The sequence below is a fragment of the Salvia miltiorrhiza genome, chromosome 5 (genome assembly GCF_028751815.1).
Source record: "Salvia miltiorrhiza cultivar Shanhuang (shh) chromosome 5, IMPLAD_Smil_shh, whole genome shotgun sequence".
In the NCBI taxonomy this organism is placed as follows: domain Eukaryota; kingdom Viridiplantae; phylum Streptophyta; class Magnoliopsida; order Lamiales; family Lamiaceae; genus Salvia; species Salvia miltiorrhiza.
The window spans coordinates 25,409,789-25,481,877 of NC_080391.1; the positions used below are offsets into that span (position 1 = coordinate 25,409,789).

The 72,089-nt window shown below is 37.0% G+C and overlaps 5 protein-coding genes and 1 long non-coding RNA gene across 22 annotated transcripts in view; 4 read left to right on the forward strand and 2 right to left on the reverse strand.

Annotated features, from left to right (window-relative positions):
• Positions 1 to 22,087: 22,087 nt before the first annotated feature.
• LOC131024245 (peroxidase 29-like) lies at positions 22,088 to 23,995 on the forward strand. Its single transcript, XM_057953764.1, has 2 exons — positions 22,088 to 22,298; positions 23,494 to 23,995. The coding sequence occupies exon 2, from the start codon at positions 23,562 to 23,564 to the stop codon at positions 23,889 to 23,891; it is 330 nt and encodes a 109-aa protein (XP_057809747.1). The 5' UTR covers positions 22,088 to 22,298; positions 23,494 to 23,561; the 3' UTR covers positions 23,892 to 23,995.
• A 3,720-nt stretch (positions 23,996 to 27,715) lies between these two features.
• Positions 27,716 to 31,523, forward strand: LOC131024246 (GDSL esterase/lipase At4g16230-like). The gene is made up of 5 exons (XM_057953765.1): positions 27,716 to 27,971; positions 28,035 to 28,165; positions 28,885 to 29,130; positions 29,908 to 30,163; positions 31,089 to 31,523. The coding sequence occupies exons 1-5, from the start codon at positions 27,716 to 27,718 to the stop codon at positions 31,310 to 31,312; spliced, it is 1,113 nt and encodes a 370-aa protein (XP_057809748.1). The 3' UTR covers positions 31,313 to 31,523.
• LOC131024247 (uncharacterized) lies at positions 27,966 to 29,354 on the reverse strand. The gene is made up of 2 exons (XR_009101705.1): positions 29,038 to 29,354; positions 27,966 to 28,229 (listed from the first exon to the last, which is right to left on the reverse strand). It is a non-coding gene; the product is annotated as an uncharacterized LOC131024247 (long non-coding RNA).
• Positions 31,524 to 52,600: 21,077 nt separating the features above from the next.
• On the forward strand, positions 52,601 to 55,021 carry LOC131024248 (probable enoyl-CoA hydratase 1, peroxisomal). The gene is made up of 3 exons (XM_057953767.1): positions 52,601 to 53,197; positions 54,193 to 54,475; positions 54,825 to 55,021. The coding sequence occupies exons 1-3, from the start codon at positions 52,782 to 52,784 to the stop codon at positions 54,927 to 54,929; spliced, it is 804 nt and encodes a 267-aa protein (XP_057809750.1). The 5' UTR covers positions 52,601 to 52,781; the 3' UTR covers positions 54,930 to 55,021.
• A 19-nt stretch (positions 55,022 to 55,040) lies between these two features.
• Positions 55,041 to 58,325, reverse strand: LOC131024249 (stachyose synthase-like). Its single transcript, XM_057953768.1, is given in 5 exon segments — positions 55,041 to 55,765; positions 55,842 to 56,209; positions 56,287 to 56,464; positions 57,284 to 57,741; positions 57,744 to 58,325. Coding segments are annotated over 5 exon segments (1,944 nt in total). The 5' UTR covers positions 58,111 to 58,325; the 3' UTR covers positions 55,041 to 55,192.
• A 9,236-nt stretch (positions 58,326 to 67,561) lies between these two features.
• Positions 67,562 to 72,089, forward strand: part of LOC131024250 (uncharacterized) — a 4,532-nt gene continuing 4 nt past the window's right edge. The window contains exons 1-7 of one of the 17 annotated variants that reach the window (XR_009101714.1): positions 67,574 to 68,082; positions 68,171 to 68,428; positions 68,563 to 68,681; positions 70,179 to 70,279; positions 71,039 to 71,114; positions 71,247 to 71,372; positions 71,742 to 72,089. The exon at positions 71,742 to 72,089 is cut by the window's right edge and continues 4 nt beyond it. Coding sequence is in view for 3 of the 17 variants with exons in the window: in XM_057953769.1 (XP_057809752.1) it covers positions 70,247 to 70,279; positions 71,247 to 71,372; positions 71,742 to 71,918 (336 nt within the window). In the remaining 14 variants the exon portion in view is untranslated. Of the gene's footprint in view, positions 68,083 to 68,170; positions 68,429 to 68,562 lie in introns of all 17 variants that reach the window. The other 16 variants (XR_009101709.1, XR_009101712.1, XR_009101717.1 and 13 more) reach the window with 16 other exon arrangements.

The following is a 72,089-nucleotide window of genomic DNA, read 5'->3' on the forward strand; positions in this document are numbered from 1 at the left end:
GATGCTGCCGGCCGCAGTGGCGAGAAGAACTGCTTCTCTCGACGAAATTGGTCTGCAAAACCTCCGCCCGACATCGCCCAAGCCACGACATCTCTCATCCTCCTCCTCAGATTTTTCGAATTGAGCTCCTCGAATTTGTGAGGGAGCTTCATATCTTGGCTTGCTTCGCTCGAGGATGCTGAATTGGGGCTCGAATTAGGGTTTGATAAGAGCTCCAGTTTCACCGGCTTCGAAACATCGCCGTCGCGATCCAAGATCATATTTTTGACACAAACCTCACCGTCGATATGTGAGAGGGGGATGAGAGTTCGGCGGCGATGGCTGTCGTTGAGCCCGAAGGAGAGAGATGAGGGAGTCGGACCTGAGAGGGATGAGGTGGAGGCGGTGGTATCTCGCCGCTGCGTCGCCGCCTAGTGTGAATGTATGACGAGGGCGGCTGTGTCCGAGTGAGTAGGCGATAGCCTTGTCACTGCTCGTCGGAGGAGGGCCGGTGTTTGACCGGAGATGAGGGAGAAGAAAAGGGGGCGCTTGAAATAAAGAAAAAAAATTAAACAAACGTCGTTTGACAGTCATTTAACGGAGGGGTTTATTTGCACCCTTCTTTCGGGAGTTCAGGAAGGTCAACGTGCCTTGACCGATCCTGGGGGGGGTAAAAACTATAGAGGTGTCAAGTTCAGGGGCTAATGTGCACCTTTACCCTTATTATTATATACAAAATATTGTTTCTATATAAACTCATCCCCACACATTATGGTGAATGCAGTTCTTACCAACACTAATTTTATTATCTTAAATCTTATAATCTAACTTGAGTTTGGAAGGTCAACGGTGCTTAAGCGTAAGTGGCTTGAGAATTGGTCATTCTTCCTCTTGCTTGTGCTCTTCTTGTTTCTCTTGTTTTTCTCGTTTCTCTCGTTTCTTGTTCACTATCCTAACGGTAGCACTTTTTTTGAATGGAGAATCTTTTTTCAAAGTAGTAAGTAGTGAGATATTAAATCAGGTATATTTTCAAAATCAATTGTCTATTACAACATGGACTCCTGGCTATTTATAGACTATAAAACATAAGGGGTATTCTAGTAATTCTTGCTCTGATCATGGGAGGGTACTTCCGTCATTTTCAGCTCCTTCCTTCTTTCTGTTCAGGGGCAGAATCATCTTATTGGCTTTATGGTATCTTCCACGTCAGCCAACGAGTTGAGGGTTAGAGGCAACGGCTTCTGCAAAAAGGTAGAAAGGGATCGCCTGCCATTCGGTTGTAACAACCACCTCCTAGGTGCGCTCTTTTGCAGGCACAAAAGTACACTTCGTCCTTATCCCTCAGATATGCTGCCCTTCGGGTCTTTTTCCCTCGTCGTCCTTATTCTCCAGATCTGTTGCCATTTGGATTTTTTTCCCTCTTCTCTGCAACCATTGGCTCCCCACCAGAGGCTCGGACATGCTCCTCCTCTAACAATAGAAATACTCTTCCTCTGTTGATTGGAACATATTCTCTGTTCTTTGATTTGGATCACTCTCTTCTAGTCAGCTCAGCTCTGCAGAGTTGTCATCTCTTCTCCTCTGAAGATGATTTCTCTTGTTCATTAATTTAAGTATTTGGAGTACTACCTTTATGTTGAAGATACGGAGGTCCAAATACCATCCTCATGGTTTCTAATGTAGTAATACAAAATAGTGAAAATCAATAATTATCTCTGAAACATAATTTCAATAAATTATAATCAAAATTAAATGTTTTAATTAAACGAAATTACCCACGCCCTTTTACATACAAAAAAACACCACACTCTCTATTTTCATAACTTTGGCACTCTCTCTCTCTCTTAAACTGTAGTTTGTCGTCGTGCCTCCACCGGTCTAAAGTATCGCTCTCCAAATATTCATTCAAAATAGTTAAAATTCGCTAGATATTATTGAAATAATATTGGATAGACAAGTATTGATTTTCAATAGAGTTAATGGGCTTAATTAGCCCTTCTTGTATGAGAAAAGGAAAAAATGTCCACCCAAATAAAAATATGGAAAAATTAGCCTTTTTAAACCTAAATATATAATTATACCCTTAATATTGTTACACACTTTTTTGCAGTTATACACTTTTTCGCAAAAGTATGTAATAACATATATAAAAGTGTGTAACTGCGAAAAAGTGTGCAACAATGTAAAATACACTATTACACACTTTTTCAAAAATCGTGTAATAATTGCGAAAATTTTGTAGTAGTGTATTTTACACGGTTACACATTTTTTCACAATAGTACTGTGTAATAACGTAAAAGTGTGATTGCGAAAAAGTGTGTAACAGTATAAAATACACTATTACACACTTTTTCGCTTCTAAAAAGTGTGTAATAGTATAAAAATATACTATTACACATTGTAAGGGTATTTTAGCCAGAAATGCTATTATTTTCATATTTTTATTTGTATGGCTAGAATTTTCTATGACTAAAATGTTTTGACTAGGTGCCGCCTCTTTTCAATATCCTAAATAAATATTTTGCACCATGAACCCTTATATATATACAAAATTAATACTCGAGCATGCCGCATGAAATGTATGTACTTCATTTATTAGTGTTATAGGCTTATAGCTAGTTTGGACCCCCTAATTAAGCTTCCAGATTGAGACTGCTTCCAGCCTCAATATCTCGAGGCTACAACTAAAAATTTAATGTTTTTTTCCTGGTAGAGTTAGCTAACTTGACGTCGACGTCCTATGCTCATTGATTAATATCACCAATTATTATATATGCATATTTATAGAAGAGGTGATATGACAAAATTGGAAGGGGCCGGGCAAAAAAATATGGATTTGAGATTATTAGTGTTGTGTGCAGGTATAGTTATGTTTCAGTTTTCAAGGTTGGATGTTGAGGCAGCAAAACTATCCCATGATTTCTACCAACAATCTTGCCCACAAGCTGAGATTATTGTCCGAGAAGGAGTGCATGCTGCCTCACTTCTTGATCCCACCACCGCCGCTGCTCTCTTGAGGCTCCTCTTTCATGACTGCCAAGTCCAGGTCTCTCTCTCACCCATTTCAGTTCCCTAGAATATGAATTCTTGAAATGTAGTAGCCGTGAAGTTAAGATTAATTAATGTGCATGCATGTTTGAATGAACTTGGATGTAATTTAGTTAATACATATAATGCGACAGGGTTGTGATGCTTCGATCCTTGTGGATGGAGGGTCGGAGACAGGGTCGTCAAAAAGTTTTGGGATCAGAAAGAGGAAGGTGGTGGATCTCATCAAAGCATCATTGGAACAAGTATGCCCGGGGAAGGTGTCATGTGTTGGAAATATGGTTTTAAGCTATATCTGGAAATTATTATTTAATTAAATATTTATTATTTAATTAAAATAATGATTGGATGTTAATCTACATCTCGAGTAGATCAACGTGATATACTTAAAGTCTCAAAACCGATTTCCGATGAGTGAGATATTGTATGTCAAAGTTTGGATGTTGAAGAGGAAAAATAACATTTGTTATGTTATCCCACATTGGAAAACATAGAGATGTTTTTCATGTATAAGAATAGCAAAGCACATGGAGTTAATAAATTGACTTGTGGGCTTGCTAGTGGGCTTGATCTAAGTACTAGCCTCGCGCGCACACACACACGCGCGCCGCCGCCGACGATCGATCGGACGACGTCGCCGCCGCCGCCGCCGCCGCCGCCGCCGGACGGGCGGTCGGGCCGCGGCCAAGGACTTGGATATTGGATCTTGGCAATTGGTGTTTGGGGCCCAAACTATTTTTTGGACCAACTCCATTGGGCTTTTAATTTTTGGCCCAACAGAATTATTTTCTTGGCCCAACAGAATTTAATTCCCAAGCCCAACTGCCCAGCCCACATCAGCATGCAGCAGCAGAAATAAGAAGCAGCAGCAGAAGAACGCAAGTTACGACTTCTGCATGCGTATTCAATTTTGCAGCTAAGTTTTCTTCAATAGCTGCGCCCACCGGCCACCTCTTCAACGTTTACAGCTTCCAGCCACCGGAGTTGAATTCAATGAATTGAATTCATACTCACCACATGCCTATAAATAGGCCTATGGAGAGCATGCAGAAGAACACCACAAAAAATCCTGCATTCTGCCATTTACAAACAACTCTCACTGCAAACACTTGTGCTCAGTTCTTGATCCTTTTTAGTTCGCCGGAGCTCGCCGGATTGTGGTGCTACATCCGACGAGACGTAGTCGTTTTACCTTTGGGGAAGATACGCCAAACCGAAGAGCACTACCGGGGCGATAATCTTCTTGCGGGAAGAGATTTATCTCGACTCGACTTTGTTTATACGTATAATTTATTTATACAGTGTATTTCAGTTGTATCGAATTATTTGAGTTGTAATTTCTCAAATTATTTACTTTGTAATATTTTCAATTATTTTGAGTTGTAATTTCTCAAAATAAATATTTTGTAATATCTCGATCGTGTACCCGGTTATAACAATCGCAAGAAGATTATTTCTCTGCCGTTGATACACGTTCGAGAAATGGCTCACAACGACGTCAATATGGATGGCTCCACCACCTCTGCAACCATCGGTTCAACCACGTCGTCAATATTTTCCTCGTTTGCATCAACGGGGGCTTCATCGACAACATCTAGAACTATTGGTCTTGCCGAGAAACCATCAACGTTCTCAGGCAAGAACTTCAAATATTGGCAAGAGAAGATGCTATTCTACCTCACAACCGTGGGGTTTGCCGGATTTTTAATGGAGGATAAACCTCCAACCCCGAGTGAAGGGGAAGGGGAGACGAGCCAAGAAATTCGTGCCGGATATTTGAACTGGTGCCGCGGCGACTACTTGTGCCGTAACACCGTTCTCATGTCTCTGGACGAACGGCTCTACCGTGTTTTCAAGGTTCATGAAACCGCGAAACAATTGTGGGAGGCCCTTGATTTGAAATATCAAGTGGACAAGGCAAATACTACCAAGTATATTGTCGCCAAATGGTTGGAATACAAAATGGTCGACTCCCGGCCATTGATGGACCAAGTGGAAGAATTCCAAAATCTTTCACATGAGGTTCAAGCCGAAGGGATGCCCTTGGCGGATGCATTGCTCGTTGCAATCATCATAGAGAAATTACCTCCTAGTTGGAGGAAATTTCAAAACCTTTTGAAGCATGAGCGCTCGGAGATGTCCGTGCCGATATTAATATCCAAGCTTCAAATGGAGGATCACGTGAGAAGTCGTGATAAAAAGGGAAAAACTCCGATGGAGGCAAAGGCCAATCTCACCGAGAAAGGCGGTCCCTTCAATAAACGTGGTCGCCCTAACCCTAATAATAAGGGTAAAGGGAAACAAGGCGGTAGTCAACCATCAAAGTTTGATGGTGTATGTTTTAACTGTGACAAACCAGGTCACATGGCTAAAGATTGCCGCAAGCCAAAGCGGAAGAAGGCAAAGAGCAACGTGAACAACGTCGAGAAGGACTTCGACGATTGGAACCACGATGACTTTGCTGCCATGATCTCCGAGGTGAATCATGTGGACAACCCGAACGCTTGGTTCGTGGATACCGGCGCTACCGTCCATATATGCATAAATCGTGAGTTGTTCCACAACTACAAGGAAGTGGAAAACAAAACGATAATGGAGGCTAGCGAGCGGACATCCCAAGTCCTTGGCATGGGAGATGTGATTCTTCAACTCACGTCGGGCGTGGAGATCACATTGAAAGACGTATTACACGTTCCAACTGTCCGAAAGAATTTAATTTCGGGCTTTAGGCTTACGAATAAGGAATTTGAATTGTTTTTCAAATCTGACTATGTTGTAATACGCAAGTGGGGAAAGTTCCTAGGGAAAGGCTATGCCTCCGAAGGACTTTTCAAACTTGGTGTAAGAGCTTGTAAGCCTGCCAAGGCTAAAATCAATAAAGATGCATCAACCTCTTCTGCTTACTTGATTGAGTGTTCAAATTTATGGCATTGTAGACTTGGACATGTTAATCTAAATGCTATAAAGAGATTAGTAAAAATGAATTTACTAAAAGTTGATGAATACAACTCACAAGAAAAATGTGAAGTTTGTGTTGAAGCCAAAATGGCTAAGTTACCGTTTAAATCGGTAAAAAGGAGCACTCAACCTTTGGAACTTATTCACACCGATGTTTGTGATTTAAAGTTCGTGCAAACTAGAGGTGGCAAGAAGTACTTTATCACCTTTATAGACGATTGCACAAAGTATTGTTACCTTTACTTATTGAAAAGTAAAGATGAGGCTATTGAAGCTTTTAGAAACTTCAAAAATGAAGCCGAGAATCAACTTGGATGTCGAATTAAGATGGTTCGAAGTGATAGAGGTGGAGAATATGTAGCTCCGTTTGCTGAATTATGCAACGAAAGTGGTATAATCCATCAAACGACGGCTCCTTATTCACCACAATCTAACGGCGTTGCTGAACGCAAGAATCGAACTCTTAAGGAGATGATGAATGCCTTGTTGATTAGTTCAGGATTACCCCAGAACATGTGGGGGGAAGCTGTCTTAACGGCCAACTATATCTTGAACAAGATTCCACTCAAAGGGAAAGATGTAACTCCCTATGAGCTATGGAAAGGAAGGAAACCTTCGTATAAATACCTCAAAGTGTGGGGGTGTTTAGCCAAGGTAGAAGTGCCTTTACCAAAGCAAGTTACAATAGGACCTAAAACGGTGGATTGTATCTTCATTGGTCATGCACTTAATAGCAGTGCCTATCGTTTTATAGTGCACAGATCGGAGATACCTGATATACATGTTGGGACAACGATAGAATCAAGGAATGCTATATTCTTTGAAAATATCTATCCTAACAAGGATAAAGGTACATCGAACTCTAATGATGGAGTTGATGGTGATGCTACAGGTTCTAAACCTATGGAAGTAGCTAGTAATTCTACTCAAGTAGATGATGCCACGGGTTCTAATCATGTACCACCTAATAGGAAAAGACCAAGGTCTAAACCTATGGATGTAGAACCGAGACGTGGGGAACGAGTTAGAAAAGCTAATGTCTATGGACCGGATTATGTTGTCTTGATGCTAGATGGCGAACCGGTGACGATTAAAGAAGCTATGTCTGGCTCAGATGCAGCTCTCTGGAAAGAAGCCATCGATATTGAGATTGATTCCATTATGAAGAATCATACTTGGGTGTTAGTGGATCTACCACCTGGAAGTAAAGCTTTAGGATGCAAATGGATCCTAAAGAAGAAGTACAAATCTGATGGTACTATAGATAAGTACAAAGCCCGACTTGTCGTTCAAGGTTTCAGGCAGAAAGAAGGGTACGATTTCTTCGATACCTATTCACCTGTGACCAGACTAACATCTATTCGAATGCTTCTCGCTATTGCTGCCTTGCACAATCTCGAGATTCACCAAATGGATGTGAAAACTGCGTTCTTGTATGGCGAGTTGGAAGATGAAATATATATGAAGCAACCTGAAGGGTTTGTAGTACCTGGGCAAGAGCACAAAGTATGCAAACTTCAAAGGTCTTTATATGGGTTGAAGCAAGCACCGCTTCAATGGCATTTAAAATTTGACAGTGTAATGTTGTCAAATGGATTCAGAATCAATGAGTGCGATAAATGTGTCTACATTAAGAATTCTAATAACGGATATGTTATTGTTTGTCTTTATGTAGATGACATGCTCATCATGGGAAGTAATTCCCGAGTGATTCAAGAAACCAAAGGCATGCTAAGTAAAAATTTTAGCATGAAAGATATGGGCTTAGCTGATGTTATCCTTGGAATTAAAATTCTAAGAAGACCTGATGGTATTACTATAACACAATCTCACTACGTTGAGAAAGTGTTAAAGAAATTCAACGCTTTTGACAAGCCAATAGCTAAGACACCATGGGAACCTAGTGTGCATTTGAGTGTACACAAGGGAGAACCTGTTGACGCGATAGAATATGCGAAGATTATTGGGAGCTTGTTGTATCTAACAAATTGCACTCGTCCCGATATAGCATGCTCGGTCAACAAGTTGGGCAGCTTTACAGCTAACCCTAGTAATGAACATTGGAAAGCTCTTGAAAGGGTTTTGAGATATTTGAAATATACTCAAAACTATGCGATTCATTATACTAGGGAACCCTCTGTACTTGAAGGGTACTGTGATGCAAATTGGATATCTGATGCCAAAGACTCGTTTTCAACGAGCGGTTATGTATTCACTGTGGGGGGTGGTGCTGTGTCTTGGAAATCCAAGAAGCAAACATGTATTGCTAGATCGACCATGGAATCAGAATTCATTGCTTTGGATAAAGCTGGTGAAGAAGCCGAGTGGCTTAGAAATTTCCTCGAGGATATTCCATGTTGGTCGAAACCTGTGTCGTCCGTGATAATTCATTGTGATAGTCAAGCTGCTATCGGACGAGCACAAAACCATTTGTATAACGGTAAGTCGAGACATATTCGTCGACGTCATAATACCGTGAGACATTTGATCGCTAGTGGAGTTATCTCAATTGATTATATAAGATCAATTGATAACATAGCAGATCCTTTGACAAAAAGTATCCATCGAGATCAGATGTATAAACTGTTAGGGGGAATGGGTTTGAAGTCCACAAATTAAGGATAATCATAGTGGCAACCCAACCATGATGACTGGAGGATCCCAAGAACTTGGTTCAATGGGACAACTAAGCTATGAAAATCCGTGTGTTGAACACTCGAATTGCCTATTCCTTGTAGAACAGTGAGTGTTCGGAAACCTGCACGTGGTGAGGTTAAGTCTTTGACTTTTAATGACTCTAGAACTCCTCGAAGAGGACAAGTATAGCAGGATACTTGAGTTAAGAGTCACCTATGTAAGTGTGAAGTGGGGCCGCTTCGATTGAAACACTTATGAATCCAAAGAGGTGTTCCAAGGCCAGTAATGGACACAAACGTGAGAACGAATAAGGATTGAAGCAATATTGTGTCAATATTGTTGACTTAGTATACACCGAGGAGGACTAGTTCAAGGAACACAATCCACTAGGCCGCCGGTATACTCGATAATATTGACTATGGCAGGTTCAAAGCCACAAGCTACCTTTCCAAATGCAATGTTGTATCTTAAGAGGACTGAGCTAAGTGTTTGCATACTTTCGCATACTGATTTCTCACTCATGTGGGGGATTGTTGGAAATATGGTTTTAAGCTATATCTGGAAATTATTATTTAATTAAATATTTATTATTTAATTAAAATAATGATTGGATGTTAATCTACATCTCGAGTAGATCAACGTGATATACTTAAAGTCTCAAAACCGATTTCCGATGAGTGAGATATTGTATGTCAAAGTTTGGATGTTGAAGAGGAAAAATAACATTTGTTATGTTATCCCACATTGGAAAACATAGAGATGTTTTTCATGTATAAGAATAGCAAAGCACATGGAGTTAATAAATTGACTTGTGGGCTTGCTAGTGGGCTTGATCTAAGTACTAGCCTCGCGCGCACACACACACGCGCGCCGCCGCCGACGATCGATCGATCGATCGGACGACGTCGCCGCCGCCGCCGCCGCCGCCGCCGCCGGACGGGCGGGCGGTCGGGCCGCGGCCAAGGACTTGGATATTGGATCTTGGCAATTGGTGTTTGGGGCCCAAACTATTTTTTGGACCAACTCCATTGGGCTTTTAATTTTTGGCCCAACAGAATTATTTTCTTGGCCCAACAGAATTTAATTCCCAAGCCCAACTGCCCAGCCCACATCAGCATGCAGCAGCAGAAATAAGAAGCAGCAGCAGAAGAACGCAAGTTACGACTTCTGCATGCGTATTCAATTTTGCAGCTAAGTTTTCTTCAATAGCTGCGCCCACCGGCCACCTCTTCAACGTTTACAGCTTCCAGCCACCGGAGTTGAATTCAATGAATTGAATTCATACTCACCACATGCCTATAAATAGGCCTATGGAGAGCATGCAGAAGAACACCACAAAAAATCCTGCATTCTGCCATTTACAAACAACTCTCACTGCAAACACTTGTGCTCAGTTCTTGATCCTTTTTAGTTCGCCGGAGCTCGCCGGATTGTGGTGCTACATCCGACGAGACGTAGTCGTTTTACCTTTGGGGAAGATACGCCAAACCGAAGAGCACTACCGGGGCGATAATCTTCTTGCGGGAAGAGATTTATCTCGACTCGACTTTGTTTATACGTATAATTTATTTATACAGTGTATTTCAGTTGTATCGAATTATTTGAGTTGTAATTTCTCAAATTATTTACTTTGTAATATTTTCAATTATTTTGAGTTGTAATTTCTCAAAATAAATATTTTGTAATATCTCGATCGTGTACCCGGTTATAACAATCGCAAGAAGATTATTTCTCTGCCGTTGATACACGTTCGAGAAATGGCTCACAACGACGTCAATATGGATGGCTCCACCACCTCTGCAACCATCGGTTCAACCACGTCGTCAATATTTTCCTCGTTTGCATCAACGGGGGCTTCATCGACAACATCTAGAACTATTGGTCTTGCCGAGAAACCATCAACGTTCTCAGGCAAGAACTTCAAATATTGGCAAGAGAAGATGCTATTCTACCTCACAACCGTGGGGTTTGCCGGATTTTTAATGGAGGATAAACCTCCAACCCCGAGTGAAGGGGAAGGGGAGACGAGCCAAGAAATTCGTGCCGGATATTTGAACTGGTGCCGCGGCGACTACTTGTGCCGTAACACCGTTCTCATGTCTCTGGACGAACGGCTCTACCGTGTTTTCAAGGTTCATGAAACCGCGAAACAATTGTGGGAGGCCCTTGATTTGAAATATCAAGTGGACAAGGCAAATACTACCAAGTATATTGTCGCCAAATGGTTGGAATACAAAATGGTCGACTCCCGGCCATTGATGGACCAAGTGGAAGAATTCCAAAATCTTTCACATGAGGTTCAAGCCGAAGGGATGCCCTTGGCGGATGCATTGCTCGTTGCAATCATCATAGAGAAATTACCTCCTAGTTGGAGGAAATTTCAAAACCTTTTGAAGCATGAGCGCTCGGAGATGTCCGTGCCGATATTAATATCCAAGCTTCAAATGGAGGATCACGTGAGAAGTCGTGATAAAAAGGGAAAAACTCCGATGGAGGCAAAGGCCAATCTCACCGAGAAAGGCGGTCCCTTCAATAAACGTGGTCGCCCTAACCCTAATAATAAGGGTAAAGGGAAACAAGGCGGTAGTCAACCATCAAAGTTTGATGGTGTATGTTTTAACTGTGACAAACCAGGTCACATGGCTAAAGATTGCCGCAAGCCAAAGCGGAAGAAGGCAAAGAGCAACGTGAACAACGTCGAGAAGGACTTCGACGATTGGAACCACGATGACTTTGCTGCCATGATCTCCGAGGTGAATCATGTAGACAACCCGAACGCTTGGTTCGTGGATACCGGCGCTACCGTCCATATATGCATAAATCGTGAGTTGTTCCACAACTACAAGGAAGTGGAAAACAAAACGATAATGGAGGCTAGCGAGCGGACATCCCAAGTCCTTGGCATGGGAGATGTGATTCTTCAACTCACGTCGGGCGTGGAGATCACATTGAAAGACGTATTACACGTTCCAACTGTCCGAAAGAATTTAATTTCGGGCTTTAGGCTTACGAATAAGGAATTTGAATTGTTTTTCAAATCTGACTATGTTGTAATACGCAAGTGGGGAAAGTTCCTAGGGAAAGGCTATGCCTCCGAAGGACTTTTCAAACTTGGTGTAAGAGCTTGTAAGCCTGCCAAGGCTAAAATCAATAAAGATGCATCAACCTCTTCTGCTTACTTGATTGAGTGTTCAAATTTATGGCATTGTAGACTTGGACATGTTAATCTAAATGCTATAAAGAGATTAGTAAAAATGAATTTACTAAAAGTTGATGAATACAACTCACAAGAAAAATGTGAAGTTTGTGTTGAAGCCAAAATGGCTAAGTTACCGTTTAAATCGGTAAAAAGGAGCACTCAACCTTTGGAACTTATTCACACCGATGTTTGTGATTTAAAGTTCGTGCAAACTAGAGGTGGCAAGAAGTACTTTATCACCTTTATAGACGATTGCACAAAGTATTGTTACCTTTACTTATTGAAAAGTAAAGATGAGGCTATTGAAGCTTTTAGAAACTTCAAAAATGAAGCCGAGAATCAACTTGGATGTCGAATTAAGATGGTTCGAAGTGATAGAGGTGGAGAATATGTAGCTCCGTTTGCTGAATTATGCAACGAAAGTGGTATAATCCATCAAACGACGGCTCCTTATTCACCACAATCTAACGGCGTTGCTGAACGCAAGAATCGAACTCTTAAGGAGATGATGAATGCCTTGTTGATTAGTTCAGGATTACCCCAGAACATGTGGGGGGAAGCTGTCTTAACGGCCAACTATATCTTGAACAAGATTCCACTCAAAGGGAAAGATGTAACTCCCTATGAGCTATGGAAAGGAAGGAAACCTTCGTATAAATACCTCAAAGTGTGGGGGTGTTTAGCCAAGGTAGAAGTGCCTTTACCAAAGCAAGTTACAATAGGACCTAAAACGGTGGATTGTATCTTCATTGGTCATGCACTTAATAGCAGTGCCTATCGTTTTATAGTGCACAGATCGGAGATACCTGATATACATGTTGGGACAACGATAGAATCAAGGAATGCTATATTCTTTGAAAATATCTATCCTAACAAGGATAAAGGTACATCGAACTCTAATGATGGAGTTGATGGTGATGCTACAGGTTCTAAACCTATGGAAGTAGCTAGTAATTCTACTCAAGTAGATGATGCCACGGGTTCTAATCATGTACCACCTAATAGGAAAAGACCAAGGTCTAAACCTATGGATGTAGAACCGAGACGTGGGGAACGAGTTAGAAAAGCTAATGTCTATGGACCGGATTATGTTGTCTTGATGCTAGATGGCGAACCGGTGACGATTAAAGAAGCTATGTCTGGCTCAGATGCAGCTCTCTGGAAAGAAGCCATCGATATTGAGATTGATTCCATTATGAAGAATCATACTTGGGTGTTAGTGGATCTACCACCTGGAAGTAAAGCTTTAGGATGCAAATGGATCCTAAAGAAGAAGTACAAATCTGATGGTACTATAGATAAGTACAAAGCCCGACTTGTCGTTCAAGGTTTCAGGCAGAAAGAAGGGTACGATTTCTTCGATACCTATTCACCTGTGACCAGACTAACATCTATTCGAATGCTTCTCGCTATTGCTGCCTTGCACAATCTCGAGATTCACCAAATGGATGTGAAAACTGCGTTCTTGTATGGCGAGTTGGAAGATGAAATATATATGAAGCAACCTGAAGGGTTTGTAGTACCTGGGCAAGAGCACAAAGTATGCAAACTTCAAAGGTCTTTATATGGGTTGAAGCAAGCACCGCTTCAATGGCATTTAAAATTTGACAGTGTAATGTTGTCAAATGGATTCAGAATCAATGAGTGCGATAAATGTGTCTACATTAAGAATTCTAATAACGGATATGTTATTGTTTGTCTTTATGTAGATGACATGCTCATCATGGGAAGTAATTCCCGAGTGATTCAAGAAACCAAAGGCATGCTAAGTAAAAATTTTAGCATGAAAGATATGGGCTTAGCTGATGTTATCCTTGGAATTAAAATTCTAAGAAGACCTGATGGTATTACTATAACACAATCTCACTACGTTGAGAAAGTGTTAAAGAAATTCAACGCTTTTGACAAGCCAATAGCTAAGACACCATGGGAACCTAGTGTGCATTTGAGTGTACACAAGGGAGAACCTGTTGACGCGATAGAATATGCGAAGATTATTGGGAGCTTGTTGTATCTAACAAATTGCACTCGTCCCGATATAGCATGCTCGGTCAACAAGTTGGGCAGCTTTACAGCTAACCCTAGTAATGAACATTGGAAAGCTCTTGAAAGGGTTTTGAGATATTTGAAATATACTCAAAACTATGCGATTCATTATACTAGGGAACCCTCTGTACTTGAAGGGTACTGTGATGCAAATTGGATATCTGATGCCAAAGACTCGTTTTCAACGAGCGGTTATGTATTCACTGTGGGGGGTGGTGCTGTGTCTTGGAAATCCAAGAAGCAAACATGTATTGCTAGATCGACCATGGAATCAGAATTCATTGCTTTGGATAAAGCTGGTGAAGAAGCCGAGTGGCTTAGAAATTTCCTCGAGGATATTCCATGTTGGTCGAAACCTGTGTCGTCCGTGATAATTCATTGTGATAGTCAAGCTGCTATCGGACGAGCACAAAACCATTTGTATAACGGTAAGTCGAGACATATTCGTCGACGTCATAATACCGTGAGACATTTGATCGCTAGTGGAGTTATCTCAATTGATTATATAAGATCAATTGATAACATAGCAGATCCTTTGACAAAAAGTATCCATCGAGATCAGATGTATAAACTGTTAGGGGGAATGGGTTTGAAGTCCACAAATTAAGGATAATCATAGTGGCAACCCAACCATGATGACTGGAGGATCCCAAGAACTTGGTTCAATGGGACAACTAAGCTATGAAAATCCGTGTGTTGAACACTCGAATTGCCTATTCCTTGTAGAACAGTGAGTGTTCGGAAACCTGCACGTGGTGAGGTTAAGTCTTTGACTTTTAATGACTCTAGAACTCCTCGAAGAGGACAAGTATAGCAGGATACTTGAGTTAAGAGTCACCTATGTAAGTGTGAAGTGGGGCCGCTTCGATTGAAACACTTATGAATCCAAAGAGGTGTTCCAAGGCCAGTAATGGACACAAACGTGAGAACGAATAAGGATTGAAGCAATATTGTGTCAATATTGTTGACTTAGTATACACCGAGGAGGACTAGTTCAAGGAACACAATCCACTAGGCCGCCGGTATACTCGATAATATTGACTATGGCAGGTTCAAAGCCACAAGCTACCTTTCCAAATGCAATGTTGTATCTTAAGAGGACTGAGCTAAGTGTTTGCATACTTTCGCATACTGATTTCTCACTCATGTGGGGGATTGTTGGAAATATGGTTTTAAGCTATATCTGGAAATTATTATTTAATTAAATATTTATTATTTAATTAAAATAATGATTGGATGTTAATCTACATCTCGAGTAGATCAACGTGATATACTTAAAGTCTCAAAACCGATTTCCGATGAGTGAGATATTGTATGTCAAAGTTTGGATGTTGAAGAGGAAAAATAACATTTGTTATGTTATCCCACATTGGAAAACATAGAGATGTTTTTCATGTATAAGAATAGCAAAGCACATGGAGTTAATAAATTGACTTGTGGGCTTGCTAGTGGGCTTGATCTAAGTACTAGCCTCGCGCGCACACACACACGCGCGCCGCCGCCGACGATCGATCGATCGATCGGACGACGTCGCCGCCGCCGCCGCCGCCGCCGCCGGACGGGCGGGCGGTCGGGCCGCGGCCAAGGACTTGGATATTGGATCTTGGCAATTGGTGTTTGGGGCCCAAACTATTTTTTGGACCAACTCCATTGGGCTTTTAATTTTTGGCCCAACAGAATTATTTTCTTGGCCCAACAGAATTTAATTCCCAAGCCCAACTGCCCAGCCCACATCAGCATGCAGCAGCAGAAATAAGAAGCAGCAGCAGAAGAACGCAAGTTACGACTTCTGCATGCGTATTCAATTTTGCAGCTAAGTTTTCTTCAATAGCTGCGCCCACCGGCCACCTCTTCAACGTTTACAGCTTCCAGCCACCGGAGTTGAATTCAATGAATTGAATTCATACTCACCACATGCCTATAAATAGGCCTATGGAGAGCATGCAGAAGAACACCACAAAAAATCCTGCATTCTGCCATTTACAAACAACTCTCACTGCAAACACTTGTGCTCAGTTCTTGATCCTTTTTAGTTCGCCGGAGCTCGCCGGATTGTGGTGCTACATCCGACGAGACGTAGTCGTTTTACCTTTGGGGAAGATACGCCAAACCGAAGAGCACTACCGGGGCGATAATCTTCTTGCGGGAAGAGATTTATCTCGACTCGACTTTGTTTATACGTATAATTTATTTATACAGTGTATTTCAGTTGTATCGAATTATTTGAGTTGTAATTTCTCAAATTATTTACTTTGTAATATTTTCAATTATTTTGAGTTGTAATTTCTCAAAATAAATATTTTGTAATATCTCGATCGTGTACCCGGTTATAACAATCGCAAGAAGATTATTTCTCTGCCGTTGATACACGTTCGAGAAATGGCTCACAACGACGTCAATATGGATGGCTCCACCACCTCTGCAACCATCGGTTCAACCACGTCGTCAATATTTTCCTCGTTTGCATCAACGGGGGCTTCATCGACAACATCTAGAACTATTGGTCTTGCCGAGAAACCATCAACGTTCTCAGGCAAGAACTTCAAATATTGGCAAGAGAAGATGCTATTCTACCTCACAACCGTGGGGTTTGCCAGATTTTTAATGGAGGATAAACCTCCAACCCCGAGTGAAGGGGAAGGGGAGACGAGCCAAGAAATTCGTGCCGGATATTTGAACTGGTGCCGCGGCGACTACTTGTGCCGTAACACCGTTCTCATGTCTCTGGACGAACGGCTCTACCGTGTTTTCAAGGTTCATGAAACCGCGAAACAATTGTGGGAGGCCCTTGATTTGAAATATCAAGTGGACAAGGCAAATACTACCAAGTATATTGTCGCCAAATGGTTGGAATACAAAATGGTCGACTCCCGGCCATTGATGGACCAAGTGGAAGAATTCCAAAATCTTTCACATGAGGTTCAAGCCGAAGGGATGCCCTTGGCGGATGCATTGCTCGTTGCAATCATCATAGAGAAATTACCTCCTAGTTGGAGGAAATTTCAAAACCTTTTGAAGCATGAGCGCTCGGAGATGTCCGTGCCGATATTAATATCCAAGCTTCAAATGGAGGATCACGTGAGAAGTCGTGATAAAAAGGGAAAAACTCCGATGGAGGCAAAGGCCAATCTCACCGAGAAAGGCGGTCCCTTCAATAAACGTGGTCGCCCTAACCCTAATAATAAGGGTAAAGGGAAACAAGGCGGTAGTCAACCATCAAAGTTTGATGGTGTATGTTTTAACTGTGACAAACCAGGTCACATGGCTAAAGATTGCCGCAAGCCAAAGCGGAAGAAGGCAAAGAGCAACGTGAACAACGTCGAGAAGGACTTCGACGATTGGAACCACGATGACTTTGCTGCCATGATCTCCGAGGTGAATCATGTGGACAACCCGAACGCTTGGTTCGTGGATACCGGCGCTACCGTCCATATATGCATAAATCGTGAGTTGTTCCACAACTACAAGGAAGTGGAAAACAAAACGATAATGGAGGCTAGCGAGCGGACATCCCAAGTCCTTGGCATGGGAGATGTGATTCTTCAACTCACGTCGGGCGTGGAGATCACATTGAAAGACGTATTACACGTTCCAACTGTCCGAAAGAATTTAATTTCGGGCTTTAGGCTTACGAATAAGGAATTTGAATTGTTTTTCAAATCTGACTATGTTGTAATACGCAAGTGGGGAAAGTTCCTAGGGAAAGGCTATGCCTCCGAAGGACTTTTCAAACTTGGTGTAAGAGCTTGTAAGCCTGCCAAGGCTAAAATCAATAAAGATGCATCAACCTCTTCTGCTTACTTGATTGAGTGTTCAAATTTATGGCATTGTAGACTTGGACATGTTAATCTAAATGCTATAAAGAGATTAGTAAAAATGAATTTACTAAAAGTTGATGAATACAACTCACAAGAAAAATGTGAAGTTTGTGTTGAAGCCAAAATGGCTAAGTTACCGTTTAAATCGGTAAAAAGGAGCACTCAACCTTTGGAACTTATTCACACCGATGTTTGTGATTTAAAGTTCGTGCAAACTAGAGGTGGCAAGAAGTACTTTATCACCTTTATAGACGATTGCACAAAGTATTGTTACCTTTACTTATTGAAAAGTAAAGATGAGGCTATTGAAGCTTTTAGAAACTTCAAAAATGAAGCCGAGAATCAACTTGGATGTCGAATTAAGATGGTTCGAAGTGATAGAGGTGGAGAATATGTAGCTCCGTTTGCTGAATTATGCAACGAAAGTGGTATAATCCATCAAACGACGGCTCCTTATTCACCACAATCTAACGGCGTTGCTGAACGCAAGAATCGAACTCTTAAGGAGATGATGAATGCCTTGTTGATTAGTTCAGGATTACCCCAGAACATGTGGGGGGAAGCTGTCTTAACGGCCAACTATATCTTGAACAAGATTCCACTCAAAGGGAAAGATGTAACTCCCTATGAGCTATGGAAAGGAAGGAAACCTTCGTATAAATACCTCAAAGTGTGGGGGTGTTTAGCCAAGGTAGAAGTGCCTTTACCAAAGCAAGTTACAATAGGACCTAAAACGGTGGATTGTATCTTCATTGGTCATGCACTTAATAGCAGTGCCTATCGTTTTATAGTGCACAGATCGGAGATACCTGATATACATGTTGGGACAACGATAGAATCAAGGAATGCTATATTCTTTGAAAATATCTATCCTAACAAGGATAAAGGTACATCGAACTCTAATGATGGAGTTGATGGTGATGCTACAGGTTCTAAACCTATGGAAGTAGCTAGTAATTCTACTCAAGTAGATGATGCCACGGGTTCTAATCATGTACCACCTAATAGGAAAAGACCAAGGTCTAAACCTATGGATGTAGAACCGAGACGTGGGGAACGAGTTAGAAAAGCTAATGTCTATGGACCGGATTATGTTGTCTTGATGCTAGATGGCGAACCGGTGACGATTAAAGAAGCTATGTCTGGCTCAGATGCAGCTCTCTGGAAAGAAGCCATCGATATTGAGATTGATTCCATTATGAAGAATCATACTTGGGTGTTAGTGGATCTACCACCTGGAAGTAAAGCTTTAGGATGCAAATGGATCCTAAAGAAGAAGTACAAATCTGATGGTACTATAGATAAGTACAAAGCCCGACTTGTCGTTCAAGGTTTCAGGCAGAAAGAAGGGTACGATTTCTTCGATACCTATTCACCTGTGACCAGACTAACATCTATTCGAATGCTTCTCGCTATTGCTGCCTTGCACAATCTCGAGATTCACCAAATGGATGTGAAAACTGCGTTCTTGTATGGCGAGTTGGAAGATGAAATATATATGAAGCAACCTGAAGGGTTTGTAGTACCTGGGCAAGAGCACAAAGTATGCAAACTTCAAAGGTCTTTATATGGGTTGAAGCAAGCACCGCTTCAATGGCATTTAAAATTTGACAGTGTAATGTTGTCAAATGGATTCAGAATCAATGAGTGCGATAAATGTGTCTACATTAAGAATTCTAATAACGGATATGTTATTGTTTGTCTTTATGTAGATGACATGCTCATCATGGGAAGTAATTCCCGAGTGATTCAAGAAACCAAAGGCATGCTAAGTAAAAATTTTAGCATGAAAGATATGGGCTTAGCTGATGTTATCCTTGGAATTAAAATTCTAAGAAGACCTGATGGTATTACTATAACACAATCTCACTACGTTGAGAAAGTGTTAAAGAAATTCAACGCTTTTGACAAGCCAATAGCTAAGACACCATGGGAACCTAGTGTGCATTTGAGTGTACACAAGGGAGAACCTGTTGACGCGATAGAATATGCGAAGATTATTGGGAGCTTGTTGTATCTAACAAATTGCACTCGTCCCGATATAGCATGCTCGGTCAACAAGTTGGGCAGCTTTACAGCTAACCCTAGTAATGAACATTGGAAAGCTCTTGAAAGGGTTTTGAGATATTTGAAATATACTCAAAACTATGCGATTCATTATACTAGGGAACCCTCTGTACTTGAAGGGTACTGTGATGCAAATTGGATATCTGATGCCAAAGACTCGTTTTCAACGAGCGGTTATGTATTCACTGTGGGGGGTGGTGCTGTGTCTTGGAAATCCAAGAAGCAAACATGTATTGCTAGATCGACCATGGAATCAGAATTCATTGCTTTGGATAAAGCTGGTGAAGAAGCCGAGTGGCTTAGAAATTTCCTCGAGGATATTCCATGTTGGTCGAAACCTGTGTCGTCCGTGATAATTCATTGTGATAGTCAAGCTGCTATCGGACGAGCACAAAACCATTTGTATAACGGTAAGTCGAGACATATTCGTCGACGTCATAATACCGTGAGACATTTGATCGCTAGTGGAGTTATCTCAATTGATTATATAAGATCAATTGATAACATAGCAGATCCTTTGACAAAAAGTATCCATCGAGATCAGATGTATAAACTGTTAGGGGGAATGGGTTTGAAGTCCACAAATTAAGGATAATCATAGTGGCAACCCAACCATGATGACTGGAGGATCCCAAGAACTTGGTTCAATGGGACAACTAAGCTATGAAAATCCGTGTGTTGAACACTCGAATTGCCTATTCCTTGTAGAACAGTGAGTGTTCGGAAACCTGCACGTGGTGAGGTTAAGTCTTTGACTTTTAATGACTCTAGAACTCCTCGAAGAGGACAAGTATAGCAGGATACTTGAGTTAAGAGTCACCTATGTAAGTGTGAAGTGGGGCCGCTTCGATTGAAACACTTATGAATCCAAAGAGGTGTTCCAAGGCCAGTAATGGACACAAACGTGAGAACGAATAAGGATTGAAGCAATATTGTGTCAATATTGTTGACTTAGTATACACCGAGGAGGACTAGTTCAAGGAACACAATCCACTAGGCCGCCGGTATACTCGATAATATTGACTATGGCAGGTTCAAAGCCACAAGCTACCTTTCCAAATGCAATGTTGTATCTTAAGAGGACTGAGCTAAGTGTTTGCATACTTTCGCATACTGATTTCTCACTCATGTGGGGGATTGTTGGAAATATGGTTTTAAGCTATATCTGGAAATTATTATTTAATTAAATATTTATTATTTAATTAAAATAATGATTGGATGTTAATCTACATCTCGAGTAGATCAACGTGATATACTTAAAGTCTCAAAACCGATTTCCGATGAGTGAGATATTGTATGTCAAAGTTTGGATGTTGAAGAGGAAAAATAACATTTGTTATGTTATCCCACATTGGAAAACATAGAGATGTTTTTCATGTATAAGAATAGCAAAGCACATGGAGTTAATAAATTGACTTGTGGGCTTGCTAGTGGGCTTGATCTAAGTACTAGCCTCGCGCGCACACACACACGCGCGCCGCCGCCGACGATCGATCGATCGGACGGACGGACGGACGACGACGTCGTCGCCGCCGCCGCCGGACGGGCGGGTCGGGTACGGGCCGCGGCCAAGGACTTGGATCTTGGCAATTGGTGCTTTGGGGTGGTGTTTGGGGCCCAAACTATTTTTTGGACCAACTCCATTGGGCTTTTAATTTTTGGCCCAACAGAATTATTTTCTTGGCCCAACAGAATTTAATTCCCAAGCCCAACTGCCCAGCCCACATCAGCATGCAGCAGCAGAAATAAGAAGCAGCAGCAGAAGAACGCAAGTTACGACTTCTGCATGCGTATTCAATTTTGCAGCTAAGTTTTCTTCAATAGCTGCGCCCACCGGCCACCTCTTCAACGTTTACAGCTTCCAGCCACCGGAGTTGAATTCAATGAATTGAATTCATACTCACCACATGCCTATAAATAGGCCTATGGAGAGCATGCAGAAGAACACCACAAAAAATCCTGCATTCTGCCATTTACAAACAACTCTCACTGCAAACACTTGTGCTCAGTTCTTGATCCTTTTTAGTTCGCCGGAGCTCGCCGGATTGTGGTGCTACATCCGACGAGACGTAGTCGTTTTACCTTTGGGGAAGATACGCCAAACCGAAGAGCACTACCGGGGCGATAATCTTCTTGCGGGAAGAGATTTATCTCGACTCGACTTTGTTTATACGTATAATTTATTTATACAGTGTATTTCAGTTGTATCGAATTATTTGAGTTGTAATTTCTCAAATTATTTACTTTGTAATATTTTCAATTATTTTGAGTTGTAATTTCTCAAAATAAATATTTTGTAATATCTCGATCGTGTACCCGGTTATAACATCATGTGCTGACGTGCTAGTCCTCGCCGCACGGGACGCCGTTGAGCTCTCTGGAGGGCCCACAATCGCTGTCCCTTTGGGCCGCAAGGATTCTCGCCGCCGTCCAAGCCGCAGCCTCACCGATTCTTCGCTGCCGTCAGCCGATATTGGGCTCGACGCCGCGCTCCACCTCTTCTCCAACAAAAGCATCACACTCGAAGAGACGGTCGCCATTTTGGGTATGCCACTCCCATGCTAATAATCGTCAGAGGCCAAAACATTTCTGCCCTCAGAATTAAAAAAAAAAAAATTAAAAAACAGAAAGAAACCCACACACATTTTCTATTGTAGGTAGGGGTTTGGATTCAGTTTTCGGTTTGATTTTGTCTAAAATCAAACCAAATTTATACTATTTGGTTTGAAAAAAGAACCGAACCAAATAATCGAAATTTTTAGAAATAAAATCGAACCAAATCGAAAAGACGAAATAGTCCAAAAAAAATTGAAAAACAGAAGAAAAAAAATGAAAAATAGAAAAAAGTAAAATTAAATTGTACTCCCTTCGTCAACAAAATAACTCCCTACTTTTTTTTTGGAACGTCCACAAAAGAACTTCCTACATATTTTTGGACTATACCTCACCATTTATGAATATCTCATTTACCCTTATTTTTCACCTTTTCACTATTCTCAATAGACTTAACAACTTTTTTTTTCTTAAAATCCGTATCACTCCCTCCTAGAAAGTTTTTTCATAGACGAAAGGAGTATTTAATATCAAATATATATATATATATATATATATATATATATAGGAGAGGGCTACAGTAAAAACATTCTTAAAATATAAATATAAACGTTTTTTAATGTACGAATTTTATCCAACAGGGTTACGAATTCATCCAACATGGTTACGAATTGTGAAAAATAAATTTTTGCTACCTTTGGGATTCGAACCCAGGACCACGAATTCATCCAAAAGGGTTACGAATCAACCGTAGATCTTGATGATCTAAGGGCTGAAAATCATTTATATTTTATACACTTAAGAGTGTTTTTATTCTAGCCCTCCCATATATATATATATATATATATATATATATATATATATATATATATGTGTGTGTGTGTGTGTGTGTGTGTGTGTGTGTGTGTGTACATATTTTAATATCAAAACCATATATCAATATATATATATATATATATATTATAAATATAATTTGATTTTCGGTTTGTTCGGTTTTATAGAATCAAATCGAACTGAAAAATCAAATTCTTTTAAAATTAAAACCAAACCAAACCGAAAAATCAAACCAAAGCGAACCATAATTTAATATTTCGGTTTAGATCGATTCGATTATTTTGCTCACACCTAATTGTGGGTGCTAAAATATAAATATAAAGGGTAATTCTGACAATTCACTTTGACGGCAGGGGCTCATACCCTTGGAATCACACATTGTTTCAGCCTTAGAAGCCGTTTATACAAGTCCGGCAATGCAATGCATGCCGGATTTGTAAATGCATTGAAGTTGAGGTGTCCTGCCGATCAGGATGCCTCGGCTTCAAAAGTGAAGTTCGTCACGAATGATTTGACACCTGTACTATTCGACAACGAGTACTTTGTGAACACAATGAGAGGTCGAGGAGTGCTCAAGATTGATGCTGCAATGCCTTTGGATTCAAGAACTAGGCCATTTGTTGAGAAGTTTGCTAGTGATCACAATGCATTTTATCGAGCCTTTTCATCGGCTTTTGTTAAGCTTTCTTCTTCTAATGTTCTTACAGGAAAACAAGGTGTGATTAGGAGGAGTTGTAATCGGTTGAATTGATGATTCAGGGGAAATTCTCTATCGATTATGACTTTGTACCAATTATAGGTTTCTACTATACTATTACTTATATTTGGAAAATTATGGCATTCCTACCAATTTCACATACTCGCTCTTTTTTATTTCTATTCTTTTCTATATACATGCATTGTTATTTGTTACCGTGCATGCAATTGATACACAAGATAATACTATAACATAAAATGTATTGATGGAATTCAAATTATGGTCTTTCAATTTCAAGATCTTTGCTCCATTAATTATATCACGCCGTTGAAACTAACTAAAGACTATTTATATATTTTTTAGGTCTCTTTGCTCGGGAGAAATTGAATTTAAGTATTATTTTTCTTCTTCAAGCTATATTGTAGTAGTTGTACGTTTTCCTCATCTTTTCGGGTCTTTTCCCTCAAATCTATAGGCTACTATTGTAAAGTTGGGCTAGTTTCAAAATAATTGGGAGGCCCGAACATTAGTCTTATGGCCTATGGGCTTAATGAGGCACAAGACCCTAAATCAAAAGTGATTTCAAACACAGCTCTCAATTTTCTCACTATAGCCTCTTACTTAGAAAAACTAATAAATATAATTATAATTGCACTTATTTACCCCACACCAATAAATTTTTCTAAATAAATTTATTTATGAATCTAGTAAAAATAACGGATAAAATAACCGAAACATTAGGGTGAAACATAGAGAAAAACATCAACGCAAGACAAAGACATCGTGATTACTTGAACGTGCAAGCTTACGCCGCCGCAAATGATGCTGCCGCGAAGGCCATATTTACGGGTTATATGAATTTGCAAAGCCTTAATTGTTGTACTTGGAGTAAATTGTTTATTTCCGTGTACAACGAAAAATTTATTGAGAAATTCATCCATTGATCACACTCCATGTATTCAAATTCCATAAATTGATTGGACTATAAAATTTACATCATGATTATTTGTGCTTCTTCATTCTCTGCTGCAAGAATCAGCTCTTAAATTTTTGAATTTGGATTTATATAAATCCACTTTTTCATTATATTCAAAACAAGGGTTATGAGTGATCTATCTACTAATTTTCATGAGTAGGTTATACGTATTTTTCTTTCAAATTTATTTGGATAAACATATTAATTTTTAGAAAATTAAAATATGGGCTATAAGGGTAAATTAGTAGAAATTATAATTTTTTATGGAAGGGGTTGTAATGAGAAAATTTAAGATTGTGTTTGTAATTACCCGTAAATTAATCACATCGAGTTGAATATTGTACCGTTTGAACTTGTAAATTAAGTTTGAATACAATGTTTCAGATACTTTGATTTGCAATGAGTCGAGTTTAGTTGAACATGACCTAAGTACTCAGGCTTGAATTTGAATATGATATTAGATGCAGAAATTCACTCAAGTTCGTTCATTCTAATTAGGGTTGGCAAATCGTGCGGGTCGGATCGTTATCGGATCGACCTGATATCGACACGACCTGATAAGGTCAAACCTGAACACGAGCTGTTAAGGAATTGCTCGACACGAATACGAACCCGACACTATTTACTCAAACTCAAACACGGCACGAACCCGATAACAACACGATTTGAATCGTGTTGACATGATACGATAACGACACGATATGATTACAACACGAATTTGATTTTGTCCGTTCACATCAATAATAATAATAATAATAATAATAATAATAATAATAATAATAATAATAATAATAATAATAATAATAATAATAATAATAATAATAATAATAATAATAATAATAATACAAGAGTCGTCACATATGCTCAACATATCCAATCAATCAACAATTCAACATATGCTCAAACTGAAAATACAATCTCAGAATCTCAATTCTTGATTTTCCAACATAAAGCATTAAACCAATAAGCATCAATATATCACATATGCTCAAACGGAAATAAAAACGCATTAACCAAGAGTCATCAATCCCTCACATAACAACGCATCAACGGAAATATGGAGTTGTAGGAAAAGTGATAAGCATTAAAGATAAGTTAATGTTTATCCCACATTGATTAATTAACATAATAAGTTATTACATCAGTATATGTAATAATTGTATGAACAAGTAATGGGTTGCAAAGCCTACACGCGCCGACGCCGCCCGTCCGACCCCGACCCCGTGCCACGTGCCCCGTGCTCCTGGCACTAATCTCCTGGTCCCTAGCCTTTGCATTTGTGGACTTAGATCTTGGCTATTGGCCTTTGAATAGTCTTTCGGTCGAACCTTTTCATTCTTTGTGATCATGATCTTCTATAAACTGCCACTAGAAGCTCATAGCCATCCTTTGCTGCAAGAATGAGGAGAGTTCAACCCAATATATAATTTTGAATCTTTTAAATAGTATAAGAGACAATGGACATATTGCAAAAAGATTTTTTATCTTTGAATAAAAAATTAAAAATACTAATTTGTTTGGTGTAAATGTATCAGTACATCCTTAATAATTAAAAATAATTAAAAAAATATGATTATTACTCACTTTTGCAAAAATAGTAGTATGTAGTAATAGTTTTACACTATTACAAATCATGTAATAGTTGCGAAAATCGTGTAACACTGTATTTTACATTGTAACACATTTTTTCACAAAAGTATCTAACAGTGTAAAAGTTGTATAATTGTGAAAAAGTGTACAACAGTATAAAATACATGGTTAATTACATATTTTTTGAGACTATTATATAATTTTGCGAATTCATGTAAATTAAAATAGTATGTAATGGTGAATTTTACATTGTTATGCAATAGAAGAGTATTTTGGTCACAATGTATACTATGTTTATAATGAGTACAAATTAAGTTAAAATGGAGATAACATATTGAGTATATATAAATCAAAAGAAAAAAAAAGTTGAAACAAAATTATGTATGACGGTGGGTAAATACTCAATATCTCGTTATATGTGCCCATACCCCTATTTTAGGTTGGTCAATTTCCCTCTAATTAAATGATACTATTGCGATTTGAAGTGACTACATTAATTTTCACATGCCATCTCATTTTCTCTTTTTCTGAAAAATGTGAGTTGTTAGGTGTATTGGCAGTTGAAAGCAATAACCCTAAGAAAAAATATAAAAAAAAAAGTCACGAATTATATATTAGTTATTTATATTATATTATACTTATATATAATTTCTTGAAACTACAATAATTATACTATTGGACCGTTTCTGCACAAATGACTATTAAATCTTGTTATCACATTCAAAGCTGTGATCCATCGAATTTAATTTATAACTAGAGATATACTCATATACTGATTCAACTCGATTTTTATTAGTTAAAGTATTCACAACTAATTTATGATATATATTGTATTAGTGATGAATCAGAATTTAGATCGATTGACAAACTATATTTTCAAAAAAAAAATTAATTCTCTACGCAATTTTTGACGGTGTTGATTGGTCATGGACCTAAGGTTTTCTCGATGAGTGGCTCCGAAACATCGCTATGGTTGACATTTGGTTTTGGTTAGAATGAAATTTCTTCCTCCCTAGAAAATTAACAACCATCCTTTTAATTTTAATATCTTATTTTACCGATGCAAGTCTAGCTAGCTAGTATCTACTCTGTGACGAAATAAACAAGACATCAAAAATACAGAAACTCGAGGTGAAATTTTTGAATCCAAATTCTCACGACTCAGCTCAGCAATGAATGAAATCAACCCGATCCCTTAGCTCATGCAGTATGTATATAATAAGAGAGTGAGAGAGGACAAAACTTTGTTTATGTTATTAATATATATTCTCCATAAGTGGAATTTGGAAACCCTCATTCCAATATTTCTTTAATGGGAAATCTATTACAAAAACCAATCTATGCTTTGTCCCAATTCTTGATTGTAATACTAATGTTTATTGTTGAGTTAAGGTTATGTTCTTCCGCAGCGGCACCAGCCAATTTCATTTTTGGAGATTCTCTAGTTGATGCTGGCAACAACAACTACATTGCTTCTCTATCTAAAGCAGATTTTGCCCCAAATGGGATCGATTTTGGCATGCCCACAGGCAGATACACCAACGGCAGAACCATAGTCGACATTTTAGGCAAGTTTTCGACATTCATATATCCTCATTCTATTACAATCTCTTAATTTATGCATCAAACAGGACAAGAAATAGGTCTTAGTGGCTTCACTCCTCCATATTTGGCACCAACTACAGAAGGAGCAGCAATTTTACAAGGCGTCAACTACGCTTCCGGCGGCGGCGGCATCTTTAATCACACTGGCAAAATCTTCGTAAGTTGTCGCTAAAATCCCCCATAGTCGCACCCATGTACCTAGCTAAAAGGTTATACTCCCTCTGTCCACACAAAAACTGACACAATTTCATTTTCGATCCGCCCATAAAAGATTTACCACTTTCATTTATAGTAAGATGATCCACATAACTCCACTTATATATAAAGTGAACCCTTACTCCACTAACAACTCCATTAACATTGTATTAAAACTTGTGTGGACTCCATTAACATTGTATTAAAACTTGTGCGGTCCATAATGTGGCAAATTTTTGATGGACGAAGGGAATAATATTTTTTTTTTATTTTTTATTATCCAAACAAATTCTTAAAGGGGCCACCCATTCTAGTACTATTCTCGCTAATACGTTTTAACTTCGGAGTTCTGATGGGATCCGATGCATTAGTCTAGAAGGTTATAACATTATATCGACTATTCCATCAACTAGGCTCAAAGTCGACTCAGTTTCTTAAAATTTATATACTAGAATGTCTTAAAATTTCTACTTTTTTTAATGGTTGTGGTATCCTAAATCATATTGGCAAAATGTCCTAAGTTGCCGAATAGCTTAGTCATGCCACTCAATCGCTTGAAAACTTGTTTAATTAGTTGATGAGTTTTGTGATCCTATTTTTGGTTATATTATATAGATGGCCTAAAAATTGTATGGGATTGGCTTATTTAAATCGGTCTTGAAAAGTACATATTTTGGACAGGGTGGGAGACTAAATTTGGATGCTCAGCTTGACAATTTCGCAAACACAAGGCAGGCAATAATCTCAACAATTGGTGAAGATGCAGCAACAAACCTCTTCCAAAATGCACTTTTTTCAATAGCAATCGGATCGAACGATTTCATCAACAATTACCTGACGCCAGTTATCTCAAAAGTTGAACAACATCTCGTTTCACCTCAATCATTCGTGGCAGCCATGATTTCAAGATTCAGAACTCAACTTATGGTAAGATTCTTTTCTCACAATTTTTCAAAGGTGTGTTATCTTCTTTTTTTGATAAGGTATATAAGTAAATAAAAAAATTAAATACCACACCACCAATCAAGGACCTCAGGCCTTGAATATTTGAAGATCATTTATATTAGTCTATGTATCGTGCTATACATGTGTATATTAGAATATGGGTTTGATATTTATATTATAAAAAGAAGTTGGGAATTAAGAAAAGAAAAAAAATACACACACGCACATTTTTGGGTCATGAAGGAGTAACAGATTTTGTTCCAAAGAGCTTTCGAACATTTACTTTTATTTCATTGAACTTTCGGAGGAATCATTTAGAATTTACACGCTAAAATTGTCAAAGTAAAATATTAATAAAATTTCAAGAGTTAGTCGATCATCAAAATTTACAATAATGCATTATCTTAATAGATGAATACAACACTTGAGTTCGAATCTTGAACGGAGAGATTTTTTTTCTTTTAAGTATAATAATTTTTACAGCAGATGCATTAATAGCACCTGAGTTTGAATTCTCAAGGGAGAGATTTTTTTTTTCCTAAACGCAGTAATTTTTACAACAAATACATTAATTTTTATAATAGATGCATTAATTATAATGATTCTCACGTTCTCACAGAAAATGTGGTTCTGAATAGAATTTTCTAAATAAAACTTTATCTAAAAGAAACCTAATTTTGAAAACTAAGTTATCAGTGTATTTTCTTACAAAAATATGAGATTTTCAAATGAAGTGACTATAATCTAAGTTTTTTTCAGAGACTTAAAAGCATGGGTGCAAAAAATATTATCGTGGCAAATGTGGGGCCAATTGGGTGCATCCCATTTCAGAGAGAGATGAATCCATCTGCAGGAAATGAATGTGTTGATTTCCCCAATCAACTTGCACAACTGTTCAATGCCCAACTCAGGAGTCTTGTGCAACAACTTAACACAAATCTTGATGGATCCAACTTTATTTATGCAGATGTCTACCATATCGTCCACGATATTATCCGGAATTATACGTCATACGGTACGTACATCTCACAATATATATGTTCATTTTTTTAAACAATAAAAAAAAATTAGACTCATAATATGTATTCCCCCGTCCCACCAATTTTGACACGTTTGGTTTCAGCACGAGAATTAAGAAATTGTAAATTAGTGTTTTAAGTGTGTAAGTAATAAAGTATAAAAGTGATAAAGTAGGAGATAGAATGTAATAAAGTGATAAAGTAGCAAATGTGAATGTAATTAAAACCCCTTTTTTTTGGACTAATTATTATACTTTATTTGAAAATGTATTAAAATTCGTGGGACGGAAGGAGTATGTTCTAATAATTATATTGTATAATTTGACTTGTAAAAGTGGGGCCTTTTAACATGTGAAAATGTTAAAAACGTTCCATATTATCCTTGTGATTGAGATTTTAGATTGCGTTATGTATCCATCCACAACAAAAATACAAAGTAAAATAAAATAATAAACACACCGTGGATATTCTGTCGATATATATTACTCCCCCGTATATGAAATATTGTCCTAATTTACTATTTTGATTCGTCCACAAAAAGTTGTCATAATATATTTTTAGTAATAATTTGTGGGTCATTTTCTTCACTCACTAACATATGAGTCTCATTCTTCACTCACTAACTTAATTAACTTTTTTCACTTTTCTTCATTTGTGGATCTTTTTCTCCACTCAATAAATAAACAATACAATTTTTTTTAAAACTCATTTCTATCTTTCTTAGGACAACATTTCGTAGACGGATGGAGTATATTATTCTACAATTCTATCGACATGAAATAAGCATGCAATCCGATCCAATAACCCTAGCAAGGATGCCTCGGTCCCCGGAGATAACATAGACAACGCTAACAAGATTTTATATTTTACTTTTTGGAATAAATAAAATTTATGTATCTAAATATGTGATTAATTTTACAGGATTTGAGAATTCAAATTCAGCGTGTTGCCATAGTATGGGTAGATTTGGAGGGCTAATTCCATGTGGGCCCACCTCCAAAGTTTGTGAGGATCGATCAAAATACGTTTTTTGGGACCCTTATCACCCAACTGACGCGGCCAATTCCATTATAGCAAAGCGACTTATGCACGGCAGCGCTATCGATATTTGGCCTATGAATATTAGGCAGTTACTCATAAATTGAAAACGTTCTTAACATTATACTCACTAATGTTCTTTATTTTTGTTTTTGTTTGTTTGGTCATCACAGAGGAAATTATTTTATTTTTGCATATTGTGCTAACTAGAAAAGATGGACTAAGCGATTTAGTTAACTTTCTCCCCTCCTCATCAACCTTTTATTTACTTGAATGGCATTAGATCGTTTGTAATGAGTTTATTTCATAGTTAGAATTAATTGAAAAAATGTCATCAGTTTTTCATGCTCAAAAATACTCTTTCGTCCACGAAAGTAGGTCATAAGGGAATGCGGCATGAATTTTAAGAAAACTTCATTATTTATTTAGAGAGTAGATAAATGGCCCGCAAATTTAAAAAAATAGAAAAAGTTAATGAAAGAAATGACTCACAGATTAAAAAGTGGTGGGTCTATGAATGACAAAAAAATTGTTAAAATATGTTTATGTGAATGAATGAAAATAATAAATTATGACTTATTTTCGTGGACGAAAAAAACTATATTTTAAAAAAAATTCTCATATCAGGTGTTATGGTCTCCATACTTCGATTCATTGTCAAGACTGTCTCACTACTTCGAATTCAACCATATCGAGGTCATGTCAAACTCCTTTTGTCTCTACTAATTAATCTACAATACTTGCAATAAGTGATCACTATATTAACTTCTTCTCTTTTTCTTTAATTGGTGATTTCATGACTTTTCAATGTACGAGTGTAATGTTTTAATGGTGTTTTTTTTTTTTTTTTGATGAAATTACTAGGAGTGGTACGGTACGGTATACCTTATTAAATCGATCATACCTTATACCTTACCTTTACCTCCGGTATGGAGAAAATTCATACATTTACCTTACCTTTACCTACGGTATACCTTAAGTACGGTATGAAGAATATACAAAACCTTTACCGTACCTTTATTTCGGTATACCTTACCGAATTTCGGTATACCGTACTTTCACGGTATACCGCACTTTAACGGTATACCAAAATAATCGGTATTACCGAAATCGATAAAATTCAATACAGTAAAAAATTGATAACTTATTTATTTAAAACATGTTTAGATAATGAATAATATTTAACAAATATAATAATGACATAATAATTAAAATATATCACAAATAAACAAAAAGTAATACATTTATTATTAATGATATCAATGTAAATTAACACCCATCTGGTGTAATTTTTATTATATTTTATATATAGAAAAAGAAAATTCTAAACTTTAGAGAATATAATATATTTAGTTCATCAAAAAAAATAGAAGACATACTAAATGAAATCAAAGACTTCAAGACAGAATATTATAACTGTACAATAATCTTAGTTATATAATATAGAATATTATATTGTAAGTTTGTAACTGTGTTATGATATCCATATAAATAATTCAGTTATATTAAATTATATAACTTACATACTATATTATATTTTATTCACTTTTATATCATTTGATGATATTATATTCGCATACTTGTATGCATTCGTGTAATAAATAGTAAATTATATAGATGTTATAAGTTACATATAATTTATAAGTTAGACGTAATATTATTTATAATATAATACTAATATTATAACTATGCTATTATATATGATGTAACTATTATAAGTTAGATGTATAATCTGTAACGCCCCGCTTTTTTTTACATGTGATAAATTATTTATTTATGGTGATTTAAAATATGATTTTTGTCATGCTTGATTCTATGATCTTGGACTTGAAGGAATCTGTAGTTGCGCCCTAATTAAAAATCAAATAGAAATATCTCTATATCGGGTTTTAGAATTTTTTGTAGTAAATTATATATATATAAATACATTTGGGCCAATATAATTTTTCTTCTTTATTTTAGGATTTTATAAGAAAGTTAGCTGCAAGAATTATTTTGTAAGCCCAAATTCGTTACCTCAATATTATATATACATACATATATATATATATATATATATATATATATATATACTTTAATAAATAATAGCAGATTTGCACATATATTTTCGAAGCGGACTCTGTTAGGGTAGGATAGTGATGAGCCCATGTTTGTGCTCGTTTTTCGTTTCTGTTTTAGGTCTAGATAGAGTCTTTTTCCTTTGTTTTGCTAGAGTCAGTCGCCTGGGAGGGCGTTGTTCCAGGGCAGGCCCGTTCTTTGGGCAGAAGGTGCTTTTAAGGCATAATGCCGGTGCCAGGGCAGAGGAGTCTGCCAGGGCAGAGGAGTCGGCCAGGGCAGAGAAGTCAAGCTGCCAGAGAAATCAAGGTGCCAGGGCAGAGGAGTCTGCCAGGGCAGAGGAGTCGGCCAGGGCAGAGAAGGCAAGCTGCCAGAGGAATCAAGGTGCCAGGGCAGAGGAGTCTGCCAGGGCAGAGGAGTCGGCCAGGGCAGAGAAGTCAAGCTGCCAGAGGAATCAAGGTGCCAGGGCAGAGGAGTCTGCCAGGGCAGAGGAGTCGGCCAGGGCAGAAAAGTCAAGCTTCAGAGGAGTCAGCTTCGACCAGAGGGATCCTCCGAACAGAGGAGTCAACCGAGCAGCGGAATCAGCTGGGCAGAAGGTACAGACGGGGCAGAGAAGAAGAGTGCAGAGGATGTAGATAAGGAAAGATATCCAAAACCTTATCTCTTGAGGTTTGGATAAGAACAAATCAGCCTCCAGATCAGGATACAATCTCGGGCAGAAGGAGCCCTAATTCCAGCCCACTCCTTTTGGGCCCAGCCTGAGTAGCCCTAACTCATGCCTATAAATACCACATAGCTGTGAACCATTCGGGAGAGCGCAGGAGAGAAGAGAGAGGGAGCACGAATTTTGAGAGACCGTTGCTGTAGTTTTACTTTCCATAGTTAGGTAGGAGTAGTCGCCCCTTATGGGTATAGCTGTTTAATTTTCTGTTCATGTTTTCTGCGGCATTTTTGGCCGTAAGTACCCTTCTGTCTTCAGTAAGTTTCTATTTCAGTTTTTACTTTATGTTTTCCTTTATATCTTTTGCTTGTGTTATTTACTTTATGTTTGGCTAAGTTTATATTCTGATTTGGGGAAGATGATCTAGGCATGAATGAATAAACTCGAGAGGTCTAATTTGGGCATAATAACTGTATGAGCATATTCCCGATACACTAGGTTTGATTCCAAAAAGGTTGAAACAACTTGGTTAATTAATTGGTCACTAGTTAACTAGGGAGTTCTGACCACAAGTAATACTTTGGGCATAAGGCGAGTTGCCATCGACCTCCAAAATAGTACAACTGGTGTTGGAGCCGTGACTGCTGTGAAATATCGGCGTAAGAGTCAAGTGGGTCTATCTAGATCTTAAAGCATTCTGGGCAAAGCACAACTAGCGATAGACCATCGCAGAGAGCGTGGATGTTGCCCGGGGTAGTTGATTTCCATTAGCTGACCCTTCTAAGGGATCATAAACTGAAAGGATAGATTGGGCAAGGGGTTTTTGTGTGCGTGACAAGTGACAATAGGGGCACAACAATCCTTTTGCCTATAACCACTGGTATGCGAATATAGTGATTAATCTTTGCACCAATGATCGAGTGTCTAGTTCATGTTTAGTGATTCAAACCCAAGTCAGAATTGTTTTGTTATTTGATTTATCTATCTTTGTTATTTCAGTTTAGGTTGGATACCCGTTCTGCCCGTAACCACGTTTTGGTCAGAACACTGCAGAATACAAACCTTTTCTAGTGACACCTTTGCAGGAGAAGTTACTGCTCAGTTCCCTGTGGATTCGACTCTGGACTTACCACTAGCTAGTCTAGTTGTGGGCACAGGATATTTTATTTGCGCGAAGCTCAAACGACAGCTTCGTGAGATATAAAAGTTTGAATTATATACTTTCTCTCACGCCGTCAAACCATCCGTAGCCAAACACAAAATTCACCGAAGTATACAATTTTTCTTTTGAAGTTTAATTCTTTACTGGGAGATCGTGTCATTCATGATTCAACGTACAAGGTAATTATTTAAAAAAAAAAAATTGAATGCTTCATTAGATATTTCTATATGTTGGCATAAATCAAAAGCAGGATGTTTGTGGTCAATTAATTTGTGAATAAAATAAAATCTCATCCTATAATATGCCTATTGTATAATATACTTTCTATTTTGTTTTACGCATGTTAATGATTAAATTATATATATATATATATATATATATATATATATATATATATATATATATATATATATATAATATCAAAGTGTGGTGGTTTTAGTTGTGAAGAAGTCAGATTTTTTGAGACTGTAATTAAGTTTGATTTGGAATTTTTGTTGTACAAGATCAGATTATTATTATTATTATTATTATTATTATTATTATTATTATTATTATTATTATTATTATTATTCTCAAGTAGCATTCTGGATTAATAATATATGTTCGTTTGATACCCTATTGAGTCAACATGTTTAATATTAAAAGTTTGTCATGGTAAAGTATTATAAATAATTATATTAGTTTGGGAATTTGAGTAAATGGAATTACGTAGAATTTGTATATGATTTCTATCATTGTTTATGTTATGTGTTGATTACGCTAACTAAGAATAGTTGTTTATTGGTATTTTTATTGACGTTAATTAGATACATATGTATACACATATAAGTTTAAATCATGTGATCAGAGTACTCTGATTGAGATTACATCATTACGGGCTAAAGTTTTTTTTTTACTTATTGTACTCCCTCCGTCCCGCTATTCAAGTCCCGTTTCTTTTCGGCACGGGTATTAAGGAGAAGCAAGTTAAGTGAATAAGGAGTGTGGTGTTTGTGATTAAGGGATTATTAATTATTTCTATTTTACAAAGACTTTATACTTGTTACAATTTCGATTCAATAATCTGAATAGCTTTAGATTCGCATTCAATGACTGAGCAAAAACAAAATCAAATAAACTGAGAAATTAGAGATTCGTAGAACAAAATTAAGAAGATCGCAACAAAATCGAAATTCCAAAATCAACAAATTCCTGAACCAAAAATCGACAAATTCAAGAACCAAAAATTCCAATAAATTTCAAAACCAAAATTCGACAAAAATCACAAATTCCAGAATTAACAAATTCTAGAACCAAAAATCAAAATTCATGAACTAAATTCACGGATCTGTAAACGCGTGGGTTGCGGCGGTGGATTTGTAAACAGCGATCCGGCGACGCGGCGTGGCGGGGAGGCGGCTGCTGGCGGCGCGGCATGAGAGGAGGTTGTTGGCGGCGCCTCTCTGTAAACGGCGAGTGGGCGGCGCGACGAGAGGCGAAAGACGAAGAGAGGGGGAGATCAGACACCAATGGGTTAGGGAAGGGAGAGATCGAGATGGGGGTTGCGGCGGTGGATCTGTAAACAGAGATCCGGCGACGCGGTGTGACGGGGAGGTGGCTGCTGGCGGCGCGGCGTGAGAGGAGGTTGTTGGCGGCGCCTCTCTGTAAACGGCGAGTGGGCGGCGCGACGAGAGGCGGAAGACGAAGAGAGGGGGAAATCAGACACCAATGGGTCAGGGAAGGGAGAGATCGACATGGGGGTGAGAGGTGAGGGGCAAGATGCTGGTCGCGGTAGCGGCGGCAGTTTCAGAGTGAGGGAGCGTGAGTTGAGAGAGAAAGGAAGAAAAAGAAGAAAGAGAAGATGGGTTGGGGGAGTGAAGTCCGAAATTAATTAGTGTTAAGTGAGACAATTAGTGAGTTAATTTATTTTAAGACACCCCTTATTATTTCCTAAAAAGGAAACGAGACATTATCGGTGGGACAACCCAAAAAGGAATACGAGACTTGAATAGCGAGACGGAGGGAGTATAAATTAGTATCAGTATTACAATAAATTTTGTTAAATGTAATTTTCTTAAGAAAGTCCGGGTTTTATAAATCATTGAATCTTAAATCACACTTTTATTTAAGATTGATACTTAGGCCTTATAAAATTATTGTATTTATTTAATTAGGTGCGGCGCAACTAGGATCCTCATCTGAAAATTTATTGAGTTCTTTTGCTCTGCTTGATATTGAGGTGGGTGAAATTTCTTCTAACTCAATAAATATGCTTTCAATTGCCACGTGAATTAAAATTGTTTATGAAATATTTTTCTATAAATCCAACGGGTATACTGTGGTTGAGATACGAGTTTGATTGCATATGGCGAGTATGCGCATTGGTGCTTATGGCAGCGTGACAGTGAGTCACTGATTTGTGGACGACGAGTATGACAGGGTCCTGTGCACAGTTGAGCCAGTCGGTTATTATTATTATTCCATGCTTGTGTGGCTGGATTATTTGCCTGTGTGGCAATGTTGTGAATGGTTCCATGCCTGGATGGCTGGATTATTTGCCTGTGTGGCAATATTGTGAATGGTTCCATGCCTGTGTGGCTGGATTATTTGCCTGTGTGGCAATATTGTGAATGGTTCCATGCCTGGGTGGCTGGATTATTTGCCTGTGTGGCAATGTTGATAATGGTTCCATGCCTGTGTGGCTGGATTATTTGCCTGTGTGGCAATATTGTGATTGGTTCCATGCCTGTGTGGCTGAATTATTTGCCTGTGTGGTAATGCTGAGAATGGTTCCATGCCTGTGTGGCTGGATTATTTGCCGGTGAGGTAAGGTGTGTTATTTGTGCTGTGATGGTGAGACAGGTTGCGAATGAGTAACGTTTTCCACAATTTAATACACGTTTGGATAAATCATATCATCTTTATTGTTTACCACCACTGAGTACGTTTTTGTGCTCACCCCCTTTCGTTAAAATATTTTCAGGTCAGTGATTTTGGAGCGGCGTGGCGGAATGGGTGTGGTGAAGTTGATTTGGACTTTTGGTTCCGCTTTGAACGTTAAACTTTAAATTCGTTAATTTTCTTTGAGTCATTTTGAGGTTAAGCTTGCTTTTATTTTATGAAGGTTTTTGGTAGTTGATTTAATTTTTTTTTTTATTGGTGAATGATGAACTTGACGTAGACGTATTTAGTCGTTTAAGGCTTCGTAGACGATTTTCTGCAGCTGAACCTATTTTGTTGATTTGGTGTTTAAATTGGTTAAAATGAAGTCGTATTTTGGTTCGTTTACTTTTATGTAATTGGAAGTTTTAAATTAAAATTTTATTTCTGGTCAGTAAATTTTAGGGTGTTACATAATCTATTGTAAAACAATAATTTTAGTTATATATTATAACTATACTATAATACCAAAATAAACAATTTTATTTTATTGTATGACTTATACTATATACTACTATATTTTATTTGTTTTTGTATCATTTGATGATATTTATAAATTCATGCACAATTGTATATATTCACATAATATAGATTATATACATCATTTTATAAAATTTATAAATATTTTTAAAAATATAAACATAAAAATATATATTATATATTTTAAAACTATAGATTTTGATACGATATATACCGCGATATACCAATATATACGGACAACTGCGGTATATCAGAATAAGGTATTGTACCTTATTATCGGTATATACCAAATATTAAGGTATACCATAATAAGGTATGATACCGCATCACCGGTATATACAGTAATATTCGGTATATGTCGGTATACGCCGGTATACCCCGGTATCTGAAAAATCCATACCTTTACCTTCCCTAGAAATTACATTATAAATAATACAAACCACACACACCCCACCTAGTGGTTATTGTGGCCGAGAGTATTCGAACCTGTGACCTCTTGGACAACAGGCAACCACCCCAACCACTAGGCCATCCCAATGAGACAAACTTTTTTAATGGTGTTTTTCCTACTGAGTGCATGAGTTATTGAGTAATTCATTGCTAGTTAAGAAGATGAGAAAATAACCATGAATAAATCGAAGGCCACGTGAGCTTTGAAATTTAATATTCCATTATTTGTTGCATATAATATTAATTATACTTCTTTCGTCCAAGAAGATTGTATGGTAGAATAGATGGAACGAATATAATGAATAATTCGGAGATGTATATAAAATGTAAAAGAAAATCCCCATCAAAATTTAGTGGGGGGAAGAGTACTAAAGTTGATTGTGTTAAATAGTTGAGTATTTTGTAAATATTGAACGTGGATGAAGATTAAAATAACATAAGGGATAGTTTCCATAAAAGAAAAATATAGTATAATTTTTGTGGGCGAACGAAAATAGTAATAAATACTATACAATCTTAGTGGACGAATGAAGTTTATACTACTAATGTTTTTTTAGTTTTAAAACGTGTCAATTTCTTTTAAGGGGGAAAGTAAACTCATATATTAATTCACCTCAGATACTACAATATGTAAAAATTAGGATGGAAAATTCGTCTTCCAAATTTTCCTTTTTCGACCGTCTCACCCCACGAATCTTAAGTAATTTCTATATATAGTAAGAATCAGAGGAAAAAATAAGAGGTTCTAATTAAACTTATTTTACTTAATTATGTACTACTTTATTACCTACACACTTATCTAATCACTTTTCTACTTTATTACCTATACACTTAATATACTAATTTTCAATTCCTTAATTCGCATGCCAAAAAAAAGTGACTCAAGATTCATGGGACGAAGGGAGTAGTAAAACTAGCGAATATACGAGGCGCTCTATTCGCTTCTCTACGTGTTAGGGCGTGTTTGATAGGGTAGTAATGAGCAGATTAGATAGGTATCATGGCTTATTTTTCTGTTTGATACGTGTCAATTATTTGCCCAATGGATGATTGTAATGCATTTAATTTGGGTGGAGTTGGATGAATCTGGCCGGACCCGGCCTCTAGTTTGCCACAATAATATCATCTAACGTCAGCCTCATAGAGCTTCAGAGAATTTCATACTCCAGCTTTAGTGGTTTGGTTATTTACACTCATACCCTAAATAAATAAATTATTTTGAATGCAAATACGTAATTTAATAAACTTAATTAGTAAACAAGTTGAGTTTAGCCGAGCTTGCAAATTCAAAACTCCACTGTAGTCTTAGATTAATTTAGATAGCACAAAACGAGTACTATCATTTTAGTTTCTTGTAATGCATATGAAAATAAAGTCTCTGGATTAGAGGATCATATGAAACTGTTACGTGTCAGAAAAGATGGGCAAGATATTGGCTGGAGCAGAACTTCTTGCGTTCTTTGAACATGAAAAGAGTTAATTAAATACTGCGTTTTTATATTTGTGTTTTAAACCATCATCAATTCTGTTATATGTAGTACTCCTCATGTCGCGCAAAAAATGACGAATTACTTTATTACACGTAGAGTTGTCAAACGGGTCGGATCGGGTCAGCTTGGCCCGGATTCTCTGAACTTTCGATTTTTACCGGATCGGGCCGAAATCAGATTTGACTGCAAAATTCCAAGCCCAATTTAGGCCCTCTCGGGCCATCAGGTGGTTGGACCAAACCCGTCCATTTTTTTTATTATTATAAAAATAATGAAAAATAAAATAAATTAAAAAATTTAACTCCATGAATTTAAATAGCATATTACATGCTGCCTGCGAAGCAACGAATCATAATTCTCAAGCAACAAAAAATAGATAACAATACACGGTTCATCATTCTCAAACCATTATTATTAATTTATGCTCAATAGAATAAACTAATGAATTATATTAAATAAATTAATTATACGAATTATACATCTCATAGGGTGGTGACGTATTGCTTCACTTCCTAAATAATTGAATTATACTCCATTCGTACTATTTGTATGGGCCCTCTTGCCATTTTAGGTTGTCCCAATTGTATTGGTTCATTTCTTAAAATAGCAAAAATAAGGGCTAAGTGAACAAAAGTAAAACACTCCACCTACTTAACTCATAAATAAAGGTTTTCTTAATCTCTGTGCCCAAAAGTGAGGGACCGATACAAATGGGACGGAGGAGTACCAATTATACACCTTATAGTCAAATGGTTTAATAGGATTTATAGGGTGGTGAATTGAAGCAATACGTCAGTCCGCATCGGTCGAATCAGATTTCTAGTTATTTTTTCGATTTTAATTTTATAATTTATAACTTTTAAAATATTTAATTTAAATAATAATTATTTAATTTCGGGCAGGCTAAAAAGAAGAGTCAGCCTCGTAGCGGTCCAAGACGGAGTCAATTTTGGGACGATTGAAGCCATAGAAAATTTTGGAGAATTTTGAAGGACGAGAAGATGAGGAGCACCGCCGTGGAGTTGGACTTCCGACAAAGTTTATTGGCTTTCTTTATGCGGTCCTTTAGCCGTTTCGTAAGTGGTGCCCTACTCCTGGTTGCACTATGATGTCTTGAAGTTAGGGGTGAACAAAATCGGACCAAAACCTTCGAACCGGACTGAACCAGTTGGTTCGGCCAGTTTGGGGCGGTCCAGAAGCAAGAATCGGTCCGGGGTAGTCCTATGTTTTAGAATCAAAATTTTATCGGTTTGGTTTTGTTCCGGGCTGCCCAAATTCGCCGAAAATCGAACCGACCCACTATAATTAATATATACATATATTATTAATATTATTAATAATTTAAGTATTTTTTTTTTCAAACCTGAAAATCCAATGTTTCCATTTCTGCATTTCAAACACCCAGTCTCGTCTCTCAGTCTCTAGTCTTCTCCGCCTCCAGGGTGAGGCTGTGCCGCTGCTCATGTCCAGTCGTCGAAGACCGTCTTCTCTGGTGCTCGAGTCCAGCCGCAAATCGCACCACCCGGCTAGGGCTGTTCATTATTTTTTTTACTTTCTTTTGGAGTTCTCCCTTGTAAAACACAGAGCAACGAACACCAACAAGATGATCAGACACAAGAATCTTTCTAGAAAAGAAACCATAAGTAACTTGTTGAATCAGCAAGATAATTTAATATATTCATTTCATACCCAATTTTACCGAATCATAGATGTAACTTCGGACCAACACATCACAAGTGAGCATTGTCTAATCAATTTAGACCCAATAAACCACTCCCACATAGTATAATTGCAAGTGTCCCACATATCACACACAAACAGAGAAGAGTAAAATGGAAGATCTCACCCAATAAAGACAATAAAGGCAGACAACAAGATCGTCATCATCGTCGCCATCTCGTCGCTCATAAACATATCACCCCATGTTTTCTCACATAAAATAGACGAGTCGTAGTTAGACAACAGAGCACGAGAAATAGGGGAACCGACGTTCGTCACGAGAAAAAGTCTGCAAAGCCTCTTCGCTGCAATTCTCTTACATCACCTTCCCTTTAAGCCACACCTCCATCCCATCAATCCAAGGCTCCTTGAACTGATATCCATCACTTACGAACACTAAGAACAGAAAGTAGGGATGTGATAGGGTTTCCTCGGAAGATAGTGTTTTTCAGTGTCGAGTATAGAAATTTCCCTCAGACTTTTGGGATCTTCCCGAGGAAATGCCATCACAGGGGGGAGCTGGTGAAATAATAGAGGTGAAGGAAGAGAGGAGTGGGCTTAGGCAAGGTTTCGAAGGTCGGCCCTGATATTTCGGGGGCTCTAGGTGAAAAAAGGGGACCCAATTTTTATTTGTTGTAGATGTTAGGTCCGGAGGGTCTCGAATAGGTGTATGGGGGGGAATACATCTATAGGCTATTTTTAAAATGAAACTTGAAACACAAACTGACTCAACCTTTTTAGTTAAAAGGGTTTTATCAAAACAAGATTGATGACTGATACTGAATACTCTTCAGTAAAGAGTTATCACTTAAGTTAAAGACTTTAATTGATACACGTAAGGCTTCAGTCGAGTTTGTTAAACAGATAGATGTTATGAATCTTACTGACTATATCAAGATAGATCAGTTAGACTAATAACACACGCAGCGAAAAACTTTTGTTTCGAAATAGCTTGTGAGATTAATCACGTTGTCAGCAGTTAAGTTTCTCTTTGCAGTTAATCAGTTTTTAGTTTAAGAAAGTATGAACACAAGTAAGAAGGTAAATACTGAAGGCTGTAAATAACACAAAGATTTTTACGTGGTTCGGAAAATACTTCCTACATCCACGGTCAGTTGATTAGACCGACAACTTCATTGGTCATTTGCTTACGGGTGCACAGCAAACCTGGGCGTGTGCTTACGGGTGCACAGCAAACCTAGACAACTGAAGATCATATCTTCAGTACCAACACACCTGGTTGGATTTCTCACTCTTAGCGCACAATGCGCACTAAGATCTCTTCGGAGACAGAGCACTGGTCTGAACTCCTAACAACTCAAACTCTCGATTCAGTCGATTGAAAAGAGGTTCGAAAACTTGCCAACTAGATTACAAAGAATAAGTTCTCTGTAATCAGTTATACCTAGGCTTTGGATATGCAATATTTGCCTAAGTTCTAAGAGAATATATGTAATCAGTAGTGACTGATTTTAGGCTTTGTGATTTTCTTCTTCGATTCAAACTTTGGAAGGGCTTTGAATGCTTAGTAACGAATTCGGCAGCGTTTCAGCTTATGTAGTTGAATCGGTGAAGATTGAAGTGATCCTCGAGCTCTATTTATAGGAGACGTCATGAATAGATTCGCTGGCAAAAATGGTCTTCAAGAATTCTTCCATTAGAGAGTAATTTGAACTTGGGTTGAGGCTTCAACCTTCGAGGTTCCTTTGTTTAGTGAGAACGGCTACTTTGAGGAGCAGGAGATAGGACATCTCTGAAAAGGTAATCACCAAAAGGAATGGCCTCTGCAGAGAAAGGACGATCCTGAGATCTCTGCATTTAATGCGGCTGTACTTCTGGAGTGGGTGGCTTCCTTTAAACTTTAGAGGTTCAGTCCGAGGGTAGTTGACTTTAGTATCAGTCCTCTGAATCCACGTGGCTCGCATTAAATAATCAGTCGTAACTGATTCTTGGACTGATTAGTCAAATATCAGTATTTGACTTTGCCTTTATCGTTACATCTAGGGCTGAGAAAAACCAAACAGGAACCGCCAAACCGAACCGAACCAAACCGGGCGGTTTGGTTCAGTTTTTGTAGTGAAAACGGTGCGGTTTGGTTTGAAAATTTTCAAACCGCCAGTTTTCGGTTCGGGTTCGGTTTGGAAAAAACGGTGTGGTTTATAAACCGAACCGAACTGAAATTTTTAATATATTATTATAATATATTATATATTTTATAAATAATTAATATTAATAATATTAGAATTTTCAAACCCTATTCTCATTTCTAAATTCTAATCCAGCCCTAGCCGCCTCTGACCTTTCCCCCATTGCAATTCAAGTTTCCATTTCTAGGGCTCCCTCCCCCCCACTTCCCGCCGGGCCGTCGCAGCGCCACCGCCACCCCACCCCATTCTGGCAGAAGCCGACTGCCATCCCCACCAACAATCGCCGACCCAAGATCCCTGCCGGCGCCGCCTCTTCGTCCAGTAGAGTTCCCCGCCGCTACGCCCGCCCAGGTCCCAGCAGTCGCAAGACTCACGATGTCGCCCAGCCATCCCGCGATGCCGTCGCCTAGGACTGACCGAGCCTCGCCGCCCCACGCCGTCGCCCAAGCCTGCCTCACCGTCGCCTAGGCCCGACCGAGCCTCGTCGTGGCCCAAGCCTGCCTCGCCGTCGGCCCGTCGTCCCTGCCTTGCAACCTCGGTCAGTCCCTCTTATAATTTTTGCATTATTTGTTATGTATGGCTGAAGTTACAGTAGTTATTCAAATTTGTTGTGTATGGCTGAAATTGGCTTATTTTCATAGATGGCGGACTCAAGTTCTAAAGAAAAGCCATCACAAACGAGTGGACCTACAGAGCCTCAAGCTGAGACGGGTGATGAATCAACAACGAACACAAACATGGGGACTATGAACAAGCGTTCTGATGTTTGGCCTCACTTCACCATTTTTTATGATGGGCTTAAAAGAAAAGCAAAGTGCAATTATTGTGGTAAGCCTTACATGTCCGAGTCTAAAAAGCATGGCACTTCTACACTAAGGAATCATCTTAATGTTTGTAAGAAGCATCCTGCTAGTGTAGACTTAAAGCAATCCCAACTATCTTTGCAAACAATACATGAAGGGGATGGTTGTGTTGAGGGTAGCCTCACGGCTTGGAGGTTTGATCAAGAGTTTTGTAGAAAGAAATTGGCTTCAATGATAATTAAAGATGAATTGCCCTTTAGGCATGTCGAGGGGGAAGGGTTTATTGAGTTTGTTGCTGCTCTACAGCCAAAATTTAAAATCCCATCACGTTGGACTGTGTCAAGGGATTGCCAACAACTCTTTTTAGATGAAAAATTGAAACTAAGGCAGTTTTTCAAAAAAACAGGTCAAAGTGTGAGTATTACCACTGATACATGGACTTCTCTGCAGCATTTGAATTACATGTGCATCACTGCTCACTTTGTTGATAATGAGTGGAAATATCATAAGAAGATAATCAATTTCTGCACAATTGAAAGTCATAGAGGTGAGGAATTGGGTAGACAATTAGATGGTTGTCTTCGTGAATGGGGAATTTCAAGAGTTATTTCAATCACAGTGGATAATGCCTCTTCAAATGATACTTGCATTCAATATTTGAAAGGAAGATTGAGTTCTAGGGGTGCTACATTTGTTAAGGGGAAATATTTGCATATGAGGTGCATTGCTCATGTTATTGTTTTGATTGTGAAAGATGATTTGAAAGAAGTCAATCCATCAATTGAAAAAGTTAGAGATGCAGTTAAGTTTATTAAACAGTCTCCCGCTAGAATTAAACGGTTCAAAGAATGTTGTGTGGCTGAAAATATTGAATGCAAAAGTATGTTGTGTCTTGATGTGTGCACTAGATGGAATTCCACTTATTTGATGTTGAGTGTTGCATATAATTTTGTTAAAGCTTTTGAGCGCTTTGAGTTGGAAGATCCATATTATCGAGTTGACCTTCCCAATGGTTCCCTAAATAGTGGTGATTGGGCAAATGTTAAAAGAATGATTGATCTTTTGTCCACATTCTATCATCTTACTATAAGGATTTCGGGGTCTTTGTATGTTACCTCGAATAAGTTTTATGATGAGATTAGTAGGGTGAAGTTGTTGTTGAAAAAGTGGATGACACATAATGAACAAGATGTTGTTGAAATGGGTGTCAAAATGATGGCAAAGGCTGAGAAGTATTGGGGAGATCCATTGAAAATGAACAAACTTATATATGTGGCCGTTGTTGTAGATCCAAATTATAAGTTTGAGTTCATTGAATATGCACTTGTTGAGGAGTATGGGGATGAAATTGACAACAAGATGGCCAAAGGTGTGATGGATTCCATGAAAGAGCTTTTTGATGCTTACAAAGAGAAATATCAATCTCGAGGTGATACATCATCAAGCAATATTCATGAGAATGTTGAATCTTCTACTATCAATGTGGATTCTTTCATTGAAGCGGAGAGCATGGGTGATAGATTCAAAAAACAAAAGATGCAACAAGATGGTTCATCAAGCAAGAAGAGTGAGTTGGATATATACCTTGAAGACAAGAATGATGTGACTACGGAAGAAAAGGCTTCTTTTAATATCCTAAGTTGGTGGAAGAAAAATCAACAGAGATATCCTATTCTTTCACACCTTGCTCGAGATGTATTGTCAATGCCAATTTCCACGGTTGCTTCGGAATCCGCCTTTAGTTCCGGAAGTCGAGTGCTTGATCCTTTTAGGAGTTCTTTAGGTGCCGAAACTGTGGAGTGTCTCATATGCACCCAAGATTGGACTAGAAGATCAAGACAACCAATCACAATTGAAGAAGATTTGGAAAGCATTGAAAAACTTGAACAAGGTTAAAATATTTTAAATATTTTGTCCTATTCTTTGATTCTTGATTTCATACTCACTAATTTGTTGTTGGTTTTTACTTTTGTAGGTATGAAGAGTGTTGGCACAAGTGAGGTTGGGACCACCACTTTGGACTCCATGGAAGTAGAGGGGTGAAGATTGAAGATAATGAACAAGAAGACATGTTTATGATTCTTGTTATCTTGCTTATTATGCTATTTATGTTTTGGAATTGTAATTTGATACACTTTGCATTTTATTTTGTTGTGGTCTTGTGGACTTGTAGTTGTGTGTGTGGATTATATTTGTGGCGAACATTAGGTATGCATTTTGTGGACTTTTAAGTATGCATTTTGTTGAATTTATGCATTTTAAGGGCTGCCAAAATATTGTTACCTGGTTGGAACGGTTTTAGGCCAAACCGAACCGAACCGAATCGAAAATTTATGGTTCGGTTTGGTTCAGTTTTTTCAAGTAAAACGGTTTGGTTCGGTTTGAAATTTTAGTTGGCGGTTTGGGTTCGGGTTGGTCAAAACGGTTCGGTTTCAACCCAACCTGCCCGAATGCTCACCCCTAGTTACATCAGTCGGTAACTTCAGTCTTCAGTCTTCAGTCCTCCTGTTTCAGTCTTCAGTCTTCAGAACAACAACTAAACTAGAAAAAAAACTCTAACACTTGAGTTCAAATAGTTCTAGTCTATTACAAGTGAAACCTATTGATTTTGGTATCATCAAAACTAGGATTAGGATATTTCATAAGTTCCCAACAGTAGACGATATTATTTCATAATTGTGCTAAGCTACACAACTTAATTATTAACAATAAAATGCAGTAAATTATTAAGTAATAATCAAATATTTATTGAAATAATTTAGACCTTCTAGCATTATGATAAGCGAAATCATCAATAACATCTTTAAGATCAAGTTTTTCTAATACCTCATTTTCAATGCATAAAATTGTTAACCCATTCATTTTCAATCACCTCATCAATCTTTTCTTTCTTTCTTTTGTTACTACCTAATGCAGATTTTGTAGGTAACATAATACCCACACAAAAATCCACCCTAGTTAACAATTAAATACTATCACATTTCAGTTTAACAATTTCAAAATAAAAATAAATTTAGAAAAAAAAAACCTATCAATGGCCAATACAAATTCTAAGCAAAATTTCAAAATCAAACACATTCAAAAAAAAAAAAAAAAATACCTCTCAATCTTCAAAGAAAACAAATCAAAAATTGGAAACAAAAAACTTTTTATCGTTTTTGTTCGTTTGATTCGACAGCTAATAAGCTGCTCTCTTTGTTATTGTAACGCTGCGTTGGTAGAAGTCGGTATCCCGATAAGAGGAGCCTGACTATTTGCTGCTACGGAGTAGTGAGCTACGTCCCTTGAAAGAGTGATATTCTACGTGATATTGAGAGGAGAGACAGGCGCAATGATAGAAAAGAGTCAAGAGATAACAAAAGTGAGAGAGGAGAGAGCCGTTTGCATTGTGTTTAGCCGTTTAGAAATATAATTTTATTTTATTTATTTTTTGTCGTTGTTGCCGCTGACTTAGGCGAGTGAAATTGGAAAATATATACCCCCTCTGTCCCCAAATAACTTCTTATATTTTTTTTGGGGCGTCCCCCCAATAATTTCCTCTCCATTTTGGGACATTACCCCACCATTAATAATACTTTATTTATTCTTACTTATCAACTTTTCACCATTCTAAATACTAAGGATGCGTTTACTTTGATGGATAAATTTATCCATGGAAAAAGATGGATAACAAAAATTTATCCATCCATCATTGAAGTGAAAATAAGGAAGGAAAAATGGAGAACATCTCTTTTGTGTCAAATGTTGGAAAAGAAATAAGACATTTCAAGGCATAATTTTTTTGTTATCCTTCCTTTTTCCATGGATAAATTTATCCATCAAAGTAAACGCAATCTAATTATAACACATTTTTATCATTTTCAATACTAAGTATAACAATTTTTCTCCACTACCAATAAACTTAACAAATTTTCCTTAAAATCCGTATCGTCGCCTACTAAGAACTTATTTGGGGGACTGGGGGAGTATATATTTTTAATAGGCACAATATTATTATAGGACCTAAATTTTGGAGCCCCAAAAAATCTAGGGCCCTAGGCCATTGCCCCACCAGCAATACACAAGGGTCGGCCTTATCCACGGAAAGGGTGGCGGCGGAAGGTAAGAGACGAATGCAGACGTAATGAAGATTGCATTAGAGTTTCACCTAAGGGAGGTGGCAGGTTGAAGAGAAGCGAGTGGAGAGAGAAAGATGAAGATAAAATTAATGTTTCAACCCAAGTGAAAGCGGCAAATGGTTCTAGAAAGGCAAGAATGATTTTAAAATAAAAATAAAAGGAATATTAAGTTTATATATTAAACCTTAATTTTATGTTAAATAGAAAATAAACCATTTAATTTGCAACAATTCAAAATTGAATACATTTCATTAACAATAGTACGAAAAAAGTACTTTATCTGTCCCATTACAAATGTCTCACTTTTTATAATGAAATGTCTCATAACAAATGTCTAATTCATTTTTGGCAAATAATTAAGAAATTTTAATGGGTCCACCCACCATATTCTCTCTTTATACCTACTTTTAAAATAATATTTAAATAATTTTCATCAATCCATTTTATCTATTAATTATACATTTATTAATATCCGTGTACAGAAGTAATGATATACCCCCTCCATCCCACTTATATTGGCACACTTGCCTTTTTGTTTGTCCCATTTATATTGGCACTTTTCAAAAATAGTATGTGGTCCCTACATTCTCTACACATTAAACAAATGGTCCCCACACACTTTACACTCTCAACCCCTTATTCTTAATCTTCGTGCTCAAAGTAAAAGTGTCAATATAAGCAGGGTGGAGGGAGTATTTGTAATGGGACAGAGACATTAGTAGAACTTTTATTATTTGATATTTAAAATATGAACCCCAAATATGTGGGTAATTACGCCATAACCCATGAACTTTGGCCCGTTTTCAAACTTTTCCATGAACTTCAATTTTTACCTTCAATTCCCTGAATTTAAAGTCTCGTTCAATTTTTTAACACTTTTGAGCTCCGCTGAATACCGAGCTGATATGACACTTATATGGTAGTATTGAACTGACATGACACCTATTTGGACTCAAAAGTTGACACTTGAAAAACAATAAACAAATATATATATATATATATATATATATATATATATATGAGAAGGGGAATGTGACGGGAAGGTGACTGGAAAATCCGCAGGCCTCTTCCAACTCCTCTACAACCGAGCGGTGATTCAGCTTATGCAGATTCTCTATCGACACTATCTCCTTATCATCTTGTTAGCTTATATTCCTCTCCAAATTCTTTGATTCCATGTTCTTCGCCATCTGCCCCGACAGCTTGAAGCTCACCCCTTTCGTCAGCCTCGGCTGCAACCCCCCTCCCTCGCCCCCATTCACCTTCCCGCTTTTCCGCACGTTCGGCGGCAGCGTCTTCCCAGCGTTCTGCAGCCGCTACACCTCCGCCCCCAACGTTCTGATTGAACAACGACTCATGTATTGGATCTGATTGGGGGCCTAGGGTTTATGAGTCAGGGGATGGCGTCGTCACTGGGAAACGAGCGACGGTGGTCTTTTGGTGTTGTTGGTGTCCTGGAGTGAAGTAAAGGAAACGACGATGGCGTCTGACCTTGTCGTTGTTGTTCGCCAAAGATTTTAGGGGGAAACAACGACGTCTGCGTGTGGTGAAACGAGGTGAGATTACAGCTCAGCTTCTTCCTCCGGTATTCTCTCACTAGGAAATGCTTCAAACGACGTTGTTTTACCCAATTAAACGACGCCGTTTTATTCATTCGCCGGCAATTCCATGTCATATTTCTGGCGACTTAAAAAGTGTCATACCAACTTCTAATTTGGGGATTTAAAAAAGTGTGAAAAAATTGAACGAGGCTTTAAATTCAGGAAATTAAAAGTAAAAGTTAAAATTTACAAAAAAGTTTGAAAGTAGGTCCAAGTTCATAAATTTTGAGATAATTATCCCAAATATATACTCTTATAAAACGTGTCAAAAACTCAAAATAATATGTGAGAATGTGAAATCGAGGGAGCATAAAATTTTGTAAAATCTTCCAAATTTTTGTAGTGTTTAGGGCTTCCACTACGATAGTCGATAGGTAGTAATTGGGTAGTTAGAGGACAATACTATGACGGAAGACTTGAAAAATGAGGTAGCAAAAATTTGAGGTACCAACTAGCAATGTTGCTACCTGATTCCTTGTCTCAGAGATGGGTCCCACGATAATTTTTTATAATTTTCGTATTTTATTGTTTTAACTTGTTCTTTCTTTATTTGCTTCTTTCTTTTTGTGCAGGTATTTGAGTTGCTTTTTATTTATTTTGTTTCGATTTTCTGTTTTTTTTTTCGTTAGTTTTTATCTTTCTTTTTTTACCTTTGTTTTAAAATTCCAGATTCTGTTCTATTTTCCTCTCGAGTTGCCTTTTGTTTATTCTTTTTCCGAGTTTCTGTTCTTTTTTTCATTAATTATTTTTTCTTTTTTTTCTTCTTTTTTTTGTTACTTTTATTTTATAATTTCAGCTTCTTTTTTATTTTCCTTTTCATTTTTTAGCATAATTATATAATTTTAAAAATATATTTTATTATTTAAAAAATTAATTTATTCGTATAATTATATTAATTTTACTGAAGTAAAATATAATATAAAAATTAAAATACATAAATTATATATATATATATATATATATATATATATATATATTATGTGTGTATTCTGGTAAAAGTAATAATAATGATAGTGGGGTCCATAAATAATTAAAAATGAGGTAGTGCTATAGTGGAAAAAATATGGGTAGTTGAAAAATGAAATAGTTGTTGATATGGCATGTGCCACCCAGATGAGATCCTCTGTCCCACCATTTTGTGTGTACTACTGTGTACCACTTTTAATTTAGTAATTTATTTATTTTATAATTTTTTTATAAAAATAAAAAATATTATTATATTATGAACTCTAATTAATATTTATAATTAAAAATTAAATTTTTAAAAAATTATATACCCTAACTTTGAATTACTGAACCCAAATAATTAATTATTAATTTAAATAAATATAAAAAATAATTAAAAATCCTAATTGGATAAGTGAATCATTCTTAATTATCTTTTTATAATATTAAAGTATTACTCCCTACGTCCACAATTTAAAGCCCCACTTTGGTGTGGGCACGGAGACTAAGAAAGCTGAAAAGGGTGATGTGGATGAAATATAAGGGTGGTTGACTAAAATGAAATATATGAGTGGGTCCACTAGTGATAAAGTGTAGTAAATATAGAATATAAAAATGATAAAGGTGTGTCCATTAGTGGCAAAGGGTAGTAAATATAGGAAAAGAAGAAGAGTAAAAATGTACAAAAAGTATAATAGGACTTTAATTTATGGACAAAAAATTAAGAACAAGTAGGGCTTTAAATTGTGGACGGAAGGAGTATAAATTAAAATTAAAAAAAATATAATTAAAAATTATAATAAATTAAAGTGGTACATGATGATACACACAAATTAGTGGGACAGACGATCCCATGTGTGTGCCACCACCATGGGGTGGTGCGACAGTGGATGCTCAAACTCATTGTGTTATCCGTTACATCACCGATAAGGCTATTTTGACACGCATTTCAACAAGTACGCATCCTTATTTTTATATACATATACTAGCAAACACGATGATACACAGATTCAATACACCGCACCAATGGAGATCCCTGCGCCGCCGCCGGAAAAGCTCATTTTCACTCACCGGGAGCCAAACGGCGTCGCATTCGTGCTCATCAACCGTCCAAAGGCCCTCAACTCCCTCACCCGGCTGATGATCGAGGACTTGGCCGCCGCGATCAAGAGCTTGGCGTCGGACGATTCGGTTCAGGTCATCATCCTATCCGGGTCGGGTCGAGCTTTCTGCTCCGGCGTTGACCTGACAGCGGCGGAGGACGTCTTCAAGGGGAACGTCAAGGATCCGGAGACCGACCCGGTTGTCCAAATGGAGCTGTGTAAGAAGCCCATAATCGGAGCGATTAACGGTTTTGCGGTGACGGCGGGTTTTGAGATTGCTCTGGCTTGTGATTTGCTGGTGGCGTCCAAGGAAGCTAAGTTCATGGATACTCATGCCAGGCAGGATTCCCCCCCCCCCCCCCCCCCCCGCCTCTGAATTGTTTTTTGTAGCTAGATAGATTGCATATTCTCGATTGCTGATGTGATTGAATTGCTGTTTGAGCCTGATTTAGTTTATAGGTGTTGCCGTGTTGGTCTTGACTGAGTAACAGAAGGCATGGATTTAAGTCTCTTTATGTTAAAACTTATAGTTAATTATATGATCTAATGTTCGCGCTTGTTAATTTGAGATTAGAGCTTGATTTATAGTTAGGATGACTTGAATTATGATTCAAGAATGTGTTCATCTCGATTGAGAGCTAAACTCGAGGTTTGGATTTCAGTATCTTCATGTTGTGATCAATGAATGATCAAAAGGTTTTTGCTTGATGTACTAATAGATCTAAACACTAGGGATTGAATTTTAGGCGTTTGGTTTGAGTGATAAGGCATGATTGATAAAATAATCCACCTTAATCAAGTGTTTAATTTGCATGATTGGGCCCGTGATTGATAATCTCGCCCCCATCTAATCATCCAATTGAGTGATTATTTATCATCCTAAGTTGGGTGGATTATTTAATCACCCCTCAAATCCTATCAATCTTATCTATCTCATCCACCATACCAAACGCTTAAGAATGAATGATCAAAAGTTTGTCAATTGTCATCTACAGCTCGATTGACTGAGATCAGTAGATCAATATTGCTTTGGATTAGACGGAAAATTTTAGTGAGGATAATTTCTTCAATGGAATTCCTATATTTGCGCATATATTTGATTCATCGGTGTCTTATCATCGTTTTCATGACAAATATTGGAACTGTTTTGAATTCCTTTATCTTGTGCAGAGCTTTGAATTTTGAAATATATAACAGTGTTATTTTACTTTTTCATGATCAGTTGTTACCAGTTGCCAAAATTATATATGTATATATTATATGACAGATTGGTTTAAGTTTTTTGGGGTCGATAGTCATTCTAGGCATGCCTCAATGTGTTGTTGATTTGGCAGGTTTGGAATATTTCCTTCTTGGGGTCTATCTCAGAAGCTTTCGCGCATAATAGGACCCAGTCGAGCCCGGGAGGTCTCCTTCACAGCCGCGCCTGTAACTGCTGAACAAGCTGAAAGGTGGGGTTTGGTTAATCATGTAGTTGAGGGAAATGAGCTTTTGAGGAAAGCTCGACAGATTGCTGAAGCCATGATCAGGAATAATCGGGACCTCGTGCATATGTACAAAGCAGTTATAAATGATGGATTTAAACTAGATCTTGCTCATGGACTTGCTCTGGAGAAGGTGAAAATACGCGTCTCTGTGCTACTTAACTACTGCTTTTCTGTTATTGATTAGTAAAAGATTGAATAGCCATAATTTGAAGTTATGATGCTGATGAGATTTTCCCTCATGAGTGATGCGAAAACAAAGATGAACGAGAGTCAAGAATCGGATATAGGGTGTTGGTGTGTGTTTGAAGTAGTCGTGCTTCCATTATCAAAGCTGCGGTTTGATGGCTTAGATGTAGCCGTTTAGTAGTTATCAATGGTGCACATATATGTATAATACCAGTGTGTGTATCACAAATGCACACATCTTATTTTCTCTTGTTGCAGTTGTATTAATTCGAGTTACTCTGTAATCCCTGCAGGAAAGGGGTCATGCATATTATGATGGAATGACTAAGGAGCAGTTCAAGAAAATGCAGGACTTCATAGCAAGTCGAAGCTCAAATAAACCACCATCAAAGTTGTAACTCTTACTTATTTTCTTTTTCTACGGTTCTTGTTCAAATAAAACGCTGGATTATCATATTTGTCGTATGAGTATGGCAGTATTTCTTTTTCTTTTTCTTGTGCAAATTAACTTCATCAATTAGAAGCGCTACAATTTTCCAGATTCATCATACATTTATTTACACAATACTCGTCACCTGTTTACAAACAAAAAACATCCAGAAAAAGAAAAAATAGTCCATACAATACAAGAGAGAAAAAACAAAATGGTTAAATTTACAAGTTATTTGCTAATCAAGATTTGAACATCTTTCACTTCTCCACCATTCCACGGCACTTCAAACTTGAGAACCCCATCATTTGTCCATTCAAATTCAACAATCTCACCATCCAACACAACTTTCCGAGGCTTCACACTTGAATAGGCCAAGAACTTCCCTGTTCCCTTAATCTTCACCACAAAGCCCACATTTTTCGCCTCGATTTTCTGCTCCACAAGCTCTACCGCTCCACCACTGTTGAACATGTTCTCAAGTCCAACTCCGGCAAACTTGATCTCATCACCAAACTCCAAAACGGGCGCAACCATCGCAATCTCAAACGACGACGGGTCCAGAGTGATCTCCAGTTTCTCACTGGCCTTCATTAGGTGAAGACTTCCAGCTTTGTGCAGATAAACAGCAAACCTTCCATTCTTTCTGTACTCAGCAGTGGACTCTTCCTGCTCCCACTCGACGTCGTTGGGGGAGAGATAGCCCGACATCCTCCTGTAGCACTCTGGGTAAGCCCTGCACCTATGCTCCTCCGGATACCATCCGGCTCCCTGGCAGTTGAACACTCCAATCACCCCTCCAAACTGCATTAGTCATAACAAAGTCAACACGACAGTTGAGTGACGAAGCCAGAAATTTTAGTCGATGAAAACACGATACCTTGTTTAGGTTCCACAGTTTAAGCAGGGTTTTGGCATCAAAGAGAGGGTTCTCAAAGAGGCAATCCCTAGTTGGAAGTGCATAATGCTGGCATCTTAATATGCTTCCATCAGGCAAGACTAGCTTCCTTAGAAGCTCCAAGTCATGGCGGCCGACTTTATCACTGACGTACACCGGCCCCCCACAGATGGCGCGGGAGGCTGCGTGGAACTCTGCACAAAGATGGTCCGATTGGAACATATCCCAATCGGGCCGAACAAATTGGCCTTGCCATAAGCTGTTATAGCTACAATGTATCATATGGACACCTTGGAGCCAATAAACTCCCATGGGGTCGCCGTTAGGGTCCTCGAACCAGAAGTCATCGCCTGCATGCTCCAACTCCAGCTTCTCAAAATATATTCAATCAACATCTCGTTTACAAGTTTTAAGATAAGATATTTACCAACTCGGGCCATGGATATTTGGTTTGTGGCCAAGAAAAAGAAGTCATTGCATTGCTCCATGCTAGCAATCAGTCCTGTCCCATTGAAATTTTTCCTAAGGGATTTGTTTAGGCCATCATAGTATGCCTTGGCTAGCTTCACTCTGCCTCCATGCTCTTCACTCACATACTCCAAGGTCTAATCACATCCAAACCAAACTTTTAGAAAATAATAGAAACCGAACCTTACTTCGTATTGATGAAATGAAATACGAGACTGAAATATAATTCAAAATGAAGGATTTCATCTGAAAATATTTTCTCCTAACCTCGGTGAAATTAAGTTTAATTTTGAAAAAGTGTATTCTTGGAGAAAGAAAAGTATATTTGAATTCTTAACTGAGGCACAAATCATTGCTCCATGAAAATTAGAAAACATTGCTTTTTTGTATTTCAAAGGTTAGGGGAAGGAAGGCAATTGAATTTTGTTTTGTTCCAAAATACAAATACAATTTAATCTTCGAATCCAATAATATCAATAGAAATCAAATGTATATTTATGATCATACAGAAATACAAATATATAATTAGGGATATTTGCTATCACAATTACAACACTTACCAGATACTTTTACTCTGCACTTCACAATTGTAGGCTGCTCATTTCTCTTTAAACTGTTTCAGACTGGATAGTCTTTTTATGCCCCTATTAGTAAAATATATATCGATGATGATGATGGTGGTGATAATACTAAATGATCCTAAATATTGGATTTTTTTTAATGATGCAAATACAATTATTATAATCCCTATCACAATTTTCTGATGCCAAATTAACTAGAATTTCTAAAAAAGCTTACACAATTAATGTTATTACGACGATTGCTAGGGCTGCAAACGAGCCAAGCCCTTCTATGCTACTGCTCAGCAATCGGCACAACTTGACTCGTTTACAGTCCCAAATGAACATGACATGATGCATATATGTGAAGATGCTACTAGATATATCAACACTTACATGAATCACATCGACTTTGACGCCGGTGACGCCGGCATCCGCCAGGTACGAGTGCATCGCATCGTAAAACTCCTCCGCCTCGTCCGGGTCGACGAGCCCGATCCCGCCTTTCTCGATCATGACGACAGCCAAATCAAACATGGTCTTGGCCAGCCCCGGGCCCGCCTTCGCTGACGTCACCTTAGCATTCAAATGAGTAGTCCCAGGCCTAACCCCACCCCAAGCCCCACACAAAGCATGCCACACATAAACTTCATCCAAACTAGGAAACTCCCTCCTCAAATCCCCAATCAACGCCTTGAGACCTCCCGGTTCGACTCCCTCCAACGCCTCTAGATACTCGATGGTTCTGGCTTCCGGCAGGCCAGAACCATCCTCCCCTGCCTTCTCGAGGGCCTTTTTCTTCTCGGCTAGCTCGATCATCTCTTTGAACACCCGGTCGTGCTCCTCTTGGTCGAACCGGTCCACATGGTCGACCACCATGTCTTGAACCGGAAAATGCTCAGGAATTTCCGGTTGCTGAATTTGCCGATGGAGCAGAGGATTCTGTCGAGGGGTTTCTCGACCGAGAGCCCTATGAAGGCGCCATTTGCTGCGTTGGATTCGACTGATTTCAGGATGTGTTTGGGAGGAGGAGAGTCGGAGTTGGGAGAGCTACAAACTGAAGTGAAACTCGAAAGTGTTATGTTTTCGGGAACTTCAGCGAGGAGTGTGACTCCATCTACTGAGATTTCCCTGTCTGAAGAAAGCATGAATCTGCATGGTTGAGGTTTTGCTTTTTGAAAATAACTTGAAATTTTTTCAAGAATGAAGTTAGGTGGTGACATGATTCACTTACAAGTTTAGAACAATGGAAAAAAATGGCTCAACAGAGTTGGGAATATTGCTATTCACGAAAGAGAAAAGATTCTTGAAAATAAAAATTTCACGAGAAGAGATTTGAATGACTGATGAAAGAGTTGGTGGAATATAAGGATATTTGTAGAACTTGATGAAGAGAAGAGGTCGGTTTGTTGGATTATTTATAGGCAAAAATTGGGCGAGTCTAGAGTGTTTGATGAAATGTGATTAATTTAGTGATGCTACAAGACAGTTACACAGGGGGCCTATCTATGATCGAATTTGATTAATATTGAAATTAAATTGCAGGCTTGATTTTGCCATCTGGTACTGATTTATAAATTGCTTTTGTTGTTAACTGAAAAGATTATTTTTATTAAAATATACTTCCTCCTTTATCCTAATATATTTTCAGTTAATTTGTGGGCTCTTTTCTTCATTCATTAACATATGGACCTCATTCTCCATTCACTAATTTAATTAACTTTTTGCTACTTTTGTTTATTTGTGAGCCATTTTCTCCACTAACTAAATAAACAACACAAATTTTCTTAATACTCGTACCTTCCTCTTTTAGGACAATATTTTATTGACGGATGGAGTATATTTTATGGCTTGGGCAGTTGGGTTTAGCATCCATTGTGGGACCAATTTGAAGTATCAAGTCAATTGGAAGTCAGATTTATTGAGAGCCACATAAACTAAATAGGTGATTTTATGTTGATACTCCATACACTTTATTATTATTGCATCACTTTAATATGTGCTAGTTTGGGGTCACAGAGTAATATTCGAGACTCGAGAGTTGTAGAAATTGAATACATGAAGTTTCAACTAACTACAAGTCTACACTATCAATATATTCCTACCAACATCTTTTATCTTACACGTATTCTGCAATTAATTCTTCTATATCTTTAGTTTGAAAAGAAATTCTTTAGTGCCACTCAAATGTTGGCAAATGAAATTGAGACAAGAAAGAGCATCTGTGTCCAAATTCCAGGAGATCAGTTATTAAAGTGAGAGAGATTTTTGTCTACACCAAATCCATAATGGAAATGCTTTTAGAGTTTTAGGATTTGAGATTTGAAGACTGGACACCTCAAACAACAGTTAAGATTCCTGAGGGTATATTCTTGGTGGGGCCCTCATTATCTACACGTGGCCTTCAATGATTGGGCCGAAGCCTGAAGGTTAGTTAGGTCGGTGTAAAAAAACAAAAGGCAACGCGCTGTAGACGTTGTGGTTCGTTACATCTTTTTTGACTATTTCAATCAAACTGCCTGATTTGCCCTTATATGGATTTGGTCGGTTTCAATTCCAAAAAATAGACATGAATAAATAAATAATATGAATCACAAAAAAAAATAATTTAATTTCGTATGGTCCCAGAACTATATTAAAAGCTTAAGCTTTCAAGCATCAATGTCGAAAATAGACCAATGTTAATCACAAAATAAAGCAATGCACGTATGCACATAATTTTTAACTTTGCGTTTCATGTATCCCAACATCTTGGTTTCACAATTAAATTTGTTATTTTAATAATATTTAGTTTAAAAAATTGAAGTTTTAAAAATTATATGCTCTATTTATGAAACAATCAACCGTGATGAATTTATGATCAAATTATTAGCCCCAAATATTAATTACAAAACTAAATTAAAACATAAAAAATTGAAAGAAAAAAAAAACAATCGGAAGTAGAGATGTCAAATGATACAATTGAATTGTTCATTTGCGCCACTAAAACATTTGCTTTGACACATCGTAACGATATATTACCAACTATTCCGATTAGTTTCTTCTTTCTCTCTCACTGGTCTTTCTCCGACGAGCCCCTTTATGTCCGATGAGTTCCAAGAGTTTCATATCTACGAGAATTACGAGATGTAAATATTGATCTAATTAGAAGATTTGAAACGAAATGGTAAGAATTCATACTATTTGTTATAAGATCTATCATGTCAAAAGGGACAATGCAACCATAAGCACCACCCTTATGCGGGAACGAGTGGTACGAAAAAATCAATTTGTACCATTCGTCCCAGGAGGGAGAAGAATACAGTCTCCAACCAACCCAAGGTTCAGCATCGCAGCTCTCAAGTGGCACGAAAAAATCAATTTGTGTTAGGTGGAGGGACAAGAAAACATACTCCAACCATCCCAGAATTCTCCTCGGCCGCCGAACCAAATCGTAACATTCGTAATGAGGATTTAGCTAGATTTTTAAAATTTTGAGTTTTTTTGTGTTAATTTACTCGTATAATTTGAAATTGTATTTGTTGAAAAATTAATAAAATGTTGATTCGAATTGTGTTCATTAATTGTACTTGGATTTATTGGTAGAACCTGAAACCTTATGATTTTTTTTGGACAAAAATTGCTCAATTTTGTTGGGACGAATGGTACGAAATATAACTTTTTGGACCATTCATTCCAAGTTTGGCGACACAAATGTTGGGACACATGGTGAAAATGGATTATTCAATTTGTTTCATGTTCTGGCGAGACACAACTCACGACTTGCAATTTCGCATCATTCGTATCAATTGCTGGCGCAACAGACCTTGTCACAAATTGTACGAAATGACCTATTCGTACCAACAATTGTGCCACAAAACTTGACACGAATGGTGCAAATATGTCATTTTCATACCATTCGTCCCAACATTTGGCACAACATATATTGGGATGAATGATTTGAAGTTATCATTTCGTACAATTCGTCCCATCATTGGCATAACATACATTAGGACGAATGGTGCAAATAGCTCATTTCATACTATTCATCCTAGGTATTACCGCGACATCTATTGGGATGAACAATATGAAATAGTATTACTGCGACATCTATTGAGATGAACGGTATGAAATAGCATATTCCTACCATTTTTTCCAAAGAGGTGTCACAATATATCTTGGGATGAATAGTACGAATAAACAGAAAATAACATGAAATAATACAAATTTGAAATAACACAAATTCGAAACTTTATTCATCTTCTTCATTTTACAACAAATACAGCTACAAGTACAATTACAAATAAATCTTGCAAATATAATTATATGCAGTCGATGTGCAGATCAAACAAATAAAACAGAAAACAACTGAGCAGACATTGCAGCTGACTTCCAGTCCACTAATGGTGGACCCCACTCTGATCATCCATACTTGACAGACTGCAAAAGAAAATTTGAAGTTGCAGAGTTCGTCGTGCAAAATTGAAGGACTCGACAGAAACATCTCAGATGCAGTCCAATGAGAAGATTTCAACGGGCAACAGATCGATATTGAAGAGTGCTCTCTCCAACGACTTTATTCCATCCCTATTTATAAATACAAACGGAAGATCACAATATGTGTGGGCGCTCCGACATTGTTGTGCACTTGTTTCTTGAGACCATTCTTAGACAACAACAATCGTCGAATATGAACTTATTCATCATTGTAATATTTAGGGTTATAAACAAACCAAGCCGCTCTCGAATTATTCGGAGCTCGGCTCGAAAAAAGTTCTTTTGAAATTCGTTTAGAGAAGTTCAATAAATAAACAAACCAAACTTGAGCTTGGTAGTATTCAGCTTGTTAGCTCGTGAACACGTTTGTTAAGTTATTCAACTTGAAAAATATAAATTATTAGTAGGTACAACTTATATTTATTTACTAAAAATAATAATAATTGTATTAAATCTTCAATAAACGTTGTTTGTTATAAAAAATTAATTAATATATTTATTATTTTGAATGAAATAATCTACTTTCAAAAGAAAATAATCAATATTTTAAACATAAATATAAATTTAGAAAGTTCGTGTAGGCTCGATTAAGTTCGTGAGCCTCAAAGTATTCTACAAACAGAGTTCGGGATTCAATTCGATACTTAATAAATCAAACTTGAACACATCACTATTCGGTTTGACTCGGTTCGATTACACCCCTAGTAATATTTCAAGTTTATATTTGTGAATCTATATTCAAGTTCATCATTGTAATATTTCGAGTTTATACTTGTGAATCTATATTCAAGTTCCTAGACTAGGCAGTTTTTTTTTTTTTTTTTGTAAATATCTTTAGCCTAGATCCAAACATAATGAAATAGTGTGTTCACTTAGTTAGAGACCCCCTTGTTCGCTTATATTTTTAACACGCCGCAAGTGTACGTGTGAAATTGTACATATGGCAAGCTAGGTCGAATCGATAGAGATTGATTCTAAATGATTATTATTCTAAGCTATTATCCTCTATCTAGATGCAGGAAATAAGGGTTGATTTGAACAATTAAAATAAATGAAAACATAAATAAAATCCACACGACCAAGATGAGAGAAAAAAATGAAGATGAAATATCTCAAGGCTTTGGTTTTAACAGATTCATGAATTCAATTCAATTAATCAATCAAGGACAAGTTCCACCTAATATAATATCAAATTTAGTCTATACTCACTCCCATGGCATACAAACCGTGGATTACATGCAAGGCTACCATTCCCGAATCACACTAAATATATAACTCTCAAGAGTTCCTAGGATTAAAGTCCTTACACAAGTCTCAAGTCCTCTCGGCTAATATTGACAAGTATGTTCCGTGTTCTTAGTTCAGACAATAATAATCATCTCCCGATATGAAATTAATGTCAATAATCATGTAAACTTGGTGATCAATCAACTAAGCAAACAATATGCACAAGAAGACGAAAATAATAGAACAAGTCTTGATTAATTGAATCAAATAAAAATAAAAATCTATTATTTGTTACTACCAAACCCTGGGATAAGAGTACTAGCCACACATAGACATATGAACTAGCAACAATAATTCAAGGGTAAACATATTCATCCAATAAGAAAAATCGAAAAAACAATGATGAATCTCCAAGTTCATCTTCTCTTCAAGCTCTCCAAGTGTGAAAGTAGGCAAAAGAAATGGCTAAGTTTTTTCTTGAAACTTTGAAGCGGTATTTATAGGCAAGGGTGTCAAATGCTGAAGAAATCAAATGAAAATCAACTTTTGGGACAAAACTCCATCAAAATACGGTCAAACCTAGCTAACACGCGGTCAGAAGCATGGTCGCGCGTCCGAAACAGTAAAAAACTATGTAGCATGCGGCCCAGTCGCGTGCCCGTGTGTCTCGGCCCTGTGCGTTTTTTAGCTTTGCACAGTAATTTTGTTCCGGCCTATTCTTCGTCGTCCGAATTTCTATTTTCGATTCGTTTGCGCTCACGAACTCATATCAAGATGAAATTCAACTGCTATTTAGATAATTTTTCCAAATTAAGCTTCGATATTCCGAAAAATTCTCTCATACAACGACAAAGTAACAAGTTATCGACAATAAACTAATATACACTCAAATAAACCATCAAACATACAAAATCCTCACAACTAAGCATCAAATATGACACACCAAGAGGAAAAAATGAATGTTTATCACCTCTCTGAACCTCTCACCCATCATAAAAGATAAGTGTTGAAGTTAGAAGAAGTCTGGTAAATAATCTACGTGTGGTAGTATGAAAGTTGGCGGAGTGGCGGGTGCTACAGGGAAATAGCATACGGCAATCCGCATAAATTGCCACTTACGGGTGCGATCGCGTAACCCGTAGATCAGCTTAACGTAACTACTTGATCGATTGACTTGCAACCATACAACAAGGAATCCTAAAGTGAAGTGGATTATCTTATTCAACAGGGTCGTGGACATAGGAACAGTTGGCTCCAAACTGTTCCAAACCACATTAAATCTTTGTGTGTTTTACTTTACGCTTTACTTATCACAATCTTATCTGTCGTATACAAGCATCCATTTCAACTGCATGATATTCTTCTGATCGGGTGAGGTTATTCTTTAAAAGTTTTATTTTCAAACTAAACCTTCACTAAGTTGATAAGATATAAAAAGAAATTTTCATAAAGTGAGTTATTCAAAATCATCACATTTTGCACGCACATCAGTTACTAGTTCAACTGATCAGTTGAATTGTTGTCAATAGAATTGTTAACTGATCACTTAGTGTGAACATGATTAATTAGACTTTAGTCAGTTTATCAGTTAGCTAATTGGGATTAACCACAACTGACTCATTATTAGTTAGACATGTTCCTTAGACATCACTCTGATAATAAACGAAAAGATTGTAATATGTAAATTCCTCTCCCCCATACACCAATGCACACTCGTTCGGAAGCAACAAGAATGCATTTGTATGTCTTTTGTAAGATTTTGAACATTTATGGCGATATTAGTATATTACAAGCAACTATAACAATATTGAATAAATTAATCATAACAATTACTTCGGTCTTTGCTTGCGTCGGACAATTACATCGGTATTCTTTGCTCGAACAACCATGGTATTTTCTGTTTTCATGCCGGTAGAAATGTGAGGAAGGCGGAGAGACAAACAAATAACTCGTCGGTAGAAATTTAACAGGGGAATGGGAAAAAGAAAATCAAATGTGCGTTGAGGATAGATAATTTCTCAAATATGCACCGATAGTTTATGGTATTTTGAGGAATGAGAGAATAGTTAGGAAATCAATGCAAGAATTCAGTGGAAGAATCTTTCACTTTAATTTCAGTCAAGAACAACATATAACACAATAAGCTTTTGTAAGAAAACTAGTTTTGCTCCCGTGCGATGCACGGTAATAGTTATTTAACTAAATTAATTTATAATTTTGAAGTTGAATGTCTTTTTATATTATACAACTATAACGCTCTAAATGACAAAGGCTAGAGTTATCAGATTGATGATGGTGGTGGTGCTTTTATGGCCCCAAAATTGATCTCAAAATAGAGGATGTTCTGGGAAGAAAGTGGCAGTGCTCGACCATACAAGTTGATTTTAATTTGCCTGAATGGTTTGATATGACATATGTGGACTCTGATCAAGAGAGAGAACGACCAATTATTATACATAGAGCAATTCTTCGACCGTTGGAGCGGTTCTTTGGAGTTCTTATAGAACATTATGCTGGAGATTTCCTATTATGGCTATCTCCAATTCAAGCTCGTTCGTTACCCGTAACTGACTCACAACTGGATTACTGCAAGAGAGTAGTTGAAAGATTGAAAGCTGATGGGATTCAGGCTGAAATATGCAACATAAAAGGATATCGAAACTTATTAAGAGCTTAGAAAAGCTTAAGATTCCTTTGATGGCGGTAGTGGGAGCAAAAGAGGTTGAAAGTGAGACAGTGACTGTTAGATCTAGGTTTGGTGGAGAGTTGAGAATCATGGTTGTTGATGAGTTTGTCACCAGAATCAAGCATGCAATTCAAGACTGGACTTCCTTTTAATTCAAGGGTTTTCAACTGTAACACCTCAGTTTTAGCAGTTAGATGATTTTGAACCGTAAATATTTCAAAGATATAAATTAAAGGTGTTTTACTTAAAAAAAATATTATACAACTATAATAAAATTAGTAATATTTTCATAATTTTTTTAAATGTAATATTTCATAACTTAAAAGATAACATTAATAATTTTTCTAACTTATACATATGGTAGCTCTCACTAATATTGTAGTTGTTCAAATAAAGATGACTATTATAGTTGTATGTGACTATGTGATCAGCCAAATCAATGACCAATATCTCAATTAACAACATATTTTATAAGTCATCATTATTAGCTAGTTAAAATATCCACCAAAATATCCATATATTTTTTATTTAAGATTTCTACTAAGTAAAAAAGATTTTCTAAAACTTATTTTTTTATACATATTAGCAAAGAAGATTTTCTAGAACTTTTGATGAATACTAATTTTTATTCATTAAGAAAATAAGTCTATTTAGTTGAGATGGATAAAGTATATTTTATCAACGTGGATGAGGACAATAGAAATAAGAAGAAGTTGGTTGATTGTTTTGAGCACATCAAAATTTATATTCTTTTTCGGTGTGAATTTATAATAATCTTTTTTAGATAAATTTAAAACTTAATTTTTTTAATGAAATAAATTGTATGAGGAAAATGACATAAGATAATATAACAAATTAAGATTTTTTTAAGAAAGTAAATTATTTTTTAAATAATTCAATGAAAAATGAAATTATTTTGAATTGACATTTTCACATTCTTGCTTTCACGCTTCATTAAAAAAATCGATCATCTTCGTAAGTTCAAATTGTAATAACGATTTAATTGTATTCTAAATTTTTTATTCCTGCTTACCTCGTATTTTCTACTGAAAAATTATGAAGTTGATAACAAATAAATCACTTGTCTTGATTGAGAGCTGCTACTATATAATGTCCTCAAAATTTTAAAGGTGAAAATTTAATATTTTATGTTTGTGTATGTGAGTGACAAATTATTTTTAATTAACAAATTTGATTGCATATAATATTAATATTCTGAGTTATTTTGTTTAAACAATTATTATAACTTTGAATATGTAGATGTTTTTGCCCCTTCCATATTATTATTAGAGAATATACACTCATAGTCATATAGTCATATTGAGCAATGAAATTTAATTTTCGGCCACCCATCTAAAAAATACAAGTTACGGTCATTTTTTACAATTTCGGTCCAAAATATCCTTGACATCGCGAATTCTACTCTACTCATCCCAACCTCATACACGTGACTCTCCCTTTGTCTCTTAAATGCCCCTTGCCCCGCGAATTCTACTCTACCCATCCTAACGCAGTTGTTAAATCTGTAATACATACATTTACTAAATACTCCCTCCGTCCCCTAGAAATATGCATGGTTGACCGCGACACGGATTTTAATAAAAAATTGTTTGAATTATTGATAGTGGAAAAAGAGTCCCACATTGAGCGTATCATTAAATAGATTATTGGTAAATAGTGTAAGTTAGAAGAGTAAAATGGTAAAAATTATGTGTGGGACAATGTCCAAAAACAGAATATGCATAAATTTGTGGGACATACCAAAAAAGAAAGATATGCATAAATATGAGGGACAGATGGAGTATTTTATTTACATTTACTGAACATGTGTGATCATTTTATATAAAAAATATGTTATTATATATTTTATTCAAAAAAATTATGTATATAATATAACTATTACCTATAAAATATTTAAGAGATTAAAAATTACTAATTCAATATATTATAGTTAATTGATACACAATCATAATCTATATATTATATAAAAGAGCAGTATAACGGCTATATTTTCCCGCCATTTGCTCCCTCCAATTTTCAAAATTTTAAAATATGTTTTTAAATGCAATTATGGATACTTTCGTTGGCAACTGCTACTTTCCAAAAAAACTGCTACTTTCCAAAAAACTTATGTCGATTTTGAAACCCACGATTTTAATCAATTCTTTTACAGTTATTTTTAATAAATTTTCACCACCCACAATTTTGATAACTGCCAATTGAAATGTACTTTTAACACCAATTGTCATCTATCAATTCTATAAAGCAATACATTTTTGAGAGCTCACAGCCACTCTCTCTCCTACGTGGCGCTCTAAAAAATCTCCATTTTGTGTTCTCTCAAATCTTCTAATTCATGCTTCATCCTAAATCTAATTTCAGGATTAGTTATCTAAATCTCTTAATAATCTCCATTTTTGAAAAACATATCAGCCGAGCGTTTCTTTTCCAAAAATCTCCATCTTCCCCAAAAATCTTCTCGACAATTCATACAATCAGCCGAGCGTTTCTTTTCCCAAATTGAGAACTGCAAATTGAGAGAGAAAAAAAGAAAGAAAAGGCAGATAACTTTTAAGGCAGGTGCTTCATCCATGGCTGCAAACTTCTCTTGCCCACAAATTGGGTCCTTCCCTCCCTTCTTTCGTTTATCTATTTTCTGCGTCTCCACATCAGACTTTTCCTCCCGGCGCTGCGATTCGCCGCACTCCATTGAAGAACGATTCCTAATCTGGTGGATCTACTCCGATTGTGGATTTTTGAGGTAAACCCTAATCAGGTGGATCTACTCCGATTGAGGATTTTTAAGGTAAATTGCCTCATCGAGTGAAGTTCTTTAATTGATATTTGTGTTGTTTGCGCGTGTCTTTTAATTTCTATTTTTTGTTTAACTGAAGCGACGACGATGGCAACTTCTAGAAGCGCATTAGCAGCAGTTCGGCTGAGTAGATCGGCAGCATCAGCCTTTCGGGCATCCGGCGCTGGTCACACTCCATCCGCCGCCCTCCAATCGACCCGCCCCCGATCTCGCTGCTCCTATCGCGCTCCCGTGCCCTAATGTCCCCCGGTGGCAGCAACATATCTTTTGTCACTCTTTTCTCTGCGTCATGCCTCAATCGCGTAGCATCCTGCCCTACTCTAACTCTTCTTCGCAGGTGCGTCGATTTTGCTGGTTATTGATTTCATTTTTTCCTATGACGTAGAAACTGAAAAAAAAAATAACAGAAGTCTGCTATCAATTTCTTTCAAGGCCCTTACTTATGCATATCGACTCTTTGGATTTCATCAGGTTAAAGTTGCCTTGATTGACATGATGCTGGAAGCACTGGTCTTAAATTAACGTCAGCAGAATTGAAAGTCAAAGTGTGTCTTAATCTTCATGGTATTATGTCTGTTGAATTAGCAACGGTAAGCTCTCAGCTCTATTGATGAATTTTATTTCTTATGCTTACTGCTGCGTAGTGGGGTTTTTTAGCAAATTACTCGAAGACCAAGCTTATTAAAAGTCTTCTCATTTTTGGTGCTTTTATTACCAATTTATTCGCTATTTTTAAAAGTGAGATGTATCATGTATATAACTGCAGTATAACAGTCAGCTGAGGCAACAAACATATTAGTCGCTATCCATAATCAAGCTCAGACACAGAAAACTAGGACATTCCATAACCAGAGTTAGAGATAATGCATTCATCCTTGAAATAATTTAATGAGGCTGAGAAATTTTCGGGACCTTTCTGCAATTTGAGTTTCGTCAAAAACTGACATATATAAGATAGTAGAAAAGATTAATGACAGGTATATCAGATTTTTCATCCAATGAGATGGTTTGGCCAATAAACTGTAGGTTGTATAAGATAATAACTAGATCTTAATTATCACCATAAAAGATAGATATTAAGAAAATGCCAAATTGCTAAAATGTTAGTTCTATTGGTAAAAAAGAAAGTTGTCTCTGGGTGCTAGAACTTATTTATGTGTTTATGGAATTGCACTATCCTAGCGTAATTTGATGATTGTATCAGAGTTTTTTGCATGTATCTATTCTTAAGGAAAATTCTTATTGGTATATATTTTCTCGAGCAAGACTGTAAACATACATGTTATATTTGAATTTTAATTTTTTATCTATGTATTTGTGCTTCTGCTGCTGTGTGGTGGCACTGGCTTTCTTCGTGTGGATTATTTCAATTTTTTTTTTTCTGTTTTGAATTTTGGAATTGCTGTGAGGATTTTATAATATTGCTTTCAGATGATGGTGAAAGGCTATTTGTTATTGCTAAGTATGATGGTGATCCATATTCTGATTGATGATGAGATCCCACACACGGGAATCGGCCTAATATTACTTTCTGAAGCATTTTGGTGCATCAATGTTCATTTAGATATACTATATGATGTTTTCTATGATCATGGATGGGTGTTTCAGTGTATTATTTGACACAGGTTACACATTTTGCTATTAATATTGCTTCTAATCCACTATTATATGATATAAATACTTGTCTAAATAGTTTACATGTCTTTTGCTTGGATAGTTATTCATCTTATATTTGTTTTTGTTACTTTTAAGTTATATGAAAATAAAAAGAATATGTGATTTTCGGATGTGGACAAGAAATGGGAACATCTGAACACATGCTTATCTTTTTTTATGTTTCAAATAATTGGAATATATTTTCTTACTTAAATTGGGCAGCTTCTACACTACAGGCAGAAGGTTACAGGAAGTAAACGTTTTGGGTGGCCTTATTCTTTTATTAGCATTATAATTAGATTGTATTATAACTTAGGAATGATAATGTGGTGTTCTAATAATTTGTTGGGTTATTTATGAAAATGATATATTGATTATTATAAAAACATTCGATAAGTTCCAATTCCGTGATCCAAATGGTGCCATTGCAGGGACATATGATGCACCTTTTGCTTCGCAACCAGAATAGTAATGAAGTGGCTCATAGAATCTTGCTCAGATGCACAATCTTACTCAATTTTCTAATTTTATGGTCAGATATTTGTTCCCTTGCTTTAGTATTAAGAGATGATTTGATTTCTAAGGTTTTGCCGGGAATAGAAACAATTGATGTTATGATTTGTTCAAAAATAAAAATTTTCATAATCGCTTCATCTTTCGTAAAATTATTTGATTTCTTTTGTGGTGCTTTATTTCTAACTTTTATTTGATCCCATATTTAATTAATTTAGTGATTTGGTCCCAGAACTGATGGCAGGGGAAGTAATGGAAGATTTATTTCTTTTAGTGATTTGATCTCATATTTAATTAATTTAGTGATTTAATTAATTTATTTCGTTAATTCATGTTAGGGTGGATGAAAGTCCTCTTTAAAATATTTTTTCATTTTAGTTTGACATGTAACGTAAACTTATTTAATTATAAAGTTTTCCTTCACAATCAGTTGTTTTCCTTCATAAATTTGACACTCTGATATCGGATATTAAGTTTTAGAAGTCCAAATGTCATTAATATAACAACCAAGATCACTATCTGAGAAATGCAGTTACTACATTTGTTTAAGTAGAGAAATTATGGGGTTTAGTGCTGGCGTTTGTTTCTATCTTCCACTTTGTCATGATCTATTCCAGGACTGATCACTTCATATGTGAAAGTTTTTCAATTTCTCAGTGTTGCGTTTTGTTAATCATTTCTTTTTCTTTTTTAATTTTCTAACTTATGGTTTTGTGAGTTCAAAACTATAATCTGCAATACATGATGTATAACCACATATTCTTACCTTATGTTTTAGACTTGGTTTGCTTCATAGTGCATCACTTTATCAAAACAACAGGAACTATGGCAACACCCTAATTCGCATATTCAAGGTTTAATTTACATGTAAAGGGAGTAATTGTTCTGGAAATTAGATTAAATTGTATTTATTATTGTAGTTCTTTTTGATGAATTAATTATTTAGAAAATATAAAAATAAATGTTGTTTTAAATTTTGTGAGCAGATTGGAGACACAAATGAGAACCATGATGTACTCACCATCATGCTAGATAGACAAAAGTCTTTTAAAGTCAAGGTGGGAACGAGATCTGACAATCGGGCACAATTTTCTAACATTTCTCCTGATGAGGTAAGTGTTTTTAAAATAAATAAATGTGTGGATTATATATTGGTTATTTAATAAACATCAAAAAAATTATTTGATTTTCTTTATGAAATTTCGAAAAATCGCCTCCAAATATAAGAGTTCTACTAATTCCACCGAGAAAAATGCAATGGGCGAGGTAAATACAAATATACTTTTATTATTTTTATTTTTAGACTTTATTAAAGTCATATTTAAATACAAATTGAATGATTTGACCGCTAAAAAAATTCTGGCAGATTGCTCCACCATTGATGAGGCAAGTTGTTAAACAAACTTTTACATGAATCATAGTTGATTTTTTTATCTGCAGCACGAATTAGATGACATGAGATCTATTTTGATTATATGCAGGTTATGGAAACATTGCTGCAAAAGTTTGTTGAACTAGAGCAAACAGCTAAAGACCAAGTTGCAGACAATGCAATTCCTGGTAAAGATCTGCTGGACACGATGTGTAGCTATGACGCCATGATAAAAGAGTGGTTGTGTGTGGGTAGATTTGCAAGAGCGTTGGAAGCTCTTTGGTGATATGGAGGCTCACGAAGTTCATCCTTATTCGATCATATATAAAAAAGTTCCTTACAATTTGTATTATACTATGTAATATGGAAGTTTTTTTTGTCATTGTTTTTCTTATATTAGAACATAACCTTTTACCTAAAAAAAAAATGAGTAAATGACATAATGTTTCTCATGGAT

What these genes read in the sequence shown, in the direction of transcription:
- LOC131024245 (XM_057953764.1), top strand. Translation starts at nt 23,562, where the DNA reads ATGCATGCCGGATTTGTAAATGCATTGAAGTTGAGGTGTCCTGCCGAT.
- LOC131024246 (XM_057953765.1), top strand. Translation starts at nt 27,716, where the DNA reads ATGGGAAATCTATTACAAAAACCAATCTATGCTTTGTCCCAATTCTTG. An exon ending in ATCACACTGGCAAAATCTTC is followed by an intron (nt 28,166 to 28,884) that starts GTAAGTTGTCGC and finishes TATTTTGGACAG; the next exon opens with GGTGGGAGACTAAATTTGGA. An exon ending in CCGGAATTATACGTCATACG is followed by an intron (nt 30,164 to 31,088) that starts GTACGTACATCT and finishes TTAATTTTACAG; the next exon opens with GATTTGAGAATTCAAATTCA.
- LOC131024248 (XM_057953767.1), top strand. Translation starts at nt 52,782, where the DNA reads ATGGAGATCCCTGCGCCGCCGCCGGAAAAGCTCATTTTCACTCACCGG. An exon ending in TTCATGGATACTCATGCCAG is followed by an intron (nt 53,198 to 54,192) that starts GCAGGATTCCCC and finishes TTGATTTGGCAG; the next exon opens with GTTTGGAATATTTCCTTCTT. An exon ending in ATGGACTTGCTCTGGAGAAG is followed by an intron (nt 54,476 to 54,824) that starts GTGAAAATACGC and finishes TAATCCCTGCAG; the next exon opens with GAAAGGGGTCATGCATATTA.